The sequence below is a fragment of the Cheilinus undulatus genome, linkage group 14 (assembly GCF_018320785.1).
Source record: "Cheilinus undulatus linkage group 14, ASM1832078v1, whole genome shotgun sequence".
NCBI classification, from domain to species: Eukaryota; Metazoa; Chordata; class Actinopteri; order Labriformes; family Labridae; genus Cheilinus; species Cheilinus undulatus.
Window position 1 is genome coordinate 43,389,638 of NC_054878.1, and position 71,914 is coordinate 43,461,551.

At 38.7% G+C, this 71,914-nt stretch overlaps 3 protein-coding genes across 5 annotated transcripts in view; all 3 read right to left on the bottom strand.

Annotated features, from left to right (window-relative positions):
- Positions 1-30,990: 30,990 nt before the first annotated feature.
- Positions 30,991-36,356, bottom strand: LOC121521007. 2 transcript variants are annotated; one of them, XM_041804692.1, is made up of 7 exons: positions 36,182-36,356; positions 35,768-36,034; positions 35,394-35,651; positions 35,237-35,275; positions 33,384-33,470; positions 33,260-33,288; positions 30,991-33,136 (listed from the first exon to the last, which is right to left on the bottom strand). In XM_041804692.1, the coding sequence occupies exons 1-7, from the start codon at positions 36,240-36,242 to the stop codon at positions 33,014-33,016; spliced, it is 864 nt and encodes a 287-aa protein (XP_041660626.1). In that variant the 5' UTR covers positions 36,243-36,356; the 3' UTR covers positions 30,991-33,013. The 2 variants fall into 2 exon arrangements, with proteins under 2 accessions (XP_041660626.1, XP_041660625.1); XM_041804691.1 differs by having other exon boundaries at positions 35,768-36,037; positions 36,182-36,350.
- A 2,051-nt stretch (positions 36,357-38,407) lies between these two features.
- LOC121520973 lies at positions 38,408-45,293 on the bottom strand. Of its 2 annotated transcripts, none has more exons than XM_041804622.1 (7): positions 43,155-45,293; positions 42,741-43,007; positions 42,367-42,624; positions 42,210-42,248; positions 40,792-40,878; positions 40,668-40,696; positions 38,408-40,544 (listed from the first exon to the last, which is right to left on the bottom strand). In XM_041804622.1, exons 1-7 carry the CDS (start codon positions 43,213-43,215, stop codon positions 40,422-40,424), a joined length of 864 nt encoding a protein of 287 aa, XP_041660556.1. In that variant the 5' UTR covers positions 43,216-45,293; the 3' UTR covers positions 38,408-40,421. The 2 variants fall into 2 exon arrangements, with proteins under 2 accessions (XP_041660556.1, XP_041660555.1); XM_041804621.1 differs by having other exon boundaries at positions 42,741-43,010; positions 43,155-45,292.
- Positions 45,294-61,582: 16,289 nt separating this feature from the next.
- Positions 61,583-71,914, bottom strand: part of LOC121521726 — a 10,730-nt gene continuing 398 nt past the window's right edge. The window contains exons 2-8 of the mRNA XM_041805876.1: positions 71,748-71,914; positions 67,750-68,004; positions 66,147-66,212; positions 65,228-65,278; positions 64,922-65,008; positions 64,814-64,842; positions 61,583-62,675 (exon numbers count right to left, since the gene is read on the bottom strand). The exon at positions 71,748-71,914 is cut by the window's right edge and continues 157 nt beyond it. Of these exons, the coding sequence (XP_041661810.1) occupies positions 62,571-62,675; positions 64,814-64,842; positions 64,922-65,008; positions 65,228-65,278; positions 66,147-66,212; positions 67,750-68,004; positions 71,748-71,914 (760 nt within the window). The 3' untranslated portion in view covers positions 61,583-62,570. The remainder of the gene's footprint in view (positions 62,676-64,813; positions 64,843-64,921; positions 65,009-65,227; positions 65,279-66,146; positions 66,213-67,749; positions 68,005-71,747) is intronic.

Genomic DNA, 71,914 nt, shown 5'->3' on the forward strand with positions numbered 1-71,914 from the left:
TGGGTCGGAAAAGTCCGTCTCTGAAGTGTCGTCGCTGTATGTATCCAGCTGGGGGAGACCTCTTTAGCCTCTTGGTCGGCCAAGGCGGATGAATGACAGCACTGATGCCTGGACTCGCTGTTGGTTTCAGTGAGTTACCGATTTCTCACGCAAAAGTTAAAAGTTTCTTCCAGTGTCAGCTGGCAAAACTGGCCACTTGATCCCTCAGTTTTTTGGGGGGCATTTTGTGCCGATACTAAATATTTTAGAACTATTAGCTTAGATTACCTCCATCTCTGCGTCTCCACTTCCTGCTCTGATCTCAGTGGCTTTGATCTACCGTCTCTTCCATGTTCAGACTACGTATCCCAGGAGCCCCAAAATTACTCACAGGTAGCGCGAGAGTGCCCCCTTGTGCCAGCCACCGAAAAAACACTTTGACGTGTATATATATGTCAATGGCACTCAATGAGTTAAAAAAGTGGAGTTGTGTTAACATACTGGCCTTTTAAAGCATTAAAATCCCCCAAAATATAATCAATTGTGATATATATTTCAGGCTGAAGTAGTTTTGAAAGACTGACTCATTTAAAGTGGGAAAAATATCAATATACAGTTGAAAGAAAAAGTATGTGAACCCTTTAGGCTTTCTTAAATTTCTGCATAAATTGGTCATAAAGTGTGTTCTGATCTTTATCTACATATAAATTAAAGTTGATTTGAGGAAACTGACATTTTTTGATGTTTGGACTTTGAGTGTCAGTCTTTTTTTTAATCTGACACAGTAGAAAAAAAAATGCTTTAAAATAGATGTTGCTGCCAGGCATTGACCCATCTCAGCCCTCATAAAAGATAATAATCAAATACTCCATAGAAATGTATTTTATGGAAATTATTTAATTTTTTTCTTTATTCTGAAAATAAACAGTGGAGTTGTGTAATCATATCCAAAAATAACAACATTTCCATGTATATTTTAGGCTAAAGCATTTTTAAAAGACAGACCGGTTAAAAGTGGAATACATACGGTACATATATTTAAAAAACAAGACATGTTTCATGCATCACAAATCAGGATTTGATATATGACCCAAACCCAGTGCTGAACAACTTAACAGCTCTAAAGTATGAGGCAAAAATATCTCAATCGCCCCCTTGTGGCTGGTTGTAGTATAGGCAATAGGGACTGAATTCAGTGCTTCTGGCTAAAAGTAAACTACATTTCAAAGAAAATCAAAAACATCTTTATAGAGTGGTGCAGTCGTGACGTAATTTTGTAGGCAAACCTGAAGTTAGCGTTGCATGAGTTCCCTCTGTGTCGAGCCTATGGGATTTTTTAAGTGGGTTTTTGGATTATTGCTGAAAATAAGCTCTGTGTCCGTTAAAAAGTTTATGAGACTTACACGTTTTGTTCATAAAGATGATCTTCATAAACTGAACATACAAGCATCATATCTGGTTCGTTAATCTAACTGATGAAAGTAAAAAGCTAACGTCATGCTGTACTGATCAACAACACGGTCAACTGAATTTAACGTCATCACCCACAGATACAACTGAACGGCTCAGTTGCTGCACTTGGGGTGATGATGTATGTGGTCCGGACAAAACGCTGTTAGCTGTCTTTTAGCAACCACCTCACTTCTTCGTTTTTGGACTTATTCCTGCACCACTCTATAGGTCTTATTTACATATTTAACAGTCTGGCCCCCCACGATGTCTGCCAAGAAAAAACATGTCCCCTGTGCAAATGTAGTTGGTGATCCCTGGTGCTACTCATGACGCTGTTCTCTGGATTCTAACAGAAGCATCAGGGCCTCCTGAGTTTTCATAGACGACTGAAGCTTCAGCTTCATCCTCTCCATTTTGTACCTGTGTGAAGAAAAACTACAAACTTTAGATGCTCAAATCAGATAATTAACACCGTTATAAATTCCTCTTTTCCCATCAGTACTTACAACAGTAAACCATTAAATACCACAGAAATGAGTGTTGATTCAGTTTTTAAACTCACAGCACTGTGATCCATCGGTGTTCGGTTGCCTATGAGGACAAAATACAAACTTTCAGTTTCAACAGCCTAAGTCAATGTTAAACTAACTCTGGTTTATGAGGAATAATGTTAAAGTACCCCCAGCTTTGGTTCTCCTCCACATGTTGACCATCACAACAGTGATTATGGTAACTGCCAGTCCAACAAACATAATGATAGATCTGAGCCAACCTGGAAAGTAAAACCCAAACATTAAAATCATCTTGGCTACAGGGTATGATTTAAAATCATAGTTCTGCCTGACTTTGAACTTTTCGTGTGGATAAATATTTTGCCTCATTCACCTATGTGACTAAATTCTGGATTTAGAATGTTAGAAAGTTTTTCACCTCTTTCCTGGCTGGGCTTCATGTGGGTGGGGTGGGTGAGGGTGAGCCCACGGAAGGGAATGGCCCCGCCCCTCTGACACTTTTTTTGTTTTTAGCATATTTAAACCTGAGCGGATCATATTTCTCCTGAGTGGGCGTGGCTTCAGCTCATTCGACAGATATGCCCACACCATCCTGGAGCAGATTTTACTGCCTCATTTTTCATGATTTTGAAGCTTAATTTTATAAACTTATAGATGTTTTGACTGAAATTTGAACTAGGGGCTCATAACACAGTGACCAGTGACAACAAACCTAAATACAGATCTGTTTTCCCTTTAAAGGGTCTTTAAAGTCTTGTGAGACCTGAACGTTGGCTGATGGCCAGAGGTGCCAGCTGGACTCCTTGGTGACATCTCTTCAGTGTACTTTTGAGCATCGTTGTAAAGACGCTGTGTCTCATGCTGGTGTGCTCAGCTTTTGCAGGCACCTGGTGCACTTTCCTGGACCTGGTCCAGTTCACTGCATGCGGAATGCCCAGGACCTGGTGGATTAGTCCAGATGCCAGGTGGACCGTGTGCGTCATGAAGGGGTCAGCTGTGACAGATGGGGCATGGGCCTGGCACAGACTTGGACTATGGCCATCAGGTGGCCAGAGCAGTACAGGGCCAAGGTTGACATAGCGAAGAACTTTCATGTGTCCAGAGCATGGATATAATTCATACTCATGTGGGGAACCTCCCATACAAAGTTTTGGGGAAAGGTGGGACTTCTGAAAAAAATCTCAGATGGTGATTAGTTGAACATCCTGTCTGTCACATTCAATATGGTCCAATCAGAGCAAGAAGACAAAATGAGGTAGTAGGCATCCACAGCTCCTGTGAGTAATCTGAGCTGGGCAGGCAGGCGCTGTAGTAGTTTATGACCAGAGGAGCCTGTTGTTCTGTAGTGCAAAAACATCTTTTAAGCCAAGACAAGCCTCTAATGGATTTCTTTGCTCTGTTTTTAATGAAGACAGCTGTCCAGATGTGTTAAAGCTGTTGCTAAAGCTACATCTGAGCTAACAGCATCACCCGTGGCAGTCACTGTTAATGGCTTTTAGCACAAACTCATGCTGAAGAATGTCAGAAGTAAAAAGAAATCTGTAAAGCAAGAAAATTTTTCAGTTTCTTTGCTTTTGTTTTCATCTAGAAACGTGGCTAAGTTCTGATAAAACTGATGCTATACTGTAGCTACCTCTGAGCTTACGGCTCCAGTGGTGGCGGCCATTACTACCAGCTTCCAATGCAGCTAAATCCCACCCATATCTACAGCCTCATTCTACTCATTGACGCTGATATTTCAGGTCTATATTCAGGCCTGACACATTTGTTTCAGAAGAGAGATATGGAAGAAGAATTCATATGATGGCAGACATCAGAGCTGGCACTAGAACAAAGACCCACAAACCCACGATTGCCTCCCCATGATGCCAGCGCCTAACCTTGCAAAGCAGTGAATCCATCTTGCAAAGCTCCTGTCTGAACCGTTTGGACCCGGTTAGAAGTGACAGGACCAATCAGTGATGAGGGGCCGTACTTTCGGGCGCAGCAGAGTCCTGACGTATGCAAGCAGCAACAAGAGGCCGGTGCACTAATGACTAATAAGACATTAGTGTGAAGGCTGCTAAAGCGCCAGTTTTATCAGAACTTGATGACATTTCTTTATTAAAAGAAGTGAGTTGTCTTCTTTTCAAAAACAACAAAAGTCATGCACTGACATGTAGTGTTGTAGTACTTGAGAACAGCCTTGGTCTTGGGATTTTCCATCAAGATGGGTCGAGACCAGCACTGATCTACTATTCTTCAACTTCATTAATATGATAATAATAAGAAGCACAAACCCTAAATCAACAAATAGCTACACCTGCAAAAACTCAGACATTAGCCGTCTTATTTCTAGTCAGAAATACCTCTGAGCACTTACTTTAGGCCTCATTCACCCGACAAATCTAGATAAACATCTCATTTCAGATTTTTAAAATAATTTTGGACTTGCCAGTGGCTTTAAAAGACTACTGTGGTAAAAGAACAAAAAAGGCATCACGTGTTTCAGTAGTCTACTTCCACATGTCCCGTACAAAGTGGAAAACATAATTTTGAATGGTTGTTTAAGCTGATGGTTTAAATAATGCCTGATTTGGATGCCTTAGCATCCACACCACCTTAAATTCTGCACAACAAGGAGAAAGATTTGAGAAAAATCATAAATACCTGTTTGAGTTTGATCCTCTTCCTCTGTTGTTTCCTCTCCTCTTGATGGTGGGACATTAAAGAGCAGTGTTTGACCGCTCATATTATCTGTCACCTTGCAGTACAGCAGCTCTTCAATGTTTGACTTCTGATGAAGATGAGGAGTTTTAAAAAACACTTCTGCTGAACAGGTGTACTGTAATGTCTCAATGTCTTTCCGACTCCCCTCATACATCCACTGTACTGAGTGCCAACATCCAGTGTATGTCAACACAGAGCAGTAAAACATGCCTCAACCATATGAATCAACTGGTAAAAATTTGAGAAAAAGACAATTAGTAAAATTTACTTAATGACTTCGATCATCTATTTTCTGTTTTACTATTAAACAGTGTGAAATGAGAACAGTTTATGAAAGTACTTACTGCTGATAACAGACAGAGAAACAGCGGCATCTTGATTTGGATGTCTGCAGCCGTAAAGACCGTGGTCCTCCTTTGTGACATTTTTTATAACCAGAGAACAGTTTGCTTGAATATTCAGTCTCTTGGCTTTATCTTTTAAAATCTCTCTTCTTATATTTCCGTTTGTAACCAGCTCCTCTTCACGCCTGTATTGATGATCACGACCATCACAATGATAACGACTATCACAACTGTAAAGCCAAGAAGTCTTGTCACAGTTCTGCTGATTTTTACTTGGAGTCCCACACGGTAGAGTCACAACATCTCTGACTCTGATAGTGATGGAGGGGAAGTCTTTGGCAGTCGCTGCTGATAAAGGAGATTTAATACATTAATGGGTAAAGTTCCAAATAAAATCATCAAAAAGAACATTGCTTGCCATGTTAAAGCCAGCATTTCAGACACCATCAGGACGTGCTTGTCTTTTATTAATGGATGTGTTCATTGAAAATCTTACCTGCACTCAGAAGAAACAAAATCCCAAACAAAGACATTTTCATCCTTTGTAACGACAGATTTAATGTCTTGTTAACATCGTTCTCGCACCCTTAACCTCCGATGACTCTTGACAGCTTTGGCTTCCTGCTATAGTTCCTTTAACTAAACAGCTCAAAAGCAAATTAAAGTCTTACGTGGACAAAAATGCCATGAGCTGCTGTCAGAGAAACATCAGGACAAAAATGTGAACCTGAGCGAGAGTGAGTGAGTCAGATGGATACATCAGTTACATGGTTCAGCATGGTGGCATGCTGGCTCAGGGATGATTTGTTTTGCGGTGTGAGAAAATGTTTGTTCCTCATTGTGGTTGGTGATGTGATTCTAAGAAGTGATGAGGAAGTGTTAAAGTGTGAGTGTGGGCACCACAGCAGCAGAGTCCTCCCTTGTTAAACATCACTTTGTTTTGTTGTTTATTCAGTGAATTTTTGATATGCTCTGTAAAGTTACCACACTGGCTCTGCAAATTTAATATGCTTCCTTCTAATCATTTTTTCAGTCACAGCTCTGAGTCCATGTGGATAGGTCTCAATCAGGCTCAAACATCAGGACTATGAAACTTTACTCTATTCCTCTTTGCTGAATTGCTCAAGCTCTGTCAGGTTGTGTGGCTATCAGCCCTTTTCAAGTCCAGTCACTAGTTCTCTATTGGACTGAGGTCTGACTCAGCTTCTCCAGAGCATTCAGCTTGGTTTCTAAACCAGTGGTTCTCAAGTTGTAGGCCGGGACCCAAGAGTAGGTTGCAGAGCCCTTTTCAGTGGGTCGCGAACAAGTGCGTGGAAAAAAAAATGTAATTAAAAAAATCTAGAATGTATGAAAGCCCTATGGGTTTTTAATTTACTCACGTTTCCTGTCATAACAAGTATATATCAGTCTCCAACATCACTTTCTAAGATTTCCCCTTATTCATCTAATTTTCTTGGGATAACAAAGCTAGCTTTCTCAATATAACAAGGTAATTCCTCATAAATTTACTAAAAATGCATGTCGTCCAGGGAAAAGGGAATAAAAATAAAATGTATGCATGCATGCTTTTGTGTCTATGCCCTTTTTAACATGTTTGATTTGCCCTGTTTCTTTGTTCAGTACAAATAAAAGTGAATACCAAGGAGGTGTGATAACTCTTTAATTCAGATGTTGGAAAGTTACATGTGAGTATGTTTATGTTGTTTATTATACTCACATTATGCAGCGGTCTATATTATTGTATAATACCCTGAATTGTTCAATGAAGGATAAAAACAAAAAACAAATCAAAGTGAATCTAGTCATATCAGAGAAGAAATGAAAGTGGCACTACTATGACAGAGTCTGTGGTGCCCATCACAGAACATACAGTAGAACAAAAACAACATATCAGATGTTCAAACTGAGACATTTTACCATTTCAGGAAAAATATAAGCTCATTATGAATTTGATGCCAGCAGCACATCTCAAAAAAGTTGGAACGGGGCAATAAAAGACTGAAAATGTAAGTGACACTAATAAAAAATAAAAATCGAAGGAGCGTTTCTCTACTAATTGCGTTGATTTGCAACAGGTCAGTAACATGTCTGCGTGTGAGAGGGGTAATTTAGAGAGGCAGAGTCTCTCAGAAGTAAGGATGGACAGAATTTCACTAATCTGTAAAAAAACAGTTCTAAAGCCTGCGTCTCTGATGGTATGGGGTTACATTAGGGCCTAGGGCGTGGGCAGCTTACTCATCTGGAAAGAAACTATCAATGCTGAAAAGTAGAGAGAGGTTTCAGAGCAACATGCTCCCATCCAGACAACGTCTCTTTCAGGGAAGGCCTTGACTGTTTCAGTCAGGCATAAAGACTTTGCCTCTAAACTGTCATCCGCTGCCAACTCGCAACAGGTTTTGATCGTCCATCTTCCTTGCAGCGGAGTCTCACGAGATGAACCCGCGATGCTCATGCCCAAAACACGCTTCAGTGGAAACATATTCAAAGTGCAATTGTACTTAGCAGAAATTTTAGACATATTGCTCTTATTTTGTGAAAAACTGTAATGGAAACACAGCCAATGTGGCATTCCCAGTATTTGGGCATGTCTTTGGTTCTCCCGGTGTTACTAGACTTTTGTGAGGCCTGGATGTTGACTGATGGCTGGGGGTACTCACTTTTGTAACAACTGCTCTTCAGCTTATCTTCAGGTATTGTTGGCAAGACCGTGTGTCTAATGCTGATGTGGAAAGGGTCAGCTGTCTGATACAGGAACAGCAGCTGATCAGGCCTGATCCAGCTGACCACATAATGAGTGCCTAGGACTCTGTGGGATGGAGAGGTAGGGTATGGGCTTGGAGCAGGCCTGAATGATGGACAGAGCAGTACAGGACCAAGGTTGACACGGCAAAGTGCTGAACGGGTAAATTCTCCCACACCTGACCTGAACAGTTAAACTTCTTTAAAATGTTAGGATGCAGTGCTAATTTCATCGACTAAAACTCTGACTAGAAACAGTTATGGACGGGCTTTTTTCCATGAGAACGACCAGACTAAAATAGACAAAAATAGATCTTTGATGACTAAAACTGGGGGGGGGGGGGGGCATTATTATCACACGCTTTTAATCGTCGAGCATTTATAGATGATCATGTCAACATGGGCCGCATACAGTACACTGGAAAAACAAACAAACAAAAAAACCCCAGAATTTTTAAAAGGGCACTTGCTTGGTCCTGAGGGCAACGTGTCTATCTGTGCACGCCACCGTGATGATGTCTATGGTTCCGACAAACGCTGTGGCCCTTGTTAGCTGTCTTTTAGCAACCATCTTTATTAAGATGGGAAAAGATACACATTTCAAAGGTGGGATAGTTTCAGATGTATTTTATGTTGTAGTATAAAATGTTATACTCTCTTGAGCTTGTGTCACCACAGACCTTATTTCAGGCATTTAACTGAAAACTCATTCAAAAATCTCATAAACTTTCAGACGAGGGAACTGGAAGTGTTAAAATGCTAACTCACTTCTTCATTTTAGAACTCATTCCTGCACCACTCTATAGATCTTATTTACTTATTTAACAGTCTGGCCCCCACGATGTCTGCCAAGAAAAAACATGTCCCCTGTGCAAGTGTAGTTGGTGATCCCTGGTGCTACTCATGACGCTGTTCTCTGGATTCTAACAGAAGCATCAGGACCTCCTGAGTTTTCATAGACGACTGAAGCTTCAGCTTCATCCTCTCCATTGTTTATCTGTAAGAAGAAAAACTACAAACTTTAGATACTCATATCAGATAATTAACACCATTATAAATTTCTCTTTTCCTGTCAGCCTTTAAAGTACAGCAGTAAACCTTTCAATACCACAGAAATGAGTGTTGATTCCATTTTTAAACTCACAGCACTGGGATTCATCGGTGTTCGGTTCCCTATGAGAACAAAATACATACTTTCAGTTTCAACAGCATAAATCCATGTTAAACTAACCCTCTGGTTTATGAGGAATAATGTGAAAATATCCCCACCTTTGGTTCTCCTCCATATGTTGACCATCACAACAGCAATTATGAGAACTGCCAGTCCAACAGACACAATGATAAACCTGAGCCAACCTGGAAAGTAAAACCCAAACATTAAAATCATCTAGGCTGCAGGGTATGATTGAAGATCATTTAGTTATGGCATGACTTTAAACTTTTCTTGTGGATAAATATTTCACCTAATTCATCGGTAGCTTTGGGGTTCTTAATGATAAATCAACCACACCAGATTTTGGTTCATTTCCTTTGGGCAACAACTTTCAATAAGGGGACCAAGACCCCATGGTTTTCAATATTCACAAAGATAAACAAAACAAACCAACCAATTACCAAACAGGCTGACTGCTGTAGACCCACCCAACTCCAACTATGACAACTTACCAGCTTTACATCTATCGTAATTATTGTTATTTAAGGGGACATATTATGCAAAAATCACTTTTCAGACGTTTCTAACACAAATATGTGCCCCTGGCCCGTCCACAGTCCCCTCAAGTACCAGAAAATTTGAACTAGGGCTTCATAACACAGTGACCTGTCATACAACAAACCTAAATACAGATCTAATTTCACTTTACAGGGTCTTTAAAGTCTTGTGAGAGCTGAATGTAGGCTGATGGCCAGAGGTGCCAGCTGGACTCCTTGGTGACATCTCTTCAGTGTGCTTTTGAGCATCGTTGTAAAGAGGCTGTGTCTCATGCTGGTGTGCTCAGCTTTTGCAGGCACCTGGTGCACTTTCCTGGACCTGGTCCAGTTCACTGCATGCAGAATGCCCAGGACCTGGTGGGATTAGTCCAGATGCCAGGTGGACCGTGTGCGTCATGAAGGGGTCAGCTGTGACAGATGGGGTATAGGCATATGCTACCAACCTGAGCTTTTTATTTATTTATTTATTTGTAGGGGGACAGTTTCATATTTCCATTGCATGGATATGATTCATACTCATGTGGGAAACCTCACATACAAAGTGTTAGGGAAAGGCAGGACTTCTGAAAAAAATCTCAGATGGTGATTGGTTGAACATCCTGTCTGTCACATTCAATATGGGCCAATCAGAGCAACAACACAAAATGAGGTTGTCATAATTTATGAGCAGAGGAGCTGGTTGGTCTGTAGAGGAAAAACATCTTTTCAGCCAAGACAAGTTTTCAGTGCATTTCTTTGCTCCTTTTTTAATAATTAAATGCTGTCCAGATGTGTTAAAGCGGTCGCTAAAGCTACATCTGAGCTAACATCACCAGTGTTAGTCACTGCTAATGCCTTTAAGTACAACTAAACCCCATCAGCTTTATATTTCAAGCATGCAAGGCACTGTGCCACAGCCTATATGAAAGCCACGTCTGTCTTTTAGTCATCCGTCACATTCGTACTCTGCTATGTTCACATTAGCGCACTGTTATTTTAAATTAACTTCAGATATCATTAAACCTTTGAAATAATCATGAAACCCAACCAATCATGTTATTTAAACAGATTTTACTTTTAGAATAGCTAAGGACAATGTCCTTCCATTCTGTTTTGCATTTTCAGGTCAGGTATCTTTTAACATCATCTGATCCAGCTAGGACTTTCTTTTGAGGGAGATTGTATATCTGTGTTAAAAAATATCTGTCTCAGAGTAAAGAATGACTTTTCACACTCTTCAGAAGAGGCTCCAAATGTTAAGCATGTCTGAGAGCAGTCAGTAGACACTGGGCAGTGCGGTAAAATGTGTGTACTGTGTCAGATGTGCTGATACTTCCTGTCTCCCTCACTTTGTTGTGCTTGTTTCTGTGTGCTTAAAAACTCTTAATGCTCTTTAACTGTAAAACCTTGTCTTTTTTCTTTCTTTTTTTTTTAATTGATTTTTTTTTTTTATTGATTTTTATGGTCTTGGTCATGTCTTGGTCTTGACCCCCAAAAGTCTTGGTCTTGGACAGTGTGGTCTTGAGTACAACACTACTGACATGTCTACACTTGCTATGGTTTCAGTTTTGCAGTTCTCTGTGGAGTTTACGCCTCAGTAGCAGCTACGTCACGTTTCGTAGCTCTGATTGGCCCTTAAAGATGTGACAGACAGATCATTCATCCATTCACCCTCTGAGTGTTTCTGGTGTGTCAGGTTAGCCAACACCATGGCCAGTCCATTTGTTTTTAAAGGTTAACAAGTAATGTCATTCTGTTGGAAGTACTTCTCAAAAATGACAGACTACTGTGGTAAAAGAACAAAAAAGGCATCACATGTTTTAGTAGTCTACATCCACACATAAAATACAGAGTGGAGAACATCATTTTGAATGGTTGTTTAAGCTGACAGTTTTAATAATGCCTGATTTTGGTGGACGCCTCAACATCCACACCCCCTTACATCCTACATAACAAGGAGAAAGATTTGAGGAATATAAATACCTGGTTGAGTTTGATCCTCTTCCTCTGTTGTTTCCTCTCCTCCTGATGGTGGGACATTAAAGAGCAGCGTTTGACCACTCCTATTATCTGTCACCTTGCAGTACAGCAGCTCTTCAATGTTTGACTTCTGATGAAGATGAGGAGTTTTAAATGACACATAAACTGAACAGGTACCTGGGTTTGTCTCAATGTCTTCCTGACTCCCCTCATACATCCACTGTACTGAGTGCCAACATCCAGTGTATGTCAACACAGAGCAGAACAAGAAAAGCTCTGCTTCTGACTCAACTGGTGAAAATGTGAGAAAAAGACAATTAGTAAAATTTATTTCATAAATTTGATCAACTATTTTCTGTTTTACTATTAAACAGTGTGAAATGAGAACAGTTTATGAAAGCACTTACAGTTGATAACAGACAGAGAAACAGCGGGATCTTGATTATGATGTTTGCAGATGTAAACACCAACATCCTCCGTTGTGACATCCTTTATAACCAGAGAACAGTTTTCTAGAACATTCAGTCTCTTGGCTTTATCTTTTAAAATCTCTCCTGTTATTTTTCCGTTTTTAACCAGCGTCTTTGCATAACCAACATGACTGTAAAGCCAAGAAGTCTTGTCACAGCTCTGCTGATTTTTAGTCAGATTTCCACACGGTAGAGTCACGTCATCTCTGAGTCTGACAGTGAAGGAGGGGAAGTCTTCACCAGTCACTGCTGTTAAAGGAGATTTAATACATAAATGGCTAAAGCTCCAAATAAAACCATCAAAAACAACAAAGTTTGCCATGTTAAAGCCAGCATTTCAAACATCAGGACATGCTTGTCTCATATTGATCTCATCTTATTGAAATTCTTACCTGCAATCAGAAGAATCAGAATCCCAAACAAAGACATTTTAATCCTTCCGTATCGACTGGTTTAATGTCTTGTTAACATCGTTCTCACGCCCTTAACCTCCAATGACTCTGACAGCTTTAGCTTCCTGCTATAGTTCGTTTAACTAAACAGCTCAAAAGCAAATTAAAGTCTTATGTGGACTAAAATGCTATGAGCTGCTGTCAGAGAAACATCAGGACAAAAATGTGAACCTGAGTGAGAGTGAGCGAGTCAGACTGATATGCAGCTACGTGGTTCAGCATGGTGGCATGCTGGCTCAGTTGTGATTTGTTTTGCGGTGTGAGAAAATATTTGTTCCTCATTGTGGTTGGTGATGTAATTCTAAGAGGTGATGAGGAAGTGTTAAAGTGTGAGTGTGGGTACCACAGCAGCAGAGTCCTCCCTTGTTAAACATCACTTTGTTTTGTTGTTTATTCAGTGAATTTTTGATATGCTCTGTAAAGTTATTTAACACGCCTCCTTCTAGTCAGTATTTAGTAGAGTCACCTTTGGCTGCAGTCACAGCTCTGAATCTGTGTGGATAGGTCTCAGTCAGGCTCAAACATCTAGACACTAGTTTACTCCATTCGTCTTTGCAAAACAGCTCAAGAGGAAGTAACAAATTCAGACACAAAAATATGCACGTCATATCTTTGACCTGCAAACAGTTTGTGCTTCCTGTCTTCCTGCTCAGACCGTTTATTCATGTGTTTAACTAAAAAAAAAAACGAATGCAAAAGTTACAGAGGATATATCACACATTCTCTTTAACTCAAAATTATATTTATACAGAGTTACAGTTATGTAAAAATAATAAAGTGTTGCACAGTCACTGGTAGCTGCTGCAGTGAGGCTCAAAGTGAAAATCAAAGTGGATCTAATCATACCAGTGAAGAGATGAAAGTGGCACTAATATGATAGAGTCTGTGGTGCACATCACAGAAACAACACAAGCAACATGTCAGATGTTCAAACTGAGACATTTTATCTTTTCAGGCAAAATATAAGCTCATTATGAATTTGACGCCAGCAGCACATCTCAAAAAAGTAGGAATGGGGCAACAAAAGGCTGAAAAGTAAGTAGCACTAATGAAAAAACAGCTGGAGGAGCATTTCACTACTAATTCTGTTGATTTGCAACAGGTCAGTAACATGTCTGCGTATAAGAGGGGTAATTTAGAGAGGCAGAGTCTCTCAGAAGTAAGGATGGACAGAATTTCACTAATCTGTAAAAAACAGTTCTAAAGCCTGCGTCTCTGATGGTATGGGGTTACATTAATGCCTAGGGCATGGGCAGCTTACTCATCTGGAAAGAAACTATCAATGCTGAAAAGTAGAGAGAGGTTTCAGAGCAACATGCTCCCATCCAGACAACGTCTCTTTCAGGGAAGGCCTTGACTGTTTCAGCCAGACATAAAGACTTTGCCTCTGAACTGTCATCTGTTGCCAACTCGCAACAGGTTTTGATCGTCCATCTTCCTTGCGGAGTCTTGCAAGATGAGATTTTTACGAGAATCACGATGCTCATGCCCAAAACACTCTTCAATGGAAACATATTCAAAGAGCAATTGTACTTAGTAGAAATTTTTGACATATTGCTTTTATTTTGTGAAAAACTGTAATGGAAACACAGCTAATGTGGCGTTCCCAGTATTTGGGCATGTCCTTGGTCCTCCCAGTGTTACTAGACTTTTGTGAGGCCTGGATGTTGACTGATGGCCAGAGGCGCTTACCTTTGTGACAACTGTTCTCCAGCTTATCTTCATGTATCTTTGGCAAGACTATGTGTCTAATGCTGATGTGGTCAGGAGAGTGAGGATGGAAAGGGTCAGCTGTCTGATACAGGAACAGCAGCTGATCAGGCCTGATCCAGCTGACCACATAATGAGTGCCCAGGACTCTGTGTGCTGGAGAGATGGGGTATGGTGCAGGCCTGAATGATGGACAGAGCAGTCCAGGACAAAGGTTGACACAGTGAAGTGCTGGACCGGTATATGCTCCCATTCCTGACCTGAGCAGTTAAACTTCTTTAAAATGTTACAATGCAGTGCTAATTTCATCGACTTAAACTCTGACTAAAAACAGTTATGGACAAGTTTTTTTCCATGAGAACGACCAGACTAAGAAAATAGATCTTTGATGACTAAAACTGGCTGAAAGTAAATTTAGTTTTCTTCAAGACGACTAAAATTCAACTTAAATGTAATTTAGTTTTTGTGGGACATTCAAAATCCATGATATTTCTCCACTGTGGGTAAATCTGACTAAATACAATTAATATGTATCGCTTCTGACTCTCAGCTGTAGAAAGCAGGGACCCCAGGTTTGGCAGAGTGCAGAGAGCACAGTACCATGATTTGATACCGGATTTCGGCAAAAATGTGAGAACTTTTTATGGACTAAAACTTTGAACGGTAGAAACTACCAAAAAGTGACTAAAATTAAAAGGCATTTAATATTAAGACTAAAATTAGACTAAACTTAAAAATAGCTGTCAAAATCAACACTGTTATGATGCTGTATATTTTTACTGACTGTACAGAGTGGAGGTCAATGACAAACACTAGTCTCTTTTCTCATGTTTTAATGCTTCCACCTACTGTGTATAAAACAACATAAGAATAAAAGATGAAAGATAAAATCATGAAGAACATCTTACTCAGGATACAGACACTGATTGTGAGCTCATTCAAACCAGAACAAACTCCAGTACAGTGTTAATGTTGACAGCACTTTTTAATTTAGTTTTAGTTATGTCTTTTGCCGAAAATATCATTTAGTTTTAGTCATAATTTAGTCATCTAAATTGTTTTAGTTTTAGTCTAATTTTAGTTGACGAAACTTCCCAACATTTTACAGTAAATTTAGTCGACTGATTGGATCTCTCCCCAACTTACCCCGCCACCACGCAGCAAAAGCAGTTGTGATTGGATCTACCCCGTATCTCATCCCACCTTTCAACTGTTGTTGCAATTTTTCTCTGTTGCTGGTGAACAAAAGAAATATCAGACAATCTGCCGGCCAAGAAAAAGGTTTATTCTTGCAAGGTCAATCACACATACAACGTTCAGTAAAAATCAGAGAGAGAGAGACAGAGAGAGAGAGAAGGAAAAGGAGAGAGTCCAAGGCAGAAGAGAGTCCAAGAGAGAAAAGAGCCCCCAGCATCGGGAGGCTAGCACCTTTATCCTTGAGCAACGCCCCCTCCCCAAGATATGTTTGAGCTACGCCTCTGTCTGGGCACAATCCACACTCGCACAGGGCTTTGTTTCCAGGCAGTCTGTTGAGGCAAAGGAGCTAAAATCCCATTTCACCACACAGCCAAAGTAGCAGTGATTGGACAAATGCCTAACTTGCCCTACTTTCTATATGACAAAATTAGGTCTGATTAAATAAAGTCTCTGTCAAACATTTTCCTTTCATTTTTATTTGTTTACTAAAGTGTCAATTAATTTCATTTTAGTTTTGTCCATGTGCACTTGTTCTTATTAGTTTCTGTCTCATTTTCATCAGGGACAAAAGCTATTAATAAAAACTATAATGAAAATAATTAGTCTACAAAATAAACACAGCTCCAGTATTTATATCCCTGCTGAGAAGTATTGTTTTCACTCCAGCAGGAAAAAATATTACAAAGCTAAACCTGAAAAGCAATGTTTGAAATTCTTCAATTTTTATTTATAATAGTAGCAATGATAATAATGACCTTTGCTTATAGAGAACTTTTCAAAACAGAGTCACAAAGTTCTTCACATGCAGCAGAGATTACAACACAGCAGTAAAATCAGGCAGCAAAGTAAAGGTAAAGGGTAAAGGTACAAAGATCAGAACATGTTAATCGGGTAAATTAAAGCAGTTAAAACTTGGGTAAAATCAGGAAAGGCTCTTAGATAAAAGTATGTGATTGGAACACCTGATTTCAATTATTTGGAAGGTGAGTGAATACTTTTGGCAATATAGTGCATTTCTTATATGATAAAAACAGGGTTGCACAAGTTTAGTAACATGCTTTTCCAATGATAAATTGTTATCAAACCACACTCCTGGATTTTAATGCAGCAGGCCTTATGCTGTTAAACATGGAACCAGCAGATGGCAGCACTTTCTCTGTAATGAGCTGGGACCCAATGACAAGAAAGTCTGTTCTGTCTTCATTCAGCTGCAAAAAGTGATGACATCCAGCTCTTCACATCATCCTCACAAGTTTTTAAGGTGCTCGGCTGACCCAGGTCTGATGGATTAACTGGTATGTATAGCTGAGTATCATCTGCATAGAAGTGGAATGAAATGTCATGTTTTTCAATGATGTGACCCAGGAGCAGCACATACAAAGAAAATAAACTTGGTCCTTGAACTGATCCCTGGGGTGCACCGTACCTGATAGTAGAAAATGACAAGGTGTGGTTGCAGAGACACAGAACCTCCTGTTTGATAAATGAAAATAAAACCACTTTAAAAATGTGCCAGATAACCCCACCCAGTTAAACTGGAAAAAATAAAACAAAGACATATTTACAATCATGTTGCTTTTTTTTTCTTTCATATTTGCCGTTTTTACGGTGATTCTGATCCTGATGTTGCTAACTGAATTCTGACAGAAGCATCATGGTCTGCTGTGTTTTCATAGAAGACTGAACCTTCAGCTTCAGCTTCATCATTCTGTACCTGTTTAAAGCAAAATGCAAATCCTCAGATTCTCCAGTAAAAACATGAGACTTGATCATACATTCAACCTTTAAAGTACAGCAGTAAATCTTAAAACACTGGAGAAATCAGATTTTAAACTTACAGGACTGTGCTCCTGCCCTGATTTGTTCCCTATGAAGACAACCACATCAGTTTAGCTTCTTTAACATTAATCCAGATGAAGTGAATCCTGTGGTTTAAAAGAAAACATCTTAGAAGTGACTCACCTTTGACACTGGTCCATATGTTGACGATCACAACAATCATTATGAGGGATGCCAATCCCACAGAGACGATGATGAACCTGAGCTGACCTGGAAATTAAACCAGAATTTGGCAGCATTTGATTTAAAATCCTTCATTTCAAAGATCAGTGTGAATATCTGTAATGAAGCATGGAATCACTGATGCCTTCATAGACTTCATGATGAGGCAGACAGACAGAAAACTTTAACTCTCTACCTTTTTCCATTTGAGCCTCTTCCTCTACAGATGATGTTGGATTTATCTCTGTGGTCGTGCCTCCCGTTGATTTTTACAATCCAACAGAAAAAAGACAAATAACCGAATATTACTGACTAACAATTTTTATATACAGAAGAGAATGAAACTATTAGCCCCCCCATGAAAGCCATAACACAAACTCCGTAAATCTCAAAGCTTGTAAAATCAAGTAGAAACTGAGGGTTATCTTCACATTTACACTCAGTCTAAAAACTTCAGTAAGAAAAAAAAAAACAAAGAAATTGGTTTAGACTGGAGAAAAAGAATTGCTGATGCTCACAAAGAAGGAGAAGGATCTTCAGAGTTATCACAGCATTTCTAAGAGTCAAGAACTGGAGTGAGAAGGATCATGAAGAACCTTACTGAGAGCCACACAGTCCAGAACAAGCCTGGCAGAGGAAGGAGGAGAAAGATTTCAAAGACTGGAAAGAAAACTAGTGAGAGATGTGTCTAACTAGTGAAGGACTCAGCCAAGTCAGGAACTGTAGACTCAAAGAAGACCATCACTAAAGCCAGACTGAAGTATGCCAGGGACAAGCTGGAGAAAGATTCTGAGACTGGAAGCGTGTCCTTTGGTCCGATGACACCAAACTAGAACTCTTTGGCCACAGAGAAGTTTCTTATGTTTGGAGAAGAAGGGAGAGGCGTGTGACCCACACAACTCCGTCCCCACAGTGGAACAAGGCGGTGGGAGTGTTATGCTGTCAGGATGCTTTAGTGCTTCTGGAACTGGGAATCTCATGAAGGAGAGAGAAATCATGAAGACAGATGGAAATGAGAAAACCTGACGCAGTCAACAGCAAAACTGGGTCTTGGTTGTTGATTTGTCTTCAACATGGCAACGACCCAAAACATTTGTGGTTTCTGGTGTAGAACTGCCACCAGAAGACCAAAGAGAAAGTTACTGAGTGGCCTGCACAAAGCCCTGACTTAAATCCCACTGAAAATCTGTGGGGTGAACTGAAGACCAAGGTCCATGCCAGAAGACCTGTTTGCAAAGTAAAACAATGTAAGCATGGGATGTTTGGATAGCTGAGTTAAAAATACTTCATGCATGGTTTATCAAACTCTTAGGGGCCTTCAAAAATGGCCTTTTGGAGCTCCTGTGGGGTCATTTTTAAGATGCATGCACTAAACCCACAAAATACACACAGCTCATTCAGACAGTATTCAGACTACCTTCATTTTTTTATGATACGGTTGTTTAAATTCTTCTTTTTCTTCTTCTTAATGACCTATACTTAGTGCCCCATAATGACGAAGTTTTTTAAAGGTTCTCCCCTTCCCAAACTAATGGGGTGTTGCTGAGATGGATGTGAAATAAATCCCATAAAACTGATGATAGTCTTCCTGGTGTCTTTGGTTAGACGTACCGTTCATATCAGGCCTCTTTGAGTCGGTGTTTGTGTTTAGGATTTTCTCAGTTGGTGATGTTGTTGGCGTTTGTGTTGTACTCTCCTGGGGAAACACTGAAAAACAAGAATGTATAAATACCTTGATGATTTGGAGTTATTAAACTTAAACACAAATGTACTCAGTGAATGTACAAAATATTTTAAGGTAACATGAGTGGCTCATCATAATCTCACCTGGTTTATAAACTGAGGGCTGGTGGCTGACTCCAAATAGAAGTTTTACCTTCATGTAAGCATCCGTCACTTCGCACCTTACTAAACTAAGCTTCCCTGCAGGGATCTGCACAGAATCCACACAAACTTCAGTCTGTGTTGTCTCAGTTTCTCTTTTATCTGTGCCCTCATGAATCCACCTCACTTTGTGTCGACACCAGTGAATCGATGACACATAGCAGAGGAGCAACACCTCATCTCCATCTTCATGTTTAGTCACTGATAAAAAAAACAAAAAAACTATAAATTTTATTTTTTTGTTTGATTGTCAAAAACTAGAGTCTAATCTGATGTCATTAAACAAATACCCACTTTGCAAAATGGAGAGTTCCACCTGATTATCTTGTCTTGAACTGATCAGCTGACAGTAGTAAACACCAACATCTGCCTCTGTGACCGTCTTTAGAGCCAGAGAACAGTTCTCTGTGAGACTCAGTCTGTCTGAGTATGGAGGATTTGGGAGAATCTGCCCCTGTCTGACCAGATCTACTGGATTTTGTGAACTTCTCAAGATCCAGTCAATATCACCACATCTGCTCCCATCATCCACCACATGTCCTGAAGGTAAAGTGACGTCAGCTCCATCTCTGACAATGAGGGATGAATTTTCTCTAGTCACTGCTGTTTAAAAGACAAAAGAGAGAGACATGAAGAGAAAAAACTTGAAGATGCACATACTGGACGATTTTTAAATCAAATGATTTTAAAAACGTCGGAGACCACCAACAGGACAATTTCAAACCTCACACACTGGAGAGCACACACCTGCTGACCTGCCAACCGCCTTGTGTGATCATATCGATCAATATCCTCTTACTGTTTCTACCCAGCAGGTTGCCCTGGCATGTGTTACAGATGTAGCAAAAATCATAAAACAAGAGAAAGACTCAGGATGAAATCCTGGCTGAAATGAACATACAGTTGTGTTTATGCTTGTGAACGGTGAAAGTACGTATGTTCCGGCTGGTGATGCTAGCCCATCTGCTCGCTCTTATTGGTTGTTGTTGGTACAGTTGTTTGAAGTCCAGTTTGAAGTTTCCACAGTCAGTGATGATTTGGGCTACCATGGCATCTGCTGGTGTTGGTCCACTGTGTTTTCTGAAGTCCACAGTCAACGCAGCCATCTACCAGGACATTTTAGAGCACTTCATGCTTCCTTCTGCTGACAAGCTTCATGGAGATGCTGATTTCATTTTCCAGCAGGACTTGGCACCTGCCCACACTGCCAAAGGTACCAAAAGCTGGTTCACTGACCATGGTGTTACTGTGCTTGACTGGCCAGCAAACTGGCCTGACCTGAAACCCATAGAGAATCTATGGGGGATTGTCAAGAGGAAGATGAGAGACACCAGACCCAACAATGCAGATGACCTGAAGGCCACTATCAAAGCAACCTGGGCTTCCATTACACCTGAGCAGTGCCACAGGCTGATTGCCTCCATGCCACGCTGCATTGATGCAGTAATTCATGCAAAAAGAGGCCCAACCAAGTATTGTAGACATAGAAATAAACATACTTTTCAGAGACCAGACATTTCTGTTGAAAATATCCTTTTTTAAATTAATCTTATGTAATAGCTATTCTAATTTTTTGAGACACTGAATTTTGGGTTTTCTTCTCTGTAAGCCATAATATCAACATTTCAAGAAATAAAGGCTTGAAATACTTCACTCTCTGTGTATTGAGTCTATATAATAAATGGGTTTCACTTTCAGAAACAAGTGACAAAAATCATCGAACTTTCTCATGATATTCTATTTTTTTGAGATGCACTAGTATAAGTCTCTGTACAAAGTCTTACTAAACGGTTCTGCCTCAACCAGGAAACCATAAGAGTCTTATTGTGAAGGTTGTACCTGTGATGCTTGACATGTTTCCTGTATTTAAGGTGCTCTTCCGCTCAATGTTCACAACGCTGAAGAAGACCACGAGTGAGAAAGGCATCTGTTGTGCCTTGTTTCAGTAAAACTGCTTAAAAGGATATTATTAGAGATTAACAGACAGCCTACTGTGGCAAAAGATCAAAAAGGCATCACATGTTTTAGTAGTCTACATCCACACATCACATACAAAGTGGAAAACACCATTTTGAATGGTTGTTTAAGCTGATAGTTTTAATAATACCTGATTTGGGTCGATAACTCAACATCCACACCCCCTTACTTCCTGCAACGCAAGGAGAAAGATTTGGGGAATATCATAAATACCTGGTCTTGTAATATGGTGGTAAAAACTCAAGGACCCAGATGTAGATCTATCAAAAACCAAATTCAATCAACTAATGGTGGTAAAAATTGGTGATGTAATCCCAGTGGAGGGAAATTAGGGCAGGAAGAAAACTGGAATCACGCACAAGGAAAGGCAACTACAAATAAGACAGGAAACTAGACAAGAGAACAAGGAAACACGAGCGAAACTAGACATGAAACACGTAGACAAAGAAGAAACGCCAACGCAAGAGGAAGAAAAACTAACTCACAAAATACCAAATTAATAAAAACTAGAAACAACTGGAACAAAATGCACAATTACCTAAATAGAAAAATAAAACTAGAACATGAAAAATACACAGAATTGAGGAAAACACCAGGGATGGGGGAGCATGACAGGTTTAGTTTGATTTTGCTTCCTCTCCTCCTGATGGTGGGACATTAAAGAGCAGAGTTATTGTCTGTCACATTACAGTACAGATCTTCAGCGTTTGACTTCTGATGAGGATTTTTAAATGACGCTTCAACAGAACCAGAACGTAGGATTGTCTCAAGTCCTCCTCACTGCCCCTATACATCCACTGCACTGAGAGGCAACACTCATCAGGTTACAACCCAGAGCAGTAAAATGTGTGTCTAACATCTGACTCAGCTGGTGAAAATGTGAGAAAAAGACAATGAGTAAAATTTACTTCATACTATATGATAGAGGGGAAGTCTTTACCAGTCACTGCTGTTAAAGGAGATTTAATAAAAGGCAGAAGTTCTAAATAAAACCATCAAAAGAAACAAGGCTTTCCATGTCAAAGCCAGCATTTAAAATGCCATCAGGACATGTTTGTCTCTTATTGATGGACATGTTCATTGAAAGTCTTACCTGCAATCAGAAGAATCAGAATCCCAAAGAAAAACATTTCAGTCACTCTGTATCGACTGATTTAATGTCTTGTTCTTGAAGACTCTGACAGCTTTATCTTCCTGTTATGGTTCCTTTAACTAGAGTGAGCGAGTCAGACTGATACGTCAGCTACGTGGTTCAGCATGGTGGCACCTTATTCAGGTGGTGGTATTTTTAGTGTTCTGGTTAAATGCTTGTTCCTCATGGTTGGTGATGTATTTCTTAGTGCTGATGAAGAAGTGTTAAAGTGTGAGTGAGGGGTACCACGGCAGCAGAGTCCCCCCTTCTTAAACATCACCTTGTTTTGTTGTGGGGTTTTTTTTCAGTGAATTTATGATATAATCTGTAAAGTTACCACGGTGGCTCTGCCTACAGTCAAGGATGAAAGTATTGGCACCCCTGGAATTTTTCCAGAAAACACACTATTTCTCCCAGAAATTGTTGCAATTACAAATGTTTTTGTATACACATTTATTTTCTTTTATGTGCATTGGAACAACACAAAAATTCAGAAGAAAATGCAGAAATTGACGTAATTTTACATAAAACTGAAAAAATGCCCCGGACAAAACTGTGGGTAAATCATTTTGTTTCAAGCATGCGATGCTCATTTAAACTCACCTGTGGCAGTAACAGGTGCTGGCAATGTAGAAATCACACCTGAAGCCAGTTAGAATGTGTAAAAGTTGACTCAAGCTTTGTGTTGTGTGCCTGTGTGTGTCACACCAAGCATGGAGGAGAGACAGAGGAGCCCAGAACTGTCTGAGGACTTAGGAAACAAAATTGTGGAAAAATATGAACAAAGGTTTCAAGACCATCTCCAGAGATCTTGAAATTCCTTAGTCCACTGTGTGTAATATAATCAAGAAGTTTATAACCCATGGAGCTGTGCCTAATCTCCCTGGATGTGGATGGAAGCGAAAAATTGACAAAAAAAAAATGCAATGCAGGATAGTTGGAATGGTGGATAAACATCCTCAGTCAACTTCCACACAAATTCAGGCTGTCCTGCAGACTCAGGGTGAAAAAGTGTCAGCTTGGAACATATGTGGTCATCTGAATGAGATGAAGTGCTATAACAGGAGACAGTCAAACATGGTGGAGGTTCAAAGATGTTTTGGGCCTGTTTTGCTGCCTCTGGCACTGGGTGCCTTGACTGTGTGCAAGGAATCATGAAATCTGGAGACTATCCAAAGATTTTGGGCCACAATGTAGGGCCTAGTGTCAGAAAGCTGGGTCTGCGTCAGAGGTCATGGGTGTTCCAGCAGGACAATGACCCCAAACAAACCTCAAAAAACACCAAGAAATGGTTGGAGACAAAGCGCTGGAGAGTTCTGAAGTGGCCAGAAATGAGTCTGGATCTAAATCCCACTGAAGACCTATGGAGAGATCTCAAAATTGCTGTTGCAAGAAGACCTGGAACAGTTTGCAAAAGAGGAGTGGTCCAGAAATCCAGTTGAGAGGTGTAAGAAGCTTGTTGATGGTTATAGGAAGCCATTGGTCTCAGTTATTTTTTTCCCAAGGGTGTGCAACCAAATATTAAGTTGAGGGTGCAACAATTTTGTCCGGCCCATTTTTTTACTTCTGTGTAAAATTACGTCATTTTTGGCTTTTTTCTTCTGCTTACAAAGAAAATAAAATTGGTCCTAGAACTGACCACTGAGGCACACCATACTTGATAGTAGAAAATGATGAGGTGTGGTTGCAGAGACACAGAACCTCCTGTTTGATAAATAAGAATAAAACCACTTTAAAAATGTTCCAGATAACCCCACCCAGTTAAACTGGGAGAAAAATAAAACAAAGACACAAATTTACTCTCATGTTACGTTTTTTTTTTTTTTTTTTTTTTTTAATTCATATTTGTGTTTTTACAGTGATTCTGATCCTGATGTTGCTAACTGGATTCTGACAGAAGCATCATGGTCTGCTGTGTTTTCATAGAAGACTGAACCTTCAGCTTCAGCTTCATCATTCTGTACCTGTTTAAAGCAAAATGACAATTCTCAGATTCTCCAGTAAAAACATGAGACTTGATCATACATTCAACCTTTAAAGTACAGCAGTAAATCTTAAAACACTGGAGAAATCAGATTTTAAACTTACAGGACTGTGCTCCTGCCCTGATTTGTTCCCTATGAAGACAACCACATCAGTTTAGCTTCATTAACATTAATCCAGATGAAGTGAATCCTGTGGTTTAAAAGAAAACATCTTAGAAGTGACTCACCTTTGACACTGGTCCATATGTTGACGATCACAACAATCATTATGAGGGATGCCAATCCCACAGAGACGATGATGAACCTGAGCTGACCTGGAAATTAAACCAGAATTTGGCAGCATTTGATTTAAAATCCTTCATTTCAAAGATCAGTGTGAATATCTGTAATGAAGCATGGAATCACTGATGCCTTCATAGACTTCATGATGAGGCAGACAGACAGAAAACTTTAACTCTCTACCTTTTTCCATTTGAGCCTCTTCCTCTGCAGATGATGTTGGATTTATCTCTGTGGTCGTGCCTCCCGTTGATTTTTACAATCCAACAGAAAAAAGACAAATAACCGAATATTACTGACTAACAATTTTTATATACAGAAGAGAATGAAACTATTAGCCCCCCCATGAAAGCCATAACACAAACTCCGTAAAGCTCAAAGCTTGTAAAATCAAGTAGAAACTGAGGGTTATCTTCACATTTACACTCAGTCTAAAAACTTCAGTAAGAAAAAAAAAAACAAAGAAATTGGTTTAGACTGGAGAAAAAGAATTGCTGATGCTCACAAAGAAGGAGAAGGATCTTCAGAGTTATCACAGTGTTTCTAAGAGTCAAGAACTGGAGTGAGAAGGATCATGAAGAACCTTACTGAGAGCCACACAGTCCAGAACAAGCCTGGCAGAGGAAGGAGGAGAAAGATTTCAAAGACTGGAAAGAAAACTAGTGAGAGATGTGTCTAACTAGTGAAGGACTCAGCCAAGTCAGGAACTGTAGACTCAAAGAAGACCATCACTAAAGCCAGACTGAAGTATGCCAGGGACAAGCTGGAGAAAGATTCTGAGACTGGAAGCGTGTCCTTTGGTCCGATGACACCAAACTAGAACTCTTTGGCCACAGAGAAGTTTCTTATGTTTGGAGAAGAAGGGAGAGGCGTGTGACCCACACAACTCCGTCCCCACAGTGGAACAAGGCGGTGGGAGTGTTATGCTGTCAGGATGCTTTAGTGCTTCTGGAACTGGGAATCTCATGAAGGAGAGAGAAATCATGAAGACAGATGGAAATGAGAAAACCTGACGCAGTCAACAGCAAAACTGGGTCTTGGTTGTTGATTTGTCTTCAACATGGCAACGACCCAAAACATTTGTGGTTTCTGGTGTAGAACTGCCACCAGAAGACCAAAGAGAAAGTTACTGAGTGGCCTGCACAAAGCCCTGACTTAAATCCCACTGAAAATCTGTGGGGTGAACTGAAGACCAAGGTCCATGCCAGAAGACCATCAAATCTGGAGGAGCTGGAGAGATTGGCCAAAGAAGAATGGGCTGGGATTCCTCAGCAGACAAGTCTGAGACTGCAGACAGTTATCCAGCAAAAAAGAGACACAACTGACTATTAGCATCAGGGGGCTAATAATCTAGACCCTTGTAGTTTTAGTTTTTATGAAATAATTTTGTTTCTGTGTGCTAAGTAAAATAATGTAAGCATAGGATGTTTGAAAAGCTGAGTTAATAAACCTTTGGTCTGTTCAGCAGTGTTTTGGAAATACTTAAAAATAAAAATATTATAGGGGGGCTAATAATTTCATTCTCATCAATATTTGTACTGAAATTCATGCATGGTTTATCAAACTCTTAGGGGCCTTCAAAATGGCCTTTTGGAGCTCCTGTGGGGTCATTTTTAAGACGCATGCACAAAACCCACAAAATACATACAGCTCATTCAGAAAGTATTCAGACTACCTTCATCTTTTTTATGATACGGTTGTTTAAATTCTTCTTTTTCTTCTTCTTAATGACCTATACTTAGTGCCCCATAATGATGAAGTTTTTTAAAGGTTCTCCCCTTCCCAAACTAATGGGGTGTTGCTGAGATGGATGAGAAATAAATCCCATAAAACTGATGATAAACAGTCTTCCTGGTGTCTTCGGTTAGAAGTACAGATATAAAACTTAAACACACATGTATTCTGTGAATATACAAAATATTTTAAGGTAACATGAGTGGCTCATCATAATCTCACCTGGTTTATAAACTGAGGGCTGGTGGCTGACTCCAAATAGAAGTTTTACCTTCATGTAAGCATCCATCACTTTGCACCTTACTAAACTAAGCTTCCCTGCAGGAATCTGCACCGATTCTCTACACACTTCAGTCTGTGTTGTCTCAGTTTCTCTTTCATCTGTGCCCTCATAAATCCACCTCACTTTGTGTTGACAGTATTGAATTGATGACACAGAGCAGATGAGCAACACCTCATCTCCATCTTCATGTTTAGTCACTGATAAAAAAAACAAAAAGACTATAAATTTTATTTTTTTGTTTGATTGTCAAAAACTAGAGTCTGATCTGCTGCCATTAAACAAATACCCACTTTGCAAAATGGAGAGTTCCACCTGATTATCTTGTCTTGAACTGATCAGCTGACAGTAGTAAACACCAACATCTGCCTCTGTGACCGTCTTTAGAGCCAGAGAACAGTTCTCTGTGAGACTCAGTCTGTCTGAGTATGGAGGATTTGGGAGAATCTGCCCCTGTCTGACCAGATCTACTGGATTTTGTGAACTTCTCAAGATCCAGTCAATATCACCACATCTGCTCCCATCATCCACCACATGTCCTGAAGGTAAAGTGACGTCAGCTCCATCTCTGACAATGAGGGATGAATTTTCTCTAGTCACTGCTGTTTAAAAGACAAAAGAGAGAGACATGAACATAAAAACCCTGCAGTTTAAGGCCGGCCACACATTAGACGATTTTTAAATCATTTTAAAAATGTGGGAGACCACAGACAGGACAATTTCCTGTCTTGGGGATCATCAAGATGTTTTTGGCAAGTGTGAGATGAGCCTTTGTGTTCTTATTTGTCAACAGTGGTTTTGGCCTTGGAACTCTCCCATGTTGCCATTTTTGCCCAGTGTCTTCCTTTTTTGGTGTCATGAACTCTGACCTTAACTGAGGCCAGTGAGGCCAAGTTTTTGGATGTGTTTCTGGGTTCTTCTGTGATCTCCTGGATGAGTCGTTGTTGCACTCTTGAAGTCATTTTCGGTTGGCTGACCACTCCTGGGAAGGTTCACCAATGTTCCCAGTTTTTCTACATTTGTGGATAATGGCTCTGACTGTGGTTCGCTGGTGTCCCAAAGCCAATCCCAAAGCTTTGTAACCTTTTCCAGACTGATAGATTTTGATCACGTTGTTTCTCATTTGCCCTTGAAGTGGAATTATGCGTTTCTTTCTGAGATCTTGTAGCCTACTTCACTTTGTATGACAGCTTCTATTTAAGGGATTTCTTCATTCAACAAATCTGGTGGTGATCAGGCCTGGGTGTGGCCAGTGAAGTTGAACTCATCTTTCCAAGAACTGTGGTTAATCACAGTTAACTCATGATTTAACTGTGTGTGTGTGTGTGTGTGGGGTGGGGGTGGGGAGTTACGTTTTTGCACAGGGCCAGATAGGTTTGGATTTTTTTCACCCTTAAAAACTTAAATAATCATTCAAACACTGCATTTTCTATTTACTTGGGTTGACTTTGTGAAATCTAAAAATTGGTTTGATGATCTGAAACATTTAAGTGTGATAAATATGCAAAAGACTCAGAAATCAGAAAGGGGGCAAATACTTTTTCACGGCACTGTACAGAGTGGTCTGGACACCCGACATCAGCATGACTAGAGGGGGTTATTGGGCTCCCCTCCCTCCCCTTGAAGACATCAACCAGAGATGTCTCCACAAGCGGGCCTCCAGGATTCTGATGGACCCCTCACACCCTGGACACTGTCTGTGTCTGTCTGTCTGTCAGCATCACCCACACAAACCTGTCATACCGAGCATCTTTCTCACAGGTCCCTGCTACTTCACCAGCAGGGTGGACGACGTGGGGCTGTGGATTTCTAACCACCACTTGGACGACTGTGTTTGCTCCATCCATGCATCCATCCATGCATCCATCCATCCATCCATCCATCCCAGTGGAGGTTGGGGACATGGAGGCTGAGTGGTCCATGTTCAAATCTTCCATTTTGGAAGCAACTTCCAGAAGTTGTGGCCAGAAGGCCTCTGGTGCCTGTCGTGGCAGAAACCGTTGGGTAAAGGAGGATGAATTTCAGGCCTGGTTGGCCCACGGGTCTCTGAGAGCAGCTGTCAAGTATCAGGTGGCTTGGAGGGCTGCAGCTTTAGCGGTTGTGGAAGTGAAACCTGGGTGTGGGAAGAGTTCAGGGAGGCCTTGGGGAAAGACTTTTGGTTGGCTCCAAGGTTGTTATGGCAAACCGTCCAACGACTCATGAGGGGAAAGCAGGGCTTGGCTCAGGTTGTGATGAACAGGAATGGAGAACTGCTGACCTGGACTGGGGATGTCATTGGTAGGTGGAAAGAATACTTTGAGGAACCCCTGAACCCGTCTAACATGTTCTCATCCTCAGTGGAGGCAGAGTCTGATTATCCTAAGGAAGTCTCATCTAAATCCTTGTCCGAGGTCACTGAGGTGGTCAAAACACTCCTCAGCAGCAGGGCAACAGCTGTAGATGAGATTCTCCCTAAGATGCTGAAGGCTGTGGATGTTGTTGGGCTGTCATGGCTGACATGACTCTTCAACATCACGTGGAAGACTGGAACAATACCTGTGGAGTGGCAGACTGGGGTGGTGGTTCCCATTTTCAAAGTACTAAAGGGTATACTCCAATTATAGGGGTATCAACTATTCATCCTCCCAAGGAAAGTCTATTCTAAGGTGCTGGAGAGGAGGCTCTGGCTGATTGTTGAACTTCAGATACAGGAGGAACAATGCGTATTCCACCCTGGCTGGGGGACGGTGGACCAACTCTTTATGCATGCAGAGCTCCTTGAGAGGGCAAGGGAGTTTGCACTACGGCTGCAACAAACGGTGATATCAATTTCTCGATTCATCAATGGATCAGGAGCTTTTTTTTTTAGGGAGGATAAATCCCTTAATTAAAAATTGAATACGGATATTGAAAAGCTGTAAAACTAATGTTTTTTCTAATGTTTTGTGAGTTTAAATTTCTATATCCTTAAAACAAAAAACTACATTTTTGAGTTCTGCTGCATTAAATAACTTGAACATGCCATGCCACAGAATAAACACAAAAAGGATCAATTATTAAAAAAAAATGAAAATGATAATGTTTTACCTTGCCTCCCTCCTTACAAACATACATAAACACTATCATACTAATAATACTAGCCATACTAATGACAACAGCCTGGGAATATGATCTGGATGAAAGACTTATAATGGGATAAGACTAAGTCAGGTTTTTTTTTGTTTTGTTTTGTTTTTTAATCAAGATGGCAGCAGTAAAGTTTGGTGGAGGGGGGATTATGGTGTGGGCTTGTTTTTCAGGAGCTGGGCTTGGCCCCTTAGTTCCAATGAAAGGAACTCTGAATGCTTCAGCATACCAAGAGATTCTGGACAATTCCATGCTCCCATCTTTGTGGGAACAGTTTGGGGATGGCCCCTTCCTGTTCCAACATGACTGTGCACCAGTGCAGAAAGCAAGGTCCATAAAGACATGGATGGGAGAGTTTGGTGTGGATCAACTTGACTGGCCTGCACAGAGTCCTGACATCAACCCGATAGAACACCTTTGGGATGAATTAGAGCGGAGACTGAGAGCCAGGCCCTCTTGTCCAACATCAACGTGTGACCTCACAAATGAGCTTCTGGAGTAATGGTCAAAAATTCCCATAAACACAGTCCTAAACCTTGTGGAAAGCCTTCCCAGAAAAGTTGAAGCTGTTGTAACTGCAAAGTACTGAAAGCCAACACTCATCAGATTACAACACAGAGCAGTAAAACAACAGACTCAGCCAGAGAAAATGTGAGAAAAAAGACAATGAGTTTAATTTACTTCATAGTATGTGACAGAGGGGAAGTCGTCACCAGTCACTGCTGTTAAAGGAGATTTAATACATAAATGACTAGAGTTCCAAATAAAATCATTAAAAGGAACATTGCTTTCCATATCAAAGCCATCAGGACATGTTTGTCTCTTATTGATGGATGTATTTACTCACCTACCTGCAATCAGAAGAATCAGAATCCCAAACAAAGACATTTTCATCCTTCTGTGTTGACAGATTTAATGTCTTGTTCACATTGTTGTCACGCCCTAAACCTCCAATGACTCTGACAGCTTTAACTTCCTGTTATGGTTCCTTCAACTAACCAGCTCAAAAGCAAATTAAAGTCCTATGTGGACAAAAATGACATGAGCTGCTGTCAGAGAAACATCAGGTCAAAATGTGAACCTGAGCGAGAGTGAGCGAGTCAGACTGATACGTCAGCTACGTGGTTCAGCATGGTGACACCTTCTTCAGGTGGTGGTATTTTTAGTGTTCTGGTTAAATATTCCTTCATCATTGTGGTTGGTGATGTAATTCTAAGAAGTGATGAGGAAGTGTTAAAGTGTGAGTGCATACCACAGCAGCAGACTCCTCCCTTGTAAAACATCCCCTTATGTTGTTGTTTATTCAGTGAATTTATGATCTTGTGGGAAGTTATGATGAGAAATGGCTCAGACAAGTTTAATGATTCTAGCAAGCCTTCATGCAGTAGGTATAAGCAGCCATCACTTTATTAAGAACTCCAAGATACAGACATATACAGACAGGGTAGTCTGCAGCAATGACCCCCTCACTCATGGTGTCACATTTGGTCAAACATTTTCCACTAAAAACATGAACCAATAAACAAAACATGCATAATTATCAACTTTGCAATGAAACATGAACATTATAGAACAGTAGAAGAATGCATTCTTTTGTACAAAGCAATCCCAGAAGTCCCTGCTCCAGGTGACTGCTTCCTGGATCGCCACAATATGCTCTGTAAAGTTACCACACTGGATCTGCTTATTCAATATGCTTCCTTCTACTCAGTATTTACTAGAGTCACATTTGGCTGCAGTCACAGCTCTGAGTCTGTGTGAATAGGTCTCAATATGGCTCAAACATCTGGACACTCAAAGTTTACTCTTTGCTAAACTGCTCATGCTCTGTCAGGTTGCACGGATATCGGCCCTTTTCAAGTCCAGCCACAATTCTCTATCGGATTGAAGTCTGGGCTTCAACTCTGCTGATCCAGAATATCAGCTTGTTCTTTAAGCCATCTCTGTGCAGCTTTCCCCGGAAATGGAAAACTGTTCTGTGGTCAGGTGAATCAAAATTTCAAATTTCTTTTTAGAAAGCACACACGCTCTATTCTGCACCTACCCAGCTTGTTTTCAGTTCTAAAGCCTGCATCTCTGATGGTGTGGCGTTGCATTAGTGCCAAAGGTGATGGCAGCTGACACATCTGGAAAGGAACTAACAATGCTGAAAAGTAGACAGTGGTTTTAGAGCTCTCAACCAAACAACGTCTCTAGGGAAGGCCTTGACAGTATCAGCAAGATGATGCTAAACCAAATACAGTACCTCACAAAGGTGAGTGCACCCCTCACATTTCAGCAACCATTTTATTATGTCGTCTCAAGGGACAATATAGAAATGAAGCTTGGATTTCACTTGGAGTAGCCAGTGTACAGCTTGTATAGCCGTACAGATTTACTTAAGAGAGAGCATTTTCTTGGCCCATTTTTTACGTAAAACTCGATTTAACATCGCCATCTACAGCCACTATGCCGTGGATCTCTCTGAGCTTGTTATAACCATAGGATCAACTTTCACAGAAATCACTGGAGGCTAATGCTACTACTATAGCCAAGCACCTCAGATGACCCAACTTCAAAAATCCTGAAATATCCCTTTAAGAAGTTATATTTGTGACTTTTTCAGGTGCACCTATACCTAGTGTGAAACACGGAGGAGGCTTGGTTATGTTCTGGGGCTTTGCTGCATCTGGCACAGGGTGTCTAATCTGTACAGGGTACAATGAAATCTCAAGACTATCAAGGCATTCTGGAGCCAAATGTGCTGGTCAGTGTCAGAGAGCCTGAAGCTCCCTTCAAACCTGGGACAGCTGGAGCAGTTTGTTCCTGAGGAGTGGGCCAAAATACCTGGGACAGGTGAGGAAGCCTCATTGAGAATTATAGAAATCGCTTGATTGCAGTGATTGCCTCAAAGGGTTATGCATCAAAATGTTTAGTAAAGAGCACCATCAATTTAGTCCAGACTAGTTTCATTAGTTAAAAAAGGATTCTGTTGAACCACAATTCAACAGCAATGTGATTTTCATAGGTTAATTATCTGTACATTTTTATTAATATCACTTTTTTCAGTTTCAACTTATTTCATTGAGCTTTGTGGGTTTTTCTTTCTGTAGCCAAAGAGTACAAACTATTATGTTCACATTTGTACCTATATCACCAGCAATGACATACTATATGCGTTATTAACTGCTGCAGATGTGATTTTTGCCCCCAAAACAAAAACAGCCGACTTTGGAGTGGTATTGAGCTGATATTTAGCCTTCCCCTGATTCATTGGATACATGCTTCAAAAACATGGCTTCCAGCTGATGAGGACCTCATCAATGTAAAACACTGGCGAGAATAATTAAAAACCATGAGAAGATGGAATAAATGAAGCAGAGTGCTTAAAATCCTACAAAATCATTGTGTCATGGTTATTTCTCTAGGTTTTCTCTGTTTTAAGGTGGTGATAATCTGACATTTTCTGGATTCTGACAGAGGCATTGTAGCCGCCAGGGTCTTCATAGAGGACTAAACCTTCATCTTCATCCTCATCATTTTGTACCTGGGAAAAGGAAAATTACAAATATAGATTCTCGTATGAAAGGATGTATCATAATACTTTTCTTGTTCTGAAACCTTGAAATACCATAAAAGAAAAGTTTGTCGGAGCAGGTTTTAAACTCACAGCACTGTGATCCGTCTGTGTTTGGTTCCCTACCAAAAAAAAGGAAATCAAATTCAGTTTCATAGCATAAACCCAGGTTAAATAAATCTTCTGGTTTATAAGCAGTAATGTAAAAATTTCTCACCTTTGGTTTTCATCCATATGCTGACTGTCACAACAGTTATTATGAAAGCTGCCAATCCAACAAACACAATGATATACCTGAGCCAACCTGGACAGCAGAGAAGAAATGCATTAGAATCATTTTGACTTTAATTAGTAAAAAATGTTCAGTCTGATGTTTTCAACATGAAAATCTGAGTAACCTTTTTATTAGAAATTTTAACAATGTGGATGAATGCACTGAACTCTTAGACTTTAAAGCTTGGCCATGATGTGTGCAAATGTCAGGATGACAGAAAAGAAAGAAAAAAAAGAAACCAAGACAACTTTGTTGGAAATATAGTGAATAAAGACCAGAGAAAAAGACCAAATATGGGTGAAAAGTGGAAAGAGTAGGTTAAAATAGTAAATAACAAAGAGTAAATGGGTTAAATGTGGCAAAATGGTGCAAAAACTGATTAAAAAATGAGGCAGGATAGCAGAAAGAAGAAGCATAAAGGGCGAAAAGTGTCAAAAATGGTCAAAAGATGGAAAAAATGGTCTCAAAGTGGCAGAAATTAGTGAAATGTGCCAAAAAAAGGCCAGAAAGTAGCAGGAATTGATCAAAAGCAGCAGAAATGCAGCAAAAGCTGACATAAAATAGACAAAAAGTGGCAAAAAGATTTGGCAGAATTGGGCAGAAAGCAGTAACAAGTGACAGAAATATGTGAAAGGGGCAAAAACTCAATTGAAGTGGCAATAAATTTGACAACAACAGAAAAAATAGCAAAACAGACAACAAATGGCAAGAATAACATGGAAATAGGCAGTCAAATTAGGCATAACGTTGGAACAGATGTGGCAAAAAGGGGCCAAAAGTAGCAAAAAATAAAAAATAATAAGCAAAAATAAATAAATAAAACAGGCCAAAAAAAAAAAAAAGCAAACATGGGCAAAAATTGACAAAAGTGGCAAAAAATGGTCAAAAAGTGACAAGAATTGTCACAAAGTATTAAAAATTGATGAAAAGCAGCACTAATGCAGTAAAAGCTGGCAAAAATAGGAAGAAAGTGGCAATAAGATGCAGCAGAAATGGAAAAAAATAGACAGGCAAGACATTTGCAAACATGGACTTAAGGCGGTTAAAAAGTGTCAGAAATTGGTAAGAAGTATCAAAAATGCACAAAAACAATAAAACAAGCAACGAAATGACAAAAAAAGTGGCAAAATAAGTGGAAAAAATGGGTGAAAAGCAGCAACAACCTGTCAAATTCTACAAAAAGTAGTAAAAACAGGCGACGAAGTGGCAAAAGGCTGCCAAAGTAGACAAAAGGTTGGATATGAATTCTTGCAGAAATTGGCAAAAAAAAAGGTGTACAAAAAGTGGTAAAAAAAAAAAAAAAATTGGGAAAAATGTCAAAAAAATTAATAAAAGTGGCAATAAGGTTCACAAAAAGTGGCAAAAACAGGCAATAAGATGGCATAAGGTGGTACAAGTAGGCAAAACATTTAAAATAGACGTTGCAGAAAGGGGCAAAAAGTGGCAGAAATTGGTGAAAAGAAAAAGGCAAACATGGCAAAAAGAAGAAAAAATTGTTGAAAATGGAAGAGATGTGGCAATAATGGATGGAAAAAAGTGATGAAAGTGGTTAAAAAGTGCCACAAATAACTCATTCTAACATCAAACCCATTACAGTATTAGCTTGACACACTTTTCCTTCTTGTTAAGTTACCATTACCGTGTGTTTCCAAGAACAGAGGTTTGTTCATTTACATTGCATTATGAATATTAGTCAGGACCCAGCAGGGCTGGCTCTAGAGTTTATGATGGCCTAAGTGAGATCCCAATTTTGCAAACAACTTATAGAACAATAGTACTACAAGAAAAAACTCTACCTTGCTTTGTTGAAGTGTCGTCTCTTCCTGTTGTGCTTTCTTTTCATTTGGTTGAATTTGATATAAAATTAGAAAATGATTAAAATAATCACTTTTACCATCACAAGAAAGACCAGAAGAGAAAGACACACTCAAAAAAGATATATATTAGTCTGACCTGCTTTTCTGCATGATTTGGAGATGGCGTCACACAGCAAGGTTTGTCCACTCCTTTCATCGGTCACATTACAATACAGCAAGTTATAAAGGGCTGACCTCTGATCAATACGATTAGTAAATCTTGCAGTGGCTTCACAGTGCCGCTCTGTTGTTGTTATATTTCCATCTCCACCCTTATATTGCCACTGAACTGTGTGTGCACACTCTCCATCTGTGTCCACATAGCAGTAGAACCTCGGAGTGTCATCACTGGAAACTGGAGAGAAAATGGTGAGAGAAGGGAAGCAAAAGTACAGTTAACTTCCTTATTTTGTTCAGTCTGGTGTAAACACAAGACAGTAGGAACTGTGCCAGCTAGTTGTCTGTACTTACTGTGAATAACTGACAGGAACATGAGAGCATCCGGTTCTTGTTCCCCTGATATGATCTGCCTGCAGCTGTAGCGTCCAGCATCCTGACGTGTGACACTTTTTATAACCAGAGAACAGTCCGCCGTCACGTTCAGTTGACTCTTTTTGACCCGACCGGTCACCCAATACGTCGGGTCACACTTCTGCCGATTCCGTGTCACATTTCCACAGGGCAGAGCCACTTCATCTCCCTCTCTGACAATGAAGGAGACGATTTTTTCAGCAGTCGCTGCTGTCAAAGATTACAGGAACATATTAGAATGTGCATTATTTTACAAGTAATGTGAAAAGTTCCCAAGAACAGAGCAGTCAGCAATTCTACTTTTACTTCTCTAATGTGAGCTGCTGTGTTGATCAGTATTTTGTGAATTCTTACCTGTAAACAGAAGCATCAGAATCACAAATAAAGACATTTTCATCCCTCTGAGTGGACCCATCTTTCCTCTCTTCCTCTCTCCTCTCTATCGCTGCGTCTTCTTCTAACACCCTGAAGTGGCAGAGTCACTGGTGAAGTGTTTCTTTGAAGAGACTGAAGTTCCTGTTTCTTTTTTTGGTTCTAAGACTTCCCTCTTTGACCCAAGACATTTCTCCCTCCTTTCTTTAATCAGAGAGATGTTGTCATCTTCTTTTATTTCCCGCATTTTAATGACCATGCACACTGTAAGACTGAGCGGTAAAAGGCTATTAAAAAAATGGTTTAACTTAAAAAAGAAGAAACAGCTCTTTCAGCTCTATTTTTCTGAGTTGACCCTTTAAAGGTTTCCCACAATGCTTATGGGGGTTAGACACTTTTTGCACCATGAGTGAAATTATCCACTCAGTTCGAGAAGTCCAGCTTGCAGGGACCAACTTTAACACAGTGAGGATGGCTTTTAATTAAGTGGAAGAGCATTTTCTGGGTCAACGTTCACCTGCCAGTTTTTGATACTTGTAGTAAATCAAATGATCTGACTTTGTGTGGCATTGTTTTTCAAATTTAAAACAGGCAAAAAAGATTGCAACTACATGCAAAAAGTGGTTACAAAGTTGCAGAAATGGGTGGAAAGCAGCCAAAAGTGGCAAATAATGGTCAAAAGGTGGCAAGAATTGTCAGAAAGTCTTAAAAATGCACGGAAAGCAGCACTAATGCTGTAAAAGCTGGCAAAAATAGTCAAAAGGTGGCAAAAAGATGTTGCAGAAATGCCAAAAAGTGGTAAATAAAAATATGTGAAAGGGGCAAAAACTGAATAACAGTGGCAATAAAAGTTGACAAAAAGTGGCAAAAAAATAGCAAAATAGACAAAAAGGGGCAAGAATGGGCAATAACATGGCAAAAAGTGGCCAACATTGCAGGACAATTTTGCAGAAAAGGGGCCAAAAGTGGCAAAAAAAAATTCACAAAAATAAATAATCAAGTAAAACAGGGAAATAAAAACTGCAAATATGAGCAAAAAGTTGTTACAAAGTGGCAGAAATGTGTGAAAAGCTACAAAAATCTGTCAATATTTGGCATAAAGTGGTAAAAACAGACAATGAAATGGCAAAAGGCAGCCATAGTAGACAAAAAGTTGCAAAAAATTGTTGCAGAAATGGGCAAAAACGTGTAAGAAGTGGAAAAAACAAGAGACAAATGTGTGAAAAAGTGCAAAAACTGAATAAAAGTGGCAATAAAAGTTGAGACAAAGTGGCAGAAACAGGCAATAAAATGGCAAAAGGGTGGCTAAAATAGGCAAAAAATTGTAAATAGATGTTGCAGAAATGGGCAAAAAGTCTCAAGAATTGTCAGAAAGTATCATAAATTGATGAAAAGCAGCGCTAATGCACTAAAAGCTAGTAAAAAATGGTCAAAAAGTGGCAAAAAGAGGTTTCAGAAATGCCAAAAAGTGGGCAAAAAGTGTTAAAAAAGAAGTGATGGGGAAGTGTTAGTGTTAGTCTGTGACAGAGGGGAAGTCGTCACCAGTCACTGCTGTTAAAGGAGATTTAATACATAAATGACTAGAGTTCCAAATAAAATCATTAAAAGGAACATTGCTTTCCATATCAAAGCCATCAGGACATGTTTGTCTCTTATTGATGGATGTATTTACTCACCTACATGCAATCAGAAGAATCAGAATCCCAAACAAAGACATTTTCATCCTTCTGTGTTGACAGATTTAATGTCTTGTTCACATTGTTGTCACGCCCTAAACCTCCAATGACTCTGACAGCTTTAACTTCCTGTTATGGTTCCTTCAACTAACCAGCTCAAAAGCAAATTAAAGTCCTATGTGGACAAAAATGACATGAGCTGCTGTCAGAGAAACATCAGGTCAAAATGTGAACCTGAGCGAGAGTGAGCGAGTCAGACTGATACGTCAGCTACGTGGTTCACCTTCTTCAGGTGGTGGTATTTTTAGTGTTCTGGTTAAATATTCCTTCATCATTGTGGTTGGTGATGTAATTCTAAGAAGTGATGAGGAAGTGTTAAAGTGTGAGTGCATACCACAGCAGCAGACTCCTCCCTTGTAAAACATCCCCTTATGTTGTTGTTTATTCAGTGAATTTATGATCTTGTGGGAAATTATGATGAGAAATGGCTCAGACAAGTGTAATAATTCTAGCAAGCCTTCATGCAGTAGGTATAAGCAGCCACCACTTTATTAAGAACTCCAAGATACAGACATATACAGACAGGGTAGTCTGCAGCAATGACCCCCTCACTCATGGTGTCACATTTGGTCAAACATTTTCCACTAAAAACATGAACCAATAAACAAAACATGCATAATTATCAACTTTGCAATGAAACATGAACATTATAGAACAGTAGAAGAATGCATTCTTTTGTACAAAGCAATCCCAGAAGTCCCTGCTCCAGGTGACTGCTTCCTGGATCGCCACAATATGCTCTGTAAAGTTACCACACTGAATCTGCTTATTCAATATGCTTCCTTCTACTCAGTATTTACTAGAGTCACATTTGGCTGCAGTCACAGCTCTGAGTCTGTGTGAATAGGTCTCAATCAGGCTCAAACATCTGGACACTCAAAGTTTACTCTTTGCTAAACTGCTCATGCTCTGTCAGGTTGCACGGATATCGGCCCTTTTCAAGTCCAGCCACAATTCTCTATTGGATTGAAGTCTGGGCTTCAACTCTGCTGATCTAGAACATTCAGCTTGTTCTTTAAGCCATCTCTGTGCAGCTTTCTCTAGAAATGGAAAACTGTTCTGTGGTCAGGTGAATCAAAATTTCAAATTTCTTTTTAGAAAGCACACACGCTCTATTCTGCACCTACCCAGCTTGTTTTCAGTTCTAAAGCCTGCATCTCTGATGGTGTGGCGTTGCATTAGTGCCAAAGGTGATGGCAGCTGACACATCTGGAAAGGAACTAACAATGCTGAAAAGTAGACAGTGGTTTTAGAGCTCTCAACCAAACAACGTCTCTAGGGAAGGCCTTGACAGTATCAGCAAGATGATGCTAAACCAAATACAGTACCTCACAAAGGTGAGTGCACCCCTCACATTTCAGCAACCATTTTATTATGTCGTCTCAAGGGACAATATAGAAATGAAGCTTGGATTTCGCTTGGAGTAGCCAGTGTACAGTGTGTAAAGCCGTATAGATTTACTTAAGAGAGAGCATTTTCTTGGCCCATTTTTTACGTAAAACTCGATTTAACATTGCCATCTACAGCCACTATGCCGTGGATCTCTCTGAGCTTGTTATAACCACAGGATCAACTTTCACAGAAATCACTGGAGGCTAATGCTACTACTATAGCCAAGCAAATCAGACGACCCAACTTCAAAAATCCCAAAATATCCCTTTAAGAAGTTATATTTGTGACTTTTTCGGGTGCACCTATACCTAGTGTGAAACACGGAGGAGGCTTGGTTATGTTCTGGGGCTTTGCTGCATCTGGCACAGGGTGTCTAATCTGTACAGGGTAAAATGAAATCTCAAGACTATCAAGGCATTCTGGAGCCAAATGTGCTGGTCAGTGTCAGAGAGCCTGAAGCTCCCTTCAAACCTGAGACAGCTGGAGCAGTTTGTTCCTGAGGAGTGGGCCAAAATACCTGGGACAGGTGAGGAAGCCTCATTGAGAATTATAGAAATCGCTTGATTGCAGTGATTGCCTCAAAGGGTTATGCATCAAAATGTTTAGTAAAGAGCACCATCAATTTAGTCCAGACTAGTTTCATTAGTTAAAAAAGGATTCTGTTGAACCACAATTCAACAGCAATGTGATTTTCATAGGTTAATTATCTGTACATTTTTATTAATATCACTTTTTTCAGTTTCAACTTATTTCATTGAGCTTTGTGGGTTTTTCTTTCTGTAGCCAAAGAGTACAAACTATTATGTTCACATTTGTACCTATATCACCAGCAATGACATACTATATGCGTTATTAACTGCTGCAGATGTGATTTTTGCCCCCAAAACAAAAACAGCCGACTTTGGAGTGGTATTGAGCTGATATTTAGCCTTCCCCTGATTCATTGGATACATGCTTCAAAAACATGGCTTCCAGCTGATGAGGACCTCATCAATGTAAAACACTGGCGAGAATAATTAAAAACCATGAGAAGATGGAATAAATGAAGCAGAGTGCTTAAAATCCTACAAAATCATTGTGTCATGGTTATTTCTCTAGGTTTTCTCTGTTTTAAGGTGGTGATAATCTGACATTTTCTGGATTCTGACAGAGGCATTGTAGCCGCCAGGGTCTTCATAGACGACTAAACCTTCATCTTCATCCTCATCATTTTGTACCTGTGAAAAGGAAAATTACAAATATAGATTCTCATATGAAAGGATGTATCATAATACTTTTCTTGTTCTGAAACCTTGAAATACCATAAAAGAAAAGTTTGTCGGAGCAGGTTTTAAACTCACAGCACTGTGATCCGTCTGTGTTTGGTTCCCTACCAAAACAAAAGAAATCAAATTCAGTTTCATAGCATAAACCCAGGTTAAATAAATCTTCTGGTTTATAAGCAGTAATGTAAAAATTTCTCACCTTTGCTTTTCATCCATATGTTGACTGTCACAACAGTTATTATGAAAGCTGCCAATCCAACAAACACAATGATATACCTGAGCCAACCTGGACAACAGAGAGGAAATGCATTAGAATCATTTTGACTTTAATTAGTAAAAAATGTTCAGTCTGATGTTTTCAACATGAAAATCTGAGTAACCTTTTTATTAGAAATGTTAACAATGTGGATGAATGCACTGAGCTATTAGACTTTAAAGCTGGGCCATGATGTGTGCAAATGTCAGGATGACAGAAAAGAAAGAAAAAAAAGAAACCAAGACAACTTTGTTGGAAATATAGTGAATAAAGACCAGAGAAAAAGACCAAATATGGGTGAAAAGTGGCAAGAGTGACAGAAATATGTGAAAGGTGCAAAAACTCAATTAAAGTGGCAATACATTTGACAAAAATAGAAAAAATAGCAAAACAGACAACAAATGGCAAGAATAACATGGAAATAGGCAGTCGAATTAGGCATAACGTTGGAATAGATGTGGCAAAAAGGGGCCAAAAGTGGCAAAAAAAAAGAAATAGCAAAAATAAATAAATAAAAGTGGCAATAAGATGTGGCAGAAATGGAAAAAAAGACAGGAGAGACATTTGCAAACATGGACTTAAGGCGGTTAAAAAGTGTCAGAAATAGGTAAAAAATATAAAAAATGAGCTAAATCAAGCAAAAAGCTGTCAAAATTGGACAAAAACAAAAAAAACAAGCAAAGAAATGACAAAAACGTGTCAAAAATGGGTGAAAAGCAGCAACAACCTGTCAAATTCTACAAAAAGTAGTAAAAACAGGTAATGAAATGGCAAAAGGCTGCCAAAGTAGACAAAAGGTTGGATATAAATTGTTGCAGAAATTGGCAAAAAAGGTGTACAAAAAGTGGTTAAAAAAAGAGAGAGAGAGAGAAAATTGGGAAAAATGTCAAAAAATTAACAAAAGTGGCAATAAGGTTCACAAAAAGTGGCAAAAACAGGCAATAAGATGGCATAAGGTGGTACAAGTAGGCAAAACATTTAAAATAGATGTTGCAGAAAGGGGCAAAAAGTGGCAGAAATTGGTGAAAAAAAGGCAAACATGACAAAAGGACGCAAAAATTGTTGAAAATGGAAGAGATGTGGCAATAATGGATGGAAAAAGTGATGAAAGTGGTTAAAAAGTGCCACAAATAACTCATTCTAACATCAAACCCATTACAGTATTAGCTTGACACACTTTTCCTTCTTGTTAAGTTACCATTACCGTGTGTTTCCAAGAACAGAGGTTTGTTCATTTACATTGCATTATGAATATTAGTCAGGACCCAGCAGGGCTGGCTCTAGAGTTTATGATGGCCTAAGTGAGATCCCAATTTTGCAAACAACTTATAGAACAATAGTACTACAAGAAAAAACTCTACCTTGCTTTGTTGAAGCGTCGTCTCTTCCTGTTGTGCTTTCTTTTCGTTTGGTTGAATTTGATATAAAATTAGAAAATGATTAAAATAATCACTTTTACCATCACAAGAAAGACCAGAAGAGAAAGACGCACTCGAAAAAGATATATATTAGTCTGACCTGCTTTTCTGCATGATTTGGAGATGGCGTCACACAGCAAGGTTTGTCCACTCCTTTCATCGGTCACATTACAATACAGCAAGTTATAAAGGGCTGACCTCTGATCAATACGATTAGTAAATCTTGCAGTGGCTACACAGTGCCGCTCTTTTGTTGTTATATTTCCATCTCCACCCTTATATTGCCACTGAACTGTGTGTGCACACTCTCCATTTGTGTACACATAGCAGTAGAAACTCAGAGCGTCATCGCTGGAAACTGGAGAGAAAATGTTGAGAGAAGGGAAGCAAAAGTACAGTTAACTTCCTTATTTTGTTCAGTCTGGTGCAAACACAAGACAGTAGGAACTGTGCCAGCTAGTTGTCTGTACTTACTGTGAATAACTGACAGGAACATGAGAGCATCCGGTTCTTGTTCCCCTGATATGATCTGCCTGCAGCTGTAGCGTCCAGCATCCTGACGTGTGACACTTTTTATAACCAGAGAACAGTCCGCCGTCACGTTCAGTTGACTCTTTTTGACCCGACCGGTCACCCAATACGTCGGGTCACACTTCTGCCGATTCCGTGTCACGTTTCCACAGGGCAGAGCCACTTCATCTCCCTCTCTGACAATGAAGGAGACGATTTTTTCAGCAGTCGCTGCTGTCAAAGATTACAGGAACATATTAGAATGTGCATTATTTTACAAGTAATGTGAAAAGTTCCCAAGAACAGAGCAGTCAGCAATTCTACTTTTACTTCTCTAATGTAAGCTGCTGTGTTGATCAGTATTTTGTGAATTCTTACCTGTAAACAGAAGCATCAGAATCACAAATAAAGACATTTTCATCCCTCTGAGTGGACCCATCTTTCCTCTCTTCCTCTCTCCTCTCTATCGCTGCGTCTTCTTCTAACACCCTGAAGTGGCAGAGTCACTGGTGAAGTGTTTCTTTGAAAAGACTGAAGTTCCTGTTTCTTTTTTTGATTCTAAGACTTCCCTCTTTGACCCAAGACATTTCTCCCTCCTTTCTTTAATCAGAGAGATGTCCTCATCTTCTTTTATTTCCCGCATTTTAATGACCATGCACGCTGTAAGACTGAGCGGTAAAAGGCTATTAAAAAAATGGTTTAACTTAAAAAAGAAGAAACAGCTCTTTCAGCTCTATTTTTCTGAGTTGACCCTTTAAAGGTTTCCCACAATGCTTATGGGGGTTAGACACTTTTTGCACCATGAGTGAAATTATCCACTCAGTTAGAGAAGCCCCACCTGCCGGGACCAACTTTAACACATTGAGGATGGCATTAAAATTAAGTGGAAGAGCATTTTCTGGGTCAAGGTTCCAGTTATTTTTTACTTGTAGTAAATCAAATGATCTGACTTTGTGTGGCATTATTGTTCCAATTTAAAACAGGCAAAAAAGATTGCAACTACAGGCAGAAATGCCAAAGAGTGGTAAACAAAAATATGTGAAAGGGGGAAAAACTGAATGAAAGTGGGAAAAAGTTGACAAATGGTGGCAAAAATTATTAGCAAAAGGGACAAAAAGGGGAAGAATGGGCAAAAACATGGCAATAGGTGGCCAATGTAGGCATAACATTGCAAAATAATTTCGCAGAAAGGGGCAAAAACTGACAAAAAGAAAATATGTAAACAATAAACAGGCAAAAAAAAAAAAAAAGAAAAATTTACAAGAAGTGGTTATAAAGTGACAATAATGGGTGAAAAGCAGTAAAAAATCTATCAATATTTTACATTTAATGGCAAAAACAGGCAACGAAATGGTAAAAGGCAGCCTCTGTAGGAGGGATCCTCCAAGGTTCCTAAACAAACTACCAACAGGACAAGACTTACATTTAAAATTAAGTGGTCTAGGACCTGGCTTCCTCCTGATATTACACTTTATCATATTTACACTATATTTTTTTAAGAGATGGAAAACAGTGTGCATTGGATAGACTTTTAAAGAATTTTGAGGATCCTCAGCATTGGAACGGTCCTCCGACGGCGCTCAATGCCATAGCATCCTTCAAACACTGCCTTTCTAGGATCCTTGTCTTTGAGAAACACTAACAGACTCATAGATGGCGAGTAAGCAGTGCTTATTAGCAGACCAGTCACAGGGCTGCAGTCTGCATTGTTCTATGCAACCTACAGCATTTTCTACAGCCTAGTTTTGATGCAGAAACCTACGTCAGTTTGATAGAAGGGCTATGTTCAGCTTTTGTTTTTCAGAAATGTTTGTTCCTTATTGAAGCTATTTTCTTAATAACTGGTGGGGAAGTGTTGAAATGGACACAGCATTAGCAAAGCTCATTACAATTACCCTGAATCTGTTACCACTGAGAACTACACAGCTCTAAAAAATGACCTGCAAAAGTCTTTATAAATGCTAAATCTTCCAGTCATTCACTCCACACATAAGTGTATGTAACACAATGGTAAAAATGGGTTAACTAGTTACAAAAGAGATACAAACACTTTATTTATTGGCTAAATGTCTTTCTCATCAAACATCTCCAATAACTGCAAACCTTGGAACTGAGTTTCCATTAGCATTTGCCAAAATGTCTGGCTGAAAAATATGCCAGTGACCATCCTTCTGAACTGACCCATCACTGTTGTCTATGCTTGCTGCAGCTGTCAAACTTCAACTGTTTTTCATGGTTTTAGTGGCCTGAGAAATGCTAGTTCCTCATTGCAGCTCGTTTTTTTTTTCTTAGAACTGAAAGAGTTTAAGTATGACTGCTGAATCAACACATTTAACCCGCAACCCTGAGTAGCTGCTCTTATCTTTGCTGCTGTGTGGCTCTGGTCTCACCCTGAGTACCCATAAACAGATCAGGTTCCTGTAAAAACAGGAGAAAAAGGATGAGGCAGGAAACGGTGCTTCTGTTCAGTTCAGCCTAGCTCAGCAAAGTCTTTAATACTCACTATTCAAAATAAATGCATCTTTTCCATGTCATTCTGCACTTGTTTTTTACAACATTGCTTAATTCAGTGGTTCTCAACCTTGGGGTTGGGACCCCCTTTGGGGTCACGAGACACTGAGTGGGGGTCGCCAGTTGCCCTAAAAAACAAAGAATATTTTTTAAATTACACTTTTCCCTCTTTATACCAATTTTGTCAAATTTTTTACCTCTTTTCATCATTTGTTCCCACCAATTTTAACACATTTTACCATTTAACATCTATTTTGTCATTTTTAAACTCTTTCCACTTCTTCTTCTTCCCGGTTTTTGCCACTTCTAAATCAATTCTTGCCACTTAAGCCTAATGTTGTCTCTGTTAACTTATTATTGCTACTACTAACCCCTTTTAACCACTTTTTACACTCAATTTTTCCCATTTTACCATATGCCCATAGATACGCCCATTTTTGCCAGTTTAACCAGTTTCTGCCAACATCTGCCTATATTTTCTTTCTCAGTTAACCCATTTTTGCCAAATTAACATAATTTTAACCACATGCTATCTCCTTTTTTACCACTACTTATGCCCTTTCTTGCCACTTTAACTCATTTTTGCATTTTTTTTTACCATTTTAATCTAATTTTTGCCACTTCTAAACCATTTCTGCTACTTTTAAGGTCCAATTTCACCACCTTTTCCACAATTTTTTGCTGTTATTAACCCACTGTAGCAATTTTAAAAAACATTTAAAATATGAAAAATGGCTATCATAGCTTAACTTTATATTGGACCATGGTTTTGTTGACCTCTATTGGCCCCCAGTTTGGCTGGGCCCCAGATAGCTCTCCCCATTATGGACAGCCTTGTCTCCACATCTTGATTGTGCATGTCTGTGTTCTACCACCTTCAGGTACAGTGGGGGTCTCTGGCACCTTTATTTTAGGGGCCGGGGGCTGAAAAGGTAGAGAACCACTGGCTTAATTCACAATATCATATTGACAACTTACAATCACACTTTCTTTGAAAATAGAGCACTTTAAGCACTCAATTTACAATCAGTGTAAAACTGCATTAACAAAATTTTCATTCAGTTTTCAAACTGAGTTAGAGTTTACATTTAGTTCCAAAACTAAATGAGGTAGCACAAAATGTAGAATTTTATAGGTTCTCGAATTAATCTTATTTAGTATCAGTCATAAAAATAAAAAATAAAAACAAACAAAAAAACAAACCTAGCATATCGTTCCAAATTAGCAAAAATAAAGCGCATGAGCTGGAGACTGGTAACCTTAACTAGTTAATAAGCTTATACAACTGTAAACATACACCTAAGGATTAACAATTACATTTAGAAACAGCTCTCAAACAAATGACACAATATTCAACCTGACATGTAATGTTCTGGAGCCAGAAACTTAGCTAGAATCTTACTTGGGAACAAACAAAAGACTTCAGGTGCCATTTTAGCCTACAAAGAACAGAAAGTTAAAAACAAATTCACATACTTAAACCACCTTAGGAATGTTTTGTAGCTTATTTCTAGTGTTAAACAACATTTCTGTACATTCATACATATTTTCACACTTTACTAACCTGTGAAAACAGGAGAAAAAGGAGGAGACAGGCAACGGTGCTTCTGTTCAGTTCAGCCTCGCTCGGCAGTGAGGAACAGTCAGCGAGCAAAGAGAGTCCATGTGGAGAAGCACAGCGCCACACTGCCTCCTGCTGGTCAAACTGAGGTATCCAGAATAAATCACACTGAATCATATCAGTTACAAATCAAATACATTACTGGCCTTTTTTTCCACAGGAAATAATTTCTACAATTCAAGATACAAACAACATAGAATGTGATGACATATTTTGTGTGCCTCACATCTGCAAGATGCAAAACAAACAGGCCAGTCAAAATGACAAAATCATTTGGATTAAAGATTTATTAACACTTTACTGCACTGCAAAAGCACTTCTCACACAAAGTTAGTCACTTCATAAACATGATGGAAACACACAAAAATGTTATGAGGGAGGAAAGTAACCAAAAAAAAGTGCCCTTCCCAGTTTGTGTTGCGAGCTACATGCAAGGCATGCTGGGACCACACCTCAAAAGCACGATTCAAAAAACTCGGTATCAAGTCTACCTGAGGAGATCAAGGCAAACAAATCTAAAAGGTAGGCACAGGTAAATGCAAAGGCAGCATAAGCATAAGTGAGCTCATTGTTGCTATTGTTTTAATGTATTGCTTACATGTTATTATCTGGCAGCTTCATCTGTGCAGCTCTTGGAGTCTAAGACAAATTTCCCCCTTTTTTTTTTTAAAGTAGAGGTGTGTTTAGCCTTTTGATCTTTTAAGATCAGCCCCTATCACCCATACTGCAGCCAACCACAAGGAAGAAATTTAAATATTTCAGTCACTGCTATTGTAACCCACTCAAAATAACATCTTTAGAAGATGAAATTCGTTTTAAGTTTCTTTATCTGCAGCTTTGTCCAGCAGAGGGAGATGGTGGTGCTGCAGAGTAGATAGGTTTACAGCAGCAAGCCCATGAAAGAGCTCGAAAGAAAACAGAAGCTCAAGCTCGGCAGACTTTGAAGCAAAACTACACAATTAAGCATTACAAACATCTGATATAAAGCTACTTTAATTTATCTAGTTTTTTTCTAAGTGCAACTTGTCTTCAGGTGAGTTTAACCCTCAGGCCCTCCTAGAGCCCTTTTAGGGCATTTCAGTTGTATTTTTTGCTCTTACTTTGGCAGTTATCATGCTAAGATGATGATGTTTTTTTAATGCATTTTTGAAATTTCATTATCCACACTGTGTTGACAGAATTTTTCACTGTGTAGACAAAAAAAAAATCACACTCTCTCTCCTAACGCCCTTTTAGGCCTCACTGACTACATTTAAACCACTTATTTTCATTCTACTGCCACTGCAATACAGAAATAAGAAACCCTGTTTATTCCTCCGTAGTCATTCAGAGGTAGAAATATTTGTGAACCAAAAGAGTTTGCAAAATTTTGCAATTTTTCAGTGTTTGCAAAGAGGCATTGTGGGAGATAATGACCTTGTTTGAAATGATAGGATATATCAGTGACTGTAGGCCAGTGGAATTAATTATGTCAGAGTCTGGTGAAAGATTAAAATTACGAAAATTAATTCACATATGCTACACATGATGAGGACTGCCGTTAGGGACCAAAAAAGAAAAATATATATATTTCATGTTTAATTTTTTTGAAATATATCTAATGTCCCAAAGGGGCTTTAAGAGGGAGAGAGTGATTTTTATTTTCTTATTTTATTTTTATTTTTTTGTTATTACACAAAACTTAATAGTATGTCAAAATCAGTGTTGCTGCTAATCAGTGACATATCCAAGACTGATAATCCCTGCACAAAAAAATTAAATAAATAAATAAAATAAAATAAAATCTGCTTTGCATTTTTCAAATAGGAAAGCAATTCTTTTTTTGTGTCAGAAAATGGAGCGTTATGTAAATAAACTAGCATTTATAGGGTTAAAATTATGAAAAATTATTCACATCTGCTATATATGATGAGGACTGGAGTTAGGGACCAAAAATTTTTTAAAGATATTTCATATTTAATATTTTGAAATATATTCAATGTCCTAAAGGGGCTTTAAGAGGGAGAGTGTGATTTTTATTTTTATTTTTTATTTATTTATGTATTTGTTATTACGCAAAACTTAATAGTATGTCAGAATCAGTGTTGCTGCTAATCCCTGACATATCCAAGACTGATAATGCCAAAAAAATCTGCTTTGCATTTTTCAAATAGAAAATAATTCATTTTTTGTGTCAGAAAATGTGGCATTATGTAAATAAACTGGCATTTATAGGGTTAAAATTATGAAAAATAATTCGCATCTGCTATATATGACGAGGACTGGAGTTGAGGGCCAAAAATGAAAAAAAAAAAAAAAAAAAAAAGAAGCTTTTTCATTCATTTTCGATACTTTTAAATATATCTAATGTCCTAAAAGGGCTTATAGAGGGAGAGTGTGTGTGTGTTTTTTTCTTTTTTTTAAAGGAGGGCCCGAGGGTTAAAAGAACAATGGGTTGAGGATTGTAGAGGATTCTCAGACTGTCTAACTCCTGCTGGGGATCCCGAGGTGTTTCCAGACCAGACAGAATACATAATCCCAGCAGCACATTCTGGGTGTTCCCCAAGCTCCCCTTCCAGCCAGACATGCCCAGAAAACCTCCAAAGAGAGGTGTCCAGGAGGCATCCTGACATGCCAAAACCACCTCAGGTCAAAATCCTCATCACGAAACAGCAAATCAGCAGTTTGGATACCTCACCAGGATGTGGCAGAGCTTCTCTCCATGGGGCCTGGTCGGGTCCAACCTGAAGAAGTAACATAGACCCACCTCCCTGAGGACCCACCACCTGCAGGGATGGGCATGGTGGACAGGTGCAGTGTGCACCGGATGGCAGGGAAAGGCGTGCCGACCCCCGGTGGCACTAACTGTTCTGAGGTGATTGTTTGATTCAGAGGTTTTGCAAGAGCAGCTTGAAAACTGGGATTTAGTTCACTTTAGTTTATTGAAAAGGAAAAGCAGGTTTGCGAAATGTGTCTTAGCAATTTTGAAAAACTAAAAAAGCACTTTATTAAAATAAAATATTGCCATATTTAGCTCCAAAATCTGAATAAATGTTGGGAATAAGGTGTATGTCGTCTTACCTGTCATCTGAAGCTTCAGTGTCAGAAAAAAAAGGCGTCATCTGAAGTCAGCCATCATGTCTCTCCCTCTGTCTGTACAGTGCAGATTAGTGTGAAAACCCTTTCTTCCTGTGAGCGGTAGGTAATCTGTGAGCATGGGTTCACTTGGCTCTGTCCATGGTGCTGAAGCAGCCAAATCAGTGTGGGTGACATGGTGCTGTCCATGGTGCTGAAACAGCCAAATGAATGTGGGTCACATGATACTGTCCATGGTGCTGAAACAGCCAATTAAGTGTTGTGACATTGCGCTGTCCATGGTGCTGAAAAAGAAACTTGAGTGTTGGTGGCATGGTGCTGTCCATGGTGCTGAAAAAGCAACTTGAGTGTTGGTGACTTGGCGCTGTCCATGGTGCTGAAACAGAGCATCATATCAGAAAGGCAGCTGTTACCTGGAGCAGTGGTTCTCAAATGGTGTGGCATGTCTATGTGTGTCTTGGTAATTTGTACAACCATGCATGATTACTACAGTAATACAAAAATGAAAGATACTGTAACATGTGTTTTAAAATTCATTTTTAAAACTATTATATTGTTTTGAAACTTGCATTAAAAAAATCAAAATAAAAACAACTTGAACAACCCCTTACAAAACAAAATTTTCTGCTGGATTTCTGGTATTTTCTAACTCTGCTTTTGTTGCTTAAGAATGTAATTTGGATAATTTAGTGTAAAAATGAAATAACTTGGTTATTACTTGGGTCTGCCCTCTAGTGGTTCAGGTCCTACCTCACAGATCTTTTAGAGCAGTGGTTTTCAGCCTTGTCAGAGACTGGGGACCCTCCCTGTACCTGAAGGTGGTTGAACAGCCATGTGTTACTGGCGCCAGACCTAGGGAAATCTGGATCAATAGCAAAGGATACACAGGCAAGAATGCACTGCTTAGCCAATAAAATTAATTTTGGGGATCAATAAGAGAGCCAGTGCTCATTTATTACTGAATTAAACCAACAAATTCACATATGCATCTCATAAACATCACTGCATACTCAGGAATAGTCATGTGCAGACAAGGCTTCTCATAAGAGGGGATAAAGGGGAGAGTTTTCTAGGGCCCAGCCAAACTGGGGGCCCATAGAGTCAGCAAAAACATGGTCCACTGTAAAGTTCAGCTGTGATAAGCATATTCATTTTTTTAATCTTAATAATAACCATTCTTGTCAAAGCAAAAAATATATATTTTTTCTTTTTTTCTCAATTTGTGGTGTAGTATTTAGCCTTCCTAAAAATACCTTCCTATACTGCTTTTCTTAAAAACAGACATTACATGGGTTAAAATGGCAAAAATGGTAAAATGGGATTGTAAAAGTGGCAGAAATGGTTTAGAAGTGGAACAAATGAGGTAAAAGTGGCAAAAAATAAACAAAAATAGTAAGTAGCAAAAAATAGGCATTAAAAGTGGTAAAGGGGGGTCTAAATGTGGCAGAAATGGGTGGAAATTTTGGTATAATGGGATTGAAAAAGCAGTTTACCATGGCAAAAATGGGTTAACTAAGATGAAAAATAGGAAGAAATTGGCGAGAAAAATTGGTAAAAGGATAAAAATGACAATAAAAAAGGTAAAAGTGGGTGAAATAAAGGGTAATATTTGGTCCACATTTGCAGCAATTGGCAAAAAGAGGAAAGAATTGGTTTGGAAGCGGCAAAACAAGGCAGAAAAATGTGGTGGAAAGGGTTAAAATTGACAAAACAGGCTTAAAGTGGCAAAAATGGGTTAAAATTGGAAGAAATTAGTGGGAAAAAGAGATGAAAAAGGGGGTAAAAAAAAAAAGAGGCAAAAATGGTCCCAAATTGTGCATATACTAATGAAAAGTGGCAAAATTATTGGGGCAAAAATGGTATCATTGAGGGTAAAACCCCCTGGCTAGGCCCCCGGGCCTCATTTCTTTGTCTCATTCTATGGAGTTAGGTTTTTGTATTGCCTGGGTACACCTAGGTTCTGATCTGTTTCCCAGATTGATAATGTCTTTTTGATTTATATGGTGTCTTCCTGGGTTCTTCTGGGTTCTTGGTGTTTGGGTTACTTTAGTTGGGTGTTCTTCTGCTGTTTGGGGTTTTTGCTGTTGTGTTCTTATGCTTTTGCAAAAGCATAAGAACTGACCTATCATTCTTCTCTATGCCTGCCTCTTTAAACACTCTGATGAGATTCTGACGAAGAATTCTTTTAAAGACTGTAAACTTCCTGTAATAAGATAGTAAAACTTCTTTCTAGATCCTCAGTGTTTTCTCTCACGGTTCTTTAAGCTGATAGTCCTGTATGGTAAAACTTTGTTGCCTTGTTTCTAGTAATCTAAGACATGTTAGTTCCTCACTGCAGCTAAATCTTTATTCTAAGAACTGATAGAGAAGAGTTTAAGTGTTGAATCAACCCTTCATATTTAACCCTCAATAGTTAACAATCAAGAACTTTAAGGCTGTAAAAATTCAGCCACAAAGTTTTTCTAAATGCTAAACCTTCCAGCCACACACTCCTCAGTATCTGCTCATACTGTATCTCTGCTGCTGCTTCACTTCCTGTCCCTTCAAACCTCCTCCACATTCAGACGAATAAGCTATGTGTCTACGTATTTAAATGGATGTGTGACGTGTGGCTCCAATGATGCAAAGCAAACATTAGAAAACTGTGTTGTTATTTATGTGAGCAGAGCATGCTGGGAATGCTTACACCATTAACCTAAAGGAGCTCTATTTTCTCCCTGATTCTGTAAAAATCCTATTTGTTATTGAAGTTAATGCATTATAAATAGGATTGTTGTTGTCAAAAAAAGTTGGGACGCTGTGAGAAATTTAAATGAAAACAATACAATGGAGGTCAAATCTTATAAACCCATATTTTATTTACAAAAGATCATAGACAACGTATCAGATGTTCAAGTTGAGACATTTTATCATTTCATGAAAAAAAATTAGCTCATTTAAAAATTGATGGCGGTGGCATATCTCAGAATAGTAGGGACAGGGTCATTTTACCATTATGTAGTACACCTCTTCTTTTAACAACAGTCTGGGAGGCTGGAAAAGTAATGAAAAAACAGCTGAAGTAACATTTTACAACTAATTAGGCTAACTGTCAACAGGTCAGTAACAAGACTTTGTATAAAAGGAGCATTTTAGAGAGGCAGGTTCTCACAGAAGTAAAGATGGGCAAAGGTTCACCAATGAGAAATGTTTTTTTCCAAAAATTTTGGAACAATTTCAGAAAAATGTTCCTCTTTGTAAACTTGAAAAGAATAATAAAACCCCAGCATATACAGTCCATAATATCATGAAAAGATTCAGAGAATCTGGAGAAATCTCTGTGAGCATGGGGCAAGGTTGAATTGGATACTTGGGGCATCAGTGCATTAAAAACAGGCATGATTCTGTAAAGGAAATCCCTGCACGGGCTTGGGAAGATTCCAGAAATCATTGTCTGTCAACAGCTGACTGTGCCATCCACAAATGTGAGTTAAAGCTGTATGATGCAAAAAAGAAGCCATATGTGAACACAGTGCAGAAATGCTGCTGTCTCCTCTGGACCAAAGTTCATTTAAGACAGCATCTTAAATCATCATGACCACAGCAGGAATAAATGTCGAAAGCTTTTCTACTGCAAGTCTGATCGTGACGTTGCTAACTGGATTCTGACAGAAGCATCATGGCCTCCTGAGTTTTCATAGAAAACTGAACCTTCATCTTCATTCTGGACCTGTGAAAAGAAAACCCACAATCCTCAGAGTCTCAAGTGAAAAATGAGACGATCATTCATTCCCCCTCCTCCTGCAGTTTTAAAGAATGAACCTTGAAATATCACAGAAATGAGTGTTAAGCTCACAATGCTGTGATCCATTCCTGATTTCCTCCCTGTAACATCAAAAGAGATCAGTTTAGTGTGTGTAGCTTAAATCCAGATGAAACAAATCCTCTGGTTAACAAGGAAAAGATTTTAGAAGACTCACCTCTGACACTGATCCATATGTTAATGGTCACAACAATCATAATGAGGAATGCCAACCCTACAGAGACGATTATGAACCTGAGCCGACCTGGAAAGGACATGACAAACCCCAAATTTGTTGCAAAAATGATTTCAATCCTGCAGTTAAAAGACAATTAGTGTGGTATTTTTATCTGTAATGCAGTGTAGAATTACTCAGACATTTATGGCGTCATAGACTTCATGATGAAGCAGAAAGAGAGAACTCAAAGTTTAACTTTACCACGTTTCAGTTCAGCATCTTCCTCTGCAGATGATGTTGGATTTTTTTCTGTGGATGCAATCCAATGGAAAGAAAAGAAAAAGAAATATGACGATAAAATACATCAATAACCAACAACTCCCACAAAACCTCTGACCAATGTTCTGCATGCACTGTGATTTTGCTTCAGTGTGCACACTATCACTGATATGATCTATTTCTGAAGCAGCCCTGAGCAGGTAGAGACCACAAGATCCTAAGAACTTCACATAAGAACTATGAGATCACGCCACATGTATGGTTTAGTCCGAGTATTTGACCTGGATTGTGGCCATGAAACTAAGAAAATGTTCAGAATTAGAGCATATTTGTTGTTCTGGTGCTGATAAAAAAGGGATATGAACTCAACCATTTTTCCGGATAATCAGATTAAAACAGAGGTTTTAATTATTGGATCCTAGGCTCTGTTGTGTTTACAAATGCTAGATGCTCTGAATGTAATATGAGCCAGTACTTCAGTGCAGTTACACCTATTGTCTGCTAGAGGGAGTAGCGATGCAATGATTGTAAGTGACAGCTAGGGTAAACAAAAAGAGAAGAAGTGTATATGCAGGATGAGAGTGACACAGACTTGAGCTGAGAGCTGCAACTTATTAAAAGATACTGAACTGTTCGTCGTCTCCCTTGCCTCACTCACCAACACAACAGGCTCAGAGAGAGAAACTGACCCCCATACTTCACAAAATAGGACTAAACCCATGTCAAGAAGCTCTTTGATTGTGATTTTAACTTTAAGGCTCATTTGCCTCAAAAAGTACGTTGATTCTTCTTTCAGCTTTTATGCTCCAAGATGGTGGAACAGCCTGCCAGAGGATCTGAGAGGAGCTGAGAATATTAAGATTTTTAAACACAAGCTAAAAACACATTTATTCAGTCTGGCTTTTATGTAGTAGTTTATCATTTTTATGACTTTACAGATTATCACAATCATTGTTCTAGTTTACTCTATTTTTATAGAAAATTTTAAATCTTAATTTTGGGGGTTTTAGACTTTATTTAACTCTAGTTATGATCATCTATGTTTTTATGTCCAGTTTTATAGGCTTTGAATAATTTGGAATATTAAATCTTATATCATTGTTTTACTATTATTTTTACTGTTTTTATCCATCCATTCATTTTCTATGACGGTCATGGGGGGGGGGGGGGCAGAGGGCTGACATATAGGGACAGACAACCAGGCACACCTACATTCACACCTATGGCCAATTTTAGAGTCCCCAATTAACTTAATGAGCATGTTTTGGGTGGTGGGAGGAAGCCAGAGTTAAGAATTTTTTTTTCCCTGGAGGTTTTAGGCCTGTTAATGCTTATAAATTAGCAATATGTTTGCCAGCAGAATAAGCAAAATAATAAAGAATAAAAGTTTCTTCAATTTCAATAGAGCCCTTTCTCCAGATCCAGATTCATGAAATGTAAAATGAATCAAATAAAAACAGCACACCTGTTTTCTCACATGACTGAGAGCTGGCGTTACACAGCAGGCTTCGTCCGCTCTGGTTGTCCGTCATGTTACAGTACAGAAGCTCACCAAAATCTGACTTCTGAGAAGTTAGGACTGCAGAGGCTGAGCAGGTGTGCTGTGTGGTTGTTACGTTTTCCATCGGACTCCGGTAAAACCACTGCACTGTGTGCTCACAGTCTCTGTGTGTGAACACACTGCAGAAGACGACGGACTCGTCAGGGGCCTCGTGTTTGTCAACTGGTAGAGTGTGAGACAACAGGAGAGTAAAAACAGGAAGTTAAAAAAAAAAATGTCGAGATGTTTGCAGTTGAAGGATGCAAAAACTCACCAGTAACAACTGAGAGATGCACCACTCCTTCTACAGCTTGTTTATCCTGTCTGCAGACGTAGACACCGATATCTCTGACTGTGACATTTTTTATAAGCAGGGAACAATCCTCTGTGACTCTCAGTCTGTCTGATTCAGCTCCGACAATCTTCCCAACATTGACAAGGGTTTCTACCGGTGACTGAACACCAAGACTGAAAATCCAAAAGGTATTCTGACATTTGTTCTGATCTTTAAGCACATTTTCACAAGGCAGCGTCACCTCATCTCCAGTTTGGACCGTGACAGAGGAAATGTCCTGTCCACTATCAACTGAAGATGGAAATAAATACCAGAATATGAATACATCAGAATGAAAAAGGATTTTCAAACTCTTAAAGATTCGGATTTTGAGTTTCCTTACCTGTTAAAAGACAGAGCAGTATCAGATATAAATAAATGCTAATCCTTTTGAGATGGCCCATGCTTTTTCCTCATGCTTGTACACTCTAACTATCAGTGTTTCATCTAGTGCCTCTACGAGAGCTGAAATGCTTCTACCTGTTTCAAGCAGGGGGCCTCTTTCTTAGAATAATGTGGTTTTAAACCACTCCTTCAAAGGGGAGATTTATCTTCCCACCAAGTCCTTTACTCCTTTTTTAGGTTTATCTTAAGAGTATAAACTTTATCCAAGCTGTCATTGAAATGGGTTGCCAGTCTGTCACAAGGCTGACCTGCAAATTCCACATACAACGGCCCTGATTTAACAATCTGGTGTAGAGACCAACATAGATTTGGGAATCATCACAGTTGTCATATTAACCAAAGTTCTGGTGGGCATAAATTATATTGGGGTCCTCTCTGAAAAAAGGGAATGCATGGCCTCATATCTTGAATTCAAAATGCAAGGCCATGCTTAACCCTTAGATATACATAGGCACATTCTTTGCATTCTGTTTTGGAATTCTTGAACCAGTTTGTGTTCTGTTGATGCAATTGGCATGAAACTGCACAAGATGCACAGAAAAAAATACACACATATATATCCCTTGGGGACAAAAATTGCCCATTTAAACCCATTATAATTGCTCATATTGATTGCAAATTTGCAATACCATGTACCACTGTTACCACCATGATCTGTGATATAATTTTGAAGGAGGACCTTAGACTTGCAGTTTTTACTACTAACCACAAGATGGCACCATTACCATTTTTGAGCCAAGCGTGTATTCGTAGGGCACTTAAAAGACACACATACGGTGGGATTTTTTTAATAGCTCTGTGAGATAAAGGCATAAAGAAATGAAATAAAAAAATCTCTGTGGGTGTTGATATGAATATAAACTTGGGTTTTGCATCTTAGATATGAGAAATTGCATCTCTATCTGCCTATCCCCACTAAAGCACCACTCCAACGTGCTTCAGTGGGGATAGGCTGCAGGTCTATGTTCAGTGCTGGTGCTGCCAAACCGCATCAATACCCACTGATCAGAAATCTCCAAACAGGAAGTCAAAAGTATAATGTATTAGGTATTTCAAACAAGTCATGATTAGAACTGGAAGTAATAACAAAAAAATCAATCAATTAAAAAACAAAAACAAATTATGAATAAAACCATATAAGGTAGAGGTTAAATGTTCACCAGGTGTCCGTCTTTTTCCATTATTTCCACCAATTTCTGGAAACCGCACAAAAAAATAAAAATCCATAAAACTTGATGTTGGTGGTAATTGGTGACTTGTGACCATCTTTGATAATAGTTTAAAAAACACATAAAATCCTGAAAATGACCAAAAATTTGCTGTCATGGTCAGAACTGGAGGTGATAGCAAAAACAAAACATTTAAAAAATATGTATACAAATTGTAAATGTTAGCATTTAAAGTAGGTGCAGAAATATCCCTTAGGGTTATACTGTGTTTATATTCGCTATGAGAATCAGATGCACAAAAAAATAATGATGCACCAACCTCGATGTTGGTGGTAACTGATGACTTATGACCATCTTTGATAATAATAATAATAAAAAAAATCCACTTAGCATTTTTAAAACGGAAATAACTCATTCTGCTGAATTAAATAATTGAACAAACTGGCATTTAAAAGGGATAAAAACACATAAAATTATGACAGTGACCAAAGATTTGCTTTGTCATGACCAGAGCTGGAAGTGATAGAAAAAAAGAAAAAAAAAAGTTTTCAAAAATAACATAAATCATGAACTTTAGCATTTAAAGTAGGTGGAGAAAATGTCTCCTATAGGGGTGTATGTGTGTAGTCATTTAAAGGGATGCCTAAGAGTAAAAAAAAAAAAAAAAAACATTAAAATATGTGCGTTTTGGGGGATGCATGATGTTGGATGAGAATGCATGGCTCACAATCTCTGTTCCAGTTCATCCCAAAGGTGCTCCATGGGGTTGAAGTCAGAGCTCTGAGTGGGCCCGTCAAGTTTTTCTACACTGATTTCATTAAACCATGTCTTCATAGTCCTTCTTTGTGCACTGGGGCACAGTCATGTTGGTCTAGAAACAGCCTTCACCAAATTGTTGCTACAAAGTTGGAAGCACATCATTGTCCAAAATGTCTTGGTATGCTGAAGCATTAAGATTGGCCTCCACTGGAGATAAGAAAACCCCTGAAAAGCAGACCCATACCATCATCCCTCCTCCACCAAACTTCACAGTTGGTACAATGCAGTCAGGCAGATAACCCTCTCCCAGCATCCACCAATCCCAGACTAATCATCGTGTGAGGCTTGCATGCAGCTGCACAGCCATGGAAACCCATCCATGAAGCTTCTGCAGCAGTTTTTATGTTTACATTAATGCCAGTGGAAGTTCAGAACTCTTCAACTATGAATTCAGGATTGGTTGCTGGCTTTAACTCATCATGTGCCCAATCAATTGTTGACCCAGTTGTGTGAGTTTACGTGGTCTTGCACTTATTGGCAGAGTTGCTGTTGTTCCTAAATGCTTCCACTTTCTAATAATATCACTTACAGTGCACTGTGGAATATCCATCAGTGATGAAATTTCACAAACTGTCTCATTCAGAGGTGGCCTTCATGACAGTGCCACCCTTGAAGTCACCTAGTTCTTAAGAAAGACCCATTTCAAGACTGTCTACCTGCAGACCACTCATCTGAGACACTGTACATCTCAGAGCTGAAATACATGCTTAAACTTTCAAAATATATGTCATATAAAAATAAGTGACTGCAGTTGTTGTCTGCAGAGTCTCTCCCATCTCATCTGCTGAAGCTTGGAACTCCTTCAGAGTTCTCTCACTGGCCTCTTTCTTGAGGACATCCTGATCTAGGCAGATTTACACATGTGCCATATTCCTTCATTTCTTGATGATGGATTTAACCAAAATCTAGGGGATGTTCAGTGCCTTAGAAATTTTTCATATCCATCCCCTGACTTGTACTTTTCACTAACCTTTCCTCTGAGTTGCTTGGAGTGTTCCTCTGTCTTCATGGTGTAATGGTAGCCAGGAATACTGTTTAGGCTTCACTAATTATCCATGTCTCTTTGCCTACTTTAGAGCACGTCTGGGCCTGAACCAGGTCAACCATAAAAGCTTGGTGTGTGCAGTTGTTTACAAAATCCCCATATTTATACAATAATGTACTGAATTGACCAAACTTCTCTATTTTAGCTTTTTTTTTTTTAAATCTTCCCCTTAGTGACAGTCAAAAAAAGCTAGCTCTTGCACAATGTAGTTGATGACTTGTAACCTGAACTATCAGAATGTCTCATCTAGTGTCTCTTCAAGAGAAATAGAGCTCTTCTTCCTGTTTTTAGTGAATCATCACTTCCTGAGAGTGATAAAGAGGCAGTGACCTGATAGGGAACTTTCAGACCTCGCCTCAGATATGGACGTTTGGCTTCTCAGTACTGCGTCATGGTTGCGACCGCATCAGTTAACCCTCGCCTGAGAACAAAATATATTTAAAAAAAAAAACAAAACAAAAAAACCCCCACTCTGACCACATTTGAGTGCTCATATGACAGGATACATTTTTTAATTTTGTATTTATCAGCATTAAAATGTACTAGATGAAGAATGAGACAAGAAAAAATAATTTTAATTATATTTAACTACTTTTTATCTGTTAAACACCTTGTTATTATTAGATATGCACTAATACAGCGATTCTCAGCTGGTAGGGTATGAAGAGAAAAACTTAAACGGAGCATAACAGACCAGAAAAATATATATATTAATATATTAATATTATATTATATTATATTAATATATATATTAATATATTAATGAATTAAAGCTTATCATTTCAGAAGGACTAGTATGCAAAAAATTTTAGTTACCCATTTTTTTCTAAAACAGCATGGAGATTTGGGAGAACCAGCTTTGTAATGCAGGAAAATGAGACTGAGGAGAACATATATATAAATATATAAGTGCTGTCAAACGATTACAATTTTTAATCAGATTAATCACAGGGTTGCTGTCAATTAATTTTGATTAATCATGATTAAATGTCATTCATTTTTAATCTATATTAATCCCATTTCATTTTGCATAAGCAAAGAGGCTCAAGAAAGAAGACTGTTTCATCTTGTTTTTTTTTTTTTTTTTTTTGGACTCAAATTTCCCATCGAGAGCCAACGTGCTGTTTAGCATCTTTCATATCGAGTTGGTTGGTCACTACCAGATCAACGTCCCATTTGCGCATGCCCAGCAGCATGCTCAACAGTAACCCTACTTGGACAAACTGCCCGAAATGTGTTGCCAGAGACATTTCAGGGATTTTGAGTCATTCCGGCCTTAGATGCATTAAATGCGTTAAAATTTTTAATCAGATTAATCATGATGATGGATTAATACGCATTAACGCATCAATTTTGACAGCCCTAATATATATATATATATATATATATATATATATATATGAACTCCTCAGTTCACACACAGTATATATATTAATTTATAAAACTATAAAAACTTACTTTTTGAAACATTCAAGTGAACTGTAAATGATACAAACTTTATTAAGCACATAAGAACTGTTAATTGGAATCATACAGCATGATTTTACAGTTTTTACAGTTTTCAACTGCTAAGACACATTTCTCATAGTCTTCTTCCCACAAATCCCAGTTTTCACAAAACCCCTAAATCTGTTGTAAAAATCAGTCACACCAGAACAGTTTTAAAAGTGCAGTGTGTAAAACTGAATATCAACATCTAGAAGTGGGTTCTATATTGCATTTCTCTGCTGGAAACTGTGGCAACCAGTTGAATTTAATGTGTAGCTGTAATGTACAATCCAATCCAATCCAATACAAAAACTTAATTTATCCTTTTTTCCTCTATGTTACCATGGAAACATGTAAAAATCCAAGACAGCGGCATCCATGGAGGGGACCCTCCCTATGTATGAATTAAAAGTTTATTCTGAGTTGTTTTTCTCAAAATAGCTATTTTTGAATTTAGATGACTAAACACTTATTTAGTTAGATTGTCTTAGAAATGTTTTGCTTTATTTACCAAGTTTGTTCAGCTAAATGCTAGTGGGCTAAATATAACACACTGCACCTTTAACTGAGCTCAGAGCCAAACACATCATAAACACAGCAGTCAGAAATCAGGGACTACAGAGCAGACATGGAACACTACAGTGATAATAGAAAACAATGTGGATGATTCAACAAAAAAGTAATGATTTCAAAAATAGATATTCAAAGAACTTTAAAGAACCTTTAGCACACCTGGAGAGGTGAAAATGAGAGAAATCAACAGTCATACAATCCTGCACGCTTCTACAGCACAGCCCACTGATGTACAGCGCTGCTTCAGATTTTTGCATTACTCAGACCTTCATCCTCATTAAAGGAAACAACCAGATCAAGGTCTGAGTACCAAAAATGTTGGGACATGAATGGAAATGCAATAGCAGACAACAGTGTGGGGGAGTCTTTGTTTTCTACTTCTGTATATAGTTTACTTACTCCATCAAGGTGGTGATTTTTCATCCCTCATTTTCATTCTATTAGGAAGAACTTTGTCACTGTTATTTGAATTTCATCTGAACTTTCAAGGGATGCACATTATTTGATTTTTTGATATCTAACATGCTAAAAATGACAAAAATACCTTTAGTCAATACTGATCCTTTAAAACAGACATTGAGTGTAATGAATCATGAAAAAAAAAATGCTTCAGCTGATATAGGAAGATTTTTATGGCCAAAATACTGGTTGTAAATATCAGCAGCTATTTTCATACCCACAAATCCCATAATCCCCTATTTACTAAGCTATTATCTGCTGATACTGACTCAGTCAAATTTAAAATGGAATCACACCAAGTTTAAAAAAGTTTGCATTCTTCACAAAAAGGCAACCAGCATGTGAACATAAGTGCTAAAATTCATAACAAATGTCATTTGTAGGAAAGAAACTTCAGTAAGAACGTATGAAAGCTGCACCAGGAGCGTCCAGACTTTTTTCAAAGAGGGCCACATGCTGGAGACATGAACAGTCGAAGCGAAGGAGAATTTGAGGGCCAGAGATCGGCATTCATGTCTTACATGTTGGTCTTTGATCGGCCCAGTCTGACGGTGGCGTTGAGACCTTCAGGGTTCTCATAGAGGACAGAATCATACATTCCATCATCATCATCATTTTGTACCTGTGAAAAGAAAACAGCAACTTATTTCAAATTATTCCTTACAATTCAGATATTAAGGACTGTTACATTATTAACATTTTTCAGTAAAGATTAATCTTCTCTTTTGGAAATTCTACTATTCTGCATTTAAACTCTTTTTGTTTCATGCTGTATTTTTTTTGCTGTCAAAAATGTACTTCCTGTTCGAGAGAGGTCTGGCTGCAGATGCTGTATCTCTCAGAGAGGAAGTGCCATCATTTGGAAAAAAAAAAAAAAAAAAAAACTTTAGTCATAAACAAAGTGTGGCAGTCACATTCATGGAATAAAAACATTACAAGCATCACAGAATAAAAAAAAATTACACAAACAAAAAATGTCAGTGATCTCATCTGGGATTAAATACAAATCAGTTTTAGAAAAAGTTACACATAAGGCGGCTTGCTTTAGCTTTGTTAGCTTTAGCTAAAACTAACAAAGCTAGTAAGTAAGTAAAGTTCATTTATATAGCAATGTAGCTAAGTTTGATTTTGCAATATGAGCTTCAGCAAACACAGCTAAAGCTAACATAGCTACGCAGATAACATAGATACATATGTTACATAGCTGTTTTGTGAGCTTAGCTTAGCTACATCAGCTACATAGCCCTGTTACTATAGCAAAGTTAGCTTTTGCAACTTATGATTTAGCAAAAAAAAGCTATAGCTAATGTAGCTACATAGATCATGTATATATGTATTTTATGTAGTTGCTTTGCCAGCTTAGCTTGAGCTACATTAGCTACATAGCTCTGTAATTTATAATTTAATTCACTTTTGAAACATGAGCTTTAGCAAACACAGCTATAGTTAACATAGCTTTGTATATCATGTATATATGTATTTGATGTAGCTGCTTTGTAAGTTTAGCTTTAGCTACATTAGCTACATAGCTCTGTTATCTATAACTTAATTCACTTTTGAAACATGAGCTTTAGCAAACACAGCTATAGCTAACATAGCTATGAAGATCATGTACATATGTATTTGATGTAGCTGCTTTGTAAGCTTAGCTTTAGCTACATTAGCTACATAGCTCTGTTATCTATAACTTAATTCACTTTTGAAACATGAGCTTTAGCAAACACAGCTATACTTAACATAGCTATGTATATCATGTATATGTGTATATGATGTAGCTGCTTTGTGAGCTTAGCTTTACCTACATTAGCCACATAGCTGTGTTATCTATAACTTAATTCACTTTTTAAAACAAGAGCTTTAGCAAACATAGCTACAGCTAACTTAGCTTCACAGATAACATAGACATGTTGCTAATGTAGCTGCTTTGTGAGCTTAACTTTAGCTACATTAGATACATCGCTCTGGTATCTAAAACTTAATTTACTTTTGAAACATGAGCTTTAGCAAATGTAGCTAAAGCTTACTAAGCTTCACAGATAACATAGACATGTTGCTTATGTAGCTGCTTTGTGAGCTTAGCTTTAGTTACATTAGCTACATAGCGCCGTTATCAATAACTTAGTTAATTTTTGCAACATGAGCTTTAGCAAATGTAGCTAAAGCTAAAATGGCTATGCAGATAACATGGATACATAGCTTACATAGCTTGCTTTGTGAAATTAGCTTTAGCTGCTTAAGCTATGTAGCTCTGTTATCTTTGGCTATGTTAGCTTTGGCGACATGAGCTTTAGTAAGCCACTCTTTGGACTTTACACGTTTTGTAACTTTTTAATATCAATTTTAACCCATTTCTGTTGCTTTTTTGATGTTGAAATTATTTATTTGTGGAATTCTTTAGCCCATTTCACCAGTTCATGCTGCTTTTTGCCACCATTGTTGCCCCTTAAACCCATTTTAACCAATTTTCTTCATTTTTTGCCACTACTTTCCACTAACCCATTTTTGTTGCTTCTGCTTTTTCCTCTTTTCACAATCATCTTTTTCTCTCAGTGTTGTTTCAGCTTACTTCTACTTTATTTCCAGCATCCTTGCTTTACTTTTCTATGTTTTTAAGTTGAGGGAGCCCACATTGTTAAAATTACCAATAAAAGGGTCATTCTGCTTAAAGAAAATAGGTTTACATTTTGAAAAAGGTGAAATTATACCCTATCAAATATAGATAAAATTCATTTGTTGTTTTGATAAAAGTGGTCTACTCACTGCACTGTGATTCCTTCGTGTTTTCTTTCCTATAAGAGCAGAAGAGTTTCATCAGATTAAATCCAGGATTATCAAATCTTCTGGTTTATTGAAGTTGAATTTTCTCACCTTTGGTTCTTATCCATACGTTGACCATCACTACAATCATTATAAGAACCATCAACCCCACACAGAAAGCACTCATCCTGAACCAAGCTGGAAATTAGAATAAAAACATTATGATCATTTTGTTTAAAGGTTTTGAACGATACAGAAACCTGTAGATAAAAACCATATTTCTTCACATAGAGCCAAGTAGATGATATTTAATATCGACGTCATACAGAGAGACAGACATCTGTGTACAATAGAACATCTCTGCCAACAGACAGACACTCCATCTGATGACAGACATCCAATACTTTTATTCTTTACCTGCTTTTGTTGGAGCGTCGTCCTCTACTGGCTTGCTTTCTGGACAGTTTCCTTTCCATTAAATGAGCAGAAACATAAGAAAGAACAACATCGATGGAATGATCAACTCTACTAGTTTAAATGAGTGTAAACGAGAGAAAAAGGTCACTAAAAATTAAGGGTGAGTAAAATGGAGAGGATAGAAAGTCTTTTCACACATCACACTAGCACCACCATGTTTGACTGCTGCTATGATGGTCTTTTGATGAAATCCTGTTAGTTTTACTCCAGATGGAACAGGACGTATAGCTTACAAGTGTTTCTCTGGTCAGAGCCTTTGTGTTCTTATTGGTCAGCAGTGGTTTTGGCCTTGGAACTCTCCCATGATGCCATTGTTGCCCAGTCTCTTTCTTATGGTTGAGTCATGAACTCTTAGCTGAGTCTAGTGAGGCCTGCAGTTCTTTAAATGTTCTGGGTTCTTCTGCAACCTCCTGGATGAGTTGTCCATGCACTCTTGGAGTCATTTTGATTGGCCAGCCACTTCTGGCAAGGTTGACTATTGTTCCAATTTTTCCCATTTGTGGATAATGGCTCTTACAGTGATTCAAAAATCCTTAGAAATGACTTGTATGAGCATTTTAAAACTGCCATCACAGCATTTGCAGCTATGGCAGGGAGCATCTGACAGTAAAATGCTACTAATATTGATAAATAGATCACAGGCCTTAAGGGAAAGGCTGTTATGACATAGTAGGAACAACCTGTCATTTGTCCGTCTTTAGACTGTAGTGTGAACCCAAAACAGGCCAACAATGAATAATCATGTGAAGTGATGTATCACAGGAGTTGTGTTCAGCCTGATAATATGCAAGAAGTCGAGACAGACTAACAGTTACCATGGTTACAGTGATTTACATGACATATAGAAGCGGTTTAGTACCTGCTTTAGTTTGGATTTCTCCATCTTCAACTGTACGATTTCCAGCAGATAGGTCTCCTTTTGATCCTGTTGCATTCAATTAGAATGAAAACACAAGAAAACTGTTAAAACAACATCTTTTACTGCTCAAAGAGACTGACCTGAAAATTCCACATACTCTGTGTCCACAGCTCTGTGTCTGGAGTGGAGATATATGGCTAATTTTGAGTTATGGCGGTGAGAGAAGAGTACAAATACAGTCATGGACACGTGACAATTTCAAACTATCTTTTTTTAGTGCAGCAGAGTGAATGATAGATGACTACAGTCAGGTCTGCCTAGAGAGTTGACCAGGCCCCCGACAAACCCAGAGAATTGACCCCTTATAAACCCAGAGAATTTACCCTCCCGCTGTGATTTATTGCTGTTATCAATGCATGTGTGGATCAGAAGCACTTCCTGGGCCTGTTGAAATTGTTCGCCCCTGTTTCACCACTTTTTCCTCCAATTTTTGCTAATTCTTTCTGCCACTTCTAAACAGTTTTGCTGCTTTTTGCAACTTCTTGTTGCCAAATTTAAACTATTTTGCCACCTGTTTTTTGACAGTTTTGATCCATTGTGATCCATTTTTGCTGAATCTTTATTCCACTTTTAGCCAGTGTTTGCTCTGATTTGCCTTCATTTGCCAAGATTTTGCTGCTTTTTGCCATATTTAACCTGTTTTTGTCACTTTCTTTTTCGTCACTTTCAACCCATTTTTTAAAACCTCTTTTGCCGCTTCTAACAAATTTGAAGTGGCAACAATTTTTTTTCTCCCTCTTCTTTTTTCTAAAGGTTAACCCATTTTAACACTTGTTTTGCCACTTTCACTAATTTTTGCCACTTGTTAACCCTGTATTCTTTACCTTTTTGCCTCTTTTTTGCCTTCTGTGACCCATTTTTGCCATTTCTTTATGTCACTTCTATCCAATTTCTGCTGCTTTTTCTTTGTCTTTGTTTGCTAAAGTTTGTCACTTTAAAACCATTGATGCCACTTCTTTTGGTCTGTTTTGCTTGGCTTTTTTACAACTATTATCCAATTCTTAAACTTTCTCCCCACTTTTTTTTGCCACTTCTATCCAATGTTTGCTTCTTTTTGCCATTCTTCCCAAGGTTTTACAACTTTCAACCAATATGTGCTGCTTTTTGCCCATCTTTGCAACTTTTTTTTTTTTTTTTTTTGCCATTTTGACCCCTTTTTACTCATTTCTGCCCATTTTTGCCAGTTTGTTTTGCTACTTTTAACCTGTTTTGTCACTTTCCACCCTGTGTTGCCATTTCTTCCCACCTGTTTTCCCCCATATTTTCCTTTTCAATCAATTGTTGCCACTTTTAATCTTTTTTTTTTTTTTTTGCCAACTTTCATCCATTTTTCCAGTCTCTTTTTCACAGATATTTCACTAGTTTCCATCAAAGTTGTCTCAGTTTCTTCTTTTTCCTGGCATCCTGACATTTGCGTAACGATTTTCTCTGGAGTGTGCTTTTATCTACATCACTGTGCTGACGTAGTATGTGGAATTCACAAGAAAAAGGGAGAATATCAAAATCTTTACATGATAAATGAATCAAATAAAGCCACATGTACCTGCTAACACACAAGTGCTGCGGTTACACAGCAGTGTTTGTCCGTTTCTTTGGTCCGTCACGTTACAATACAGCGAATCCATCCAGATTGACACAACAGGAAAAGCAGTTTGAAATGACACAGTGGATGAACAGTCCGTGTCTTCTGTTTTTATAGCTGTCGTATTTGTCCGATAAATCCACTTCACTGTGTGTGCACACTTTCCATGCACAACACAGTGATAGTCAGTTACACCAGGCACCCCAGATTCACCTACTAATGAGATGGAGACACATGGAACACAAGAAGACAAGAGCCAGAGTTAGGTCAGTACTGAAACAATGTTTTTATACCAAGGGTCAACCAGTATTGATTTTTCGGGGCTAAAACTCATGGTTAGTACAGAATGCAATGATTGTCAAACCTCACAAACCCAAATGTTTTTCACTATCCAACATAAACAACATATCAGATGTTGAAACTGAGACATTTTATGGCAGCAACACATCTAAAAAAAACTCAGGACAGGGCAAGAATAAAGGCTTGAAAAGTAAAAAAAACACATAGGGGGGTCCATAAAATCAACAATGGATTCAGAGAATCTGGAGAAATCTCGGTGAACAAGGGATCAATATCAGATGTTTGTGATATTTGAGCCTGGACTCAGTAACACTTCCAGAAATCACTGTCCGTTGACACAGATGGCCATGCCATCCACAAATGACAGTTAAAGCTGGATCACGCAATAAAGAAGAGATATGTGAACACAATCCTGAAATACTGCCATCTTCTCTGGGCCAAAGCTCATTTAAAATGGATTGAGGCAACATTGAAAACTGTTCTGTGGTCACATGAATCAAATTTGAAATTATTTTTGACCTAAAGATGAGAACGATCCAGCTTGTTATCCTAGCACAGTTCTAAAGCCTGCATGTCTGATGGTATGGGGCTGAATTAGTGTCTATGGCTTGGGCAGTTTACCAGTGTTAATTTTGGCAGCTATTTTTAATTTTAGTCTTAGTCTTTGGATGAAATGTCTTTTAGTTTTAGTCACATTTTGGTCATTTCTACCCTTTTAAGTTTAAAGTCTAGTTTTAGTCCATAAAAAGTCCTCACATTTTAGTCTTTACTTTTAGTCCAAGCATTTATTTTCTTGCCTAAATCTGGAACCAAATCATGGTAGTGTGTTCTCTGCGCTCTGCTAAACCTGGGCTCCCTGCTTTCTACAGCTGAGAGGCAGAATAGATACAGATGCATTGTTTTTTGACAGATTTACCCACAGTGGCGAAATATCAGATTTTGAATGTCCAACAAAAACTACATTACATTTAATCTAGTTTTAGTCATCTTGATGAAAACTAAATTTACTCTTAGTCAGTTTTGGTCATCACAGATCTACTTTTGCTTGTTTTTGTCATGGAAAAAGGCTGTTGACGAGCATTTTTAGTCGTAGTTTTAGTCGACACTGCAGCTCACACAACTGGACAGGAACTATCAATGCTGAAAAGTAGAGAGAGGTTTAAGAGCAACATATGTTCCCATCCAGACAACTTCTCATTTAAGGTAGGCCTTGACTATTACAGCAAGACAAAGCTAAACCACACACCACGTCTGTCACAACATCATGGCTTCACAGTAGAAGAGTGCGGGTCCTGAACCGGCCTTCTGGCAGTCCAGACCTTTCACCAGTAGAAAGCATCATAAAAAGAAAAATCCAGCAAAGACCCAAGGCTGCTGAGCAGCCACAATCCTAAATCAGACAAGAATGGGACAACATTCCTCTCCCAAAACTTTATCAACTGGCCTCCTCACTTCGCAGATGTTTAAACACTCCTGTTAAAAGAAAAGGGGAAGCTGCACAATAGGAAACGTGGCCCTGTCCCACTTTTTAGAGATGTGTTGCTGCCATGAAATTGAAAATGAGCTAATATTTTCATGAAATGGTAAAAAGTCTCAGTTTTAACTTCTGATTTGTTCTTTCTGTTCTATTGAGAATACAGTTTTGAGTTTTTGAGGACTGACAGTTGTTGACTTTTGTTGTTATTTATATTTGTCACAGCGGGATTGTAATTTACCAAAATCTATATTTAGAACCAAACAAGTAGCCCAAATGCAGAAAATCAGCCAGGCCGAGCATTGGTCCACCCCTATTTTTATGTTTAAGTATATTCTTTTAGTAAGAAAGAGCCGAAACGGGGAGCAGGTGGCCTAGTGGTTAAAGGCGCACCCCATATACGCGGGTGGCCAGGGCTCAAATCCGGCCTAAGGCCCTTTACCGCATGTCTCTCCCCCACTCTTGCCCCTGTTTCTGACTCTATCCACTGTCCTCCTCTATCTAATAAAGGCACAAAAATGTCCAAAAATAAATCTTAACCCTCGGTCCCTATTATGTCCGTTTTGAGGACATTCATCATTTTAATCATCGTTTTTTTTTTTAGTTAATAGTCACATTTTTGTAGATTGAGGCATCAAATTTGGCCAAAGTTATTATTTTTCTTCATATTAAAAAAAAATAAAAAAATGAAAACCGTGTCACCCATAGAACGCCCGTGACATGAAATAGCTACATCCAGCCTTGTTTGTCCGAAATCGGACACATAGACTTTCATTCAAAACACGTTTTTTGACTGTGTGTCTAGGGCACCAAAACAACTTTTAGCACCAATTTTTTTGCAGTCAGTCGATCACCAGGGATCTAAATTTCACCATTAAACAGTGATCCAGCAGATAGTGCAGCGCACCATTTTAACCTTTTCAGCAGCGCAGACATGGTTTTCCTTTCATGTGCTCAGAGTGTTTGGAGCGCTATTTCACCCGCTAAACATAATCAGAATTAAATGAACCGATTCATGCCGCAAGATATGGATGTCTGAGAGTGGGCTAGATGTGTAAGGAAAAGTTTGCGTACTCCTATCTGTGTGATCGGCTGCGAATCTGCGTGCATGTTTACAAGCAGACATGCCGTAAGTGAAGTGTTTACATTAGGATATGTTACCTGTGGATTCTGCAGCCTGGGACTAAGAAAGAGGGACATTTGGACAATTTCAACTTTGCCCTCACCTCATAGCAAGTGGATCAACAAGCATGAGGATGCATGGGTCTTTTTGATCAAGAGGTAAGAATATATCATATCTCAAAGATGCAGTACATTTATATCTGCACGTAATTGGCATATTTGTGGTCACATTTTGGTTAGAGGTGGAAATGCGCGTGTTCGTGGTTTATATCCTACATATATCCTCTGATTCTTTATGCCTGTACATAAAATAAACCTAACATGAACAAATGCATTCAATCGTATTAGATTTGGTAGAGGAGGAAGAGCGAGAAAAGGAGGGTAAAACTGGTGTGTTTTACGCACGGATGGACTCATCTGTTTAGCATGGACGAATCCAAGTTATAGGCATAGTGTACAATAAGTAGCATAAAAAGGGTGTAACATTGACTTTTTTTATTTTTATTTTTTTCAGTAGTCAGGGTTGAAGTTGTTGAAGAGATCTGAAGCGGTGAAAGTTTTTAAAAAAGTTGAAAAATGAGTATTTTATTAACACCTTTCTGCATGTCCGTTTTCAGGACAAACAAGGGTGGATGTAGCTAAAATATGGCATTCGGCACTACAGAAAAAATTTCAATGCATCAAAATCAATTTTACTACTTATCATTGGCATGGCCCAGACTCTAGTTATTGAAAAACAAATTTTTTTCTAGATCATTTTATATGGGAATTATGGTGTTTTTGTGTTTTTTACCATAAAAAATAGCAGTGACATGGTGTACAATAACTGGCATTAAAAGCGTGTAACATTGAATTTTTTAAAAAAATTTTTTAGTGGTCAGGGTTGAAGTTGAAGAGATCTGAAGCAGTGAAAGTAAAAAAAATGTTGAAAAATAATTATTTTATTAGCACCTTTCTGCATGTCCGTTTTCAGGACAAACAAGGACAGATGTAGATAAAAATTACAAGGGACCGAGGGTTAAAAAAAAGAAAGAGCTGAAATGATTAGGGTTTGAATACTTACTGGAAATAACAGAGAGATGAACCAAACTGAAGAGACCTTGTTCGTTTGATTTGGTGAACTGTCTGCAGACGTACTGGCCAGTATCCTTAGATGTGACCTCTTTAATAACCAGAGAGCAGTCCTCAGTGATGCCCAGTTTGTTGGATTTAGCTTTAGCTATCTGCCCA

What these genes read in the sequence shown, in the direction of transcription:
- LOC121521007 (XM_041804691.1), bottom strand. Translation starts at nt 36,242, where the DNA reads ATGGGTCCACTCAGAGGGATGAAAATGTCTTTATTTGTGATTCTGATG. An exon ending in CAAATCATGCAGAAAAGCAG is followed by an intron (nt 35,276 to 35,393) that starts GTCAGACTAATA and finishes CCAAATGAAAAG; the next exon opens with AAAGCACAACAGGAAGAGAC. An exon ending in CGACACTTCAACAAAGCAAG is followed by an intron (nt 33,471 to 35,236) that starts GTAGAGTTTTTT and finishes TCTGCTGTCCAG; the next exon opens with GTTGGCTCAGGTATATCATT.
- LOC121520973 (XM_041804621.1), bottom strand. Translation starts at nt 43,215, where the DNA reads ATGGGTCCACTCAGAGGGATGAAAATGTCTTTATTTGTGATTCTGATG. An exon ending in TCTGATGCTTCTGTTTACAG is followed by an intron (nt 43,011 to 43,154) that starts GTAAGAATTCAC and finishes AATCTTTGACAG; the next exon opens with CAGCGACTGCTGAAAAAATC. An exon ending in CATATGGATGAAAAGCAAAG is followed by an intron (nt 40,697 to 40,791) that starts GTGAGAAATTTT and finishes TTGTTTTGGTAG; the next exon opens with GGAACCAAACACAGACGGAT.